The sequence below is a fragment of the Schistocerca serialis genome, chromosome 6, assembly GCF_023864345.2.
Source record: "Schistocerca serialis cubense isolate TAMUIC-IGC-003099 chromosome 6, iqSchSeri2.2, whole genome shotgun sequence".
In the NCBI taxonomy this organism is placed as follows: domain Eukaryota; kingdom Metazoa; phylum Arthropoda; class Insecta; order Orthoptera; family Acrididae; genus Schistocerca; species Schistocerca serialis.
In genome coordinates, this window is record NC_064643.1 from 184,535,127 (window position 1) to 184,607,215 (window position 72,089).

Below are 72,089 nucleotides of genomic sequence, written 5' to 3' on the forward strand. Positions count from 1 at the left end.
TAAGAGCAGATAGTTGGAGACTTTATTGAGGTAAGAATTTTTGCTTTTTTATTCAGAATGATCTTACAGGGCCATGACGCAGCACTGCTGTCGTCCAAAATTTACCAGGTTACTGAATTTATTTTTTATTACGAGGTTTAGGAATTTTTCTGCTTCGAGCCTACATTAAATGAGAAAAGAATTTTGTGGGTACATTAAATGGGAACCAATTTTGTTCTGAGGTTACACAAAAATTAGAATCATTAACCAAATAATATTTATTTAAATTTTGTGGGGAGGTTACACTTCGAGACAACCGGCCAGGATCGTACTTCTTTGTGAATCTCTGAGAAGTAGTCATATATCTGCTCTTATTTACTTAAATGTAGTTTGCATCTGGCACAACGCATTTACTAATGTGTCACTTTTTCTATCACAGATCATCGGCAATTTATTGCTCTTTGTTGTAATTGTATGTTCCATTTTTTTTGCTTCGTCGTTGTTTCATTTTTGTGCTTAATTTTGATTTGTGAAAAATGCCGCGAAAAACTGTTAATAGTACATCGCGATGTGCAATGAGTGAAATAGCTGACTCGAATAGTTTGACCGATGATATTTGCGACACTCAGTGTAATAGTGATCATCCCCTAATTACAGATAATCAGTGCATGCCGATCACTTGTAATGATTTTGATCCTAATTATGAACAAACAAATTCAATCATGTCCGCAGTAAATTTAACAATTGATGACGGGGCACGTTCCGATACAATGAACGCTGCTCAGTTTGACACACCCGGTTTTCCAAAATTTGCATAGTGAACAGTTAAATTTTTCTCATGAAGATGAACAATGTAGTCAAAATACGTCAGATTTATTTGATTCTGAGGTAGTGACTAATAATGCACATTCAATTGGCGAACCTGTTCACGAATCATAGAAACACCAAATGGTTACACAAAACGCGACAATAGCAGATAGAGCATCACACAGCACAGAGATTACAGTAGCTAATTTTGGCATGGATCGAGTTAGCATTAATGCTACAACTTAATGAAAATTTCAAACAGTCGAAGAAAGAACAAGACAACAATCACAAACAACTTAGTGAAAATCTCAAACAACAAATTAATGAAATTAATGAAAAACAAGATAACAATTCCAAACAGTTGAATGAAAAACTCGACAACCTAAATGAACAGAACCAACAACCTAGTGAACAGATGACAGCCGTTGCCGTGCAATGTCACGATACAAAAGAACAATTACGTGAGGAAACTAAGGCTTGTGGTAGGAGCAGTAGTGAAGAAATTAGATCTGTGGCACAAGAATTAAATAATACCCATGCAGCTACAACTAAATTACTTAGAGACGAAATTAGTGCAGTCGCTAAACAATGTTCTGAGAACGCAACACAGTTACGCGACGAGTTTAAATTAATGTCAGCAGAACTTTCACATACAGTGGATGCAAAAGTAAACACGAAATTTGACCAACAGAACAGCCAAATTGACGAACGTTTTAATCACCACCTACAAAACAGTGAAACGCGTTACCGTAAATTTATACAGGAACAGAATAAAGTAAAGCAACAAGTCATGGAGTCAATTACTGCACAGAGACAGGAAGATAAGCGTAAATTGTTTACGAGAGCAAAAACATACGTAGACAACAATATTGTTACAGTATCAGACGAAATTAATACTGTCAAACAGTTGAACACCGAATTACATGAAGAAATCTCTGATCTTAAAACAAAAACAGACACACACACAGTAGACTTTCAGACAGAGACCGACAGACTTGAACAATTAGAACTAATACAGGATCCCGATGCCATCAAAGCAGACGTTAAGAAATTAAACAAAACCACACATAAAATACAAAAACAAATTAATGCTTGTGATACTAAAAACGACGATCAGGTAAAAGCACTGACTGAAAAATATGATGAATTGGCCAGTCGTGTTGACGTTATCGAAAGTAATAATGAGATCAAATCAGACGATACTTCACCTGTTTCGTTTAATCAAACACCCGAATTCCAAAATTTGCAGCAGACGATCAGTGAGATAGGTTTGTCCAATAATACATTACGTAGAAAATTATCAACTTTACAGCAAGAAGTGACAGAGATGAAAAATGTTTCAGCCTTTAACACATCACAGCATACGCCACTTTGCGAACATTTGTCAGACTCACACAGCCAGTATAATTTAGGTAATTTACAGAGAGTATGTGAGTTAGATTCCGAACAGTCACAGACAAACAGATTATCATACAATCCTGAACCTGTTCAGGTATACAGAGACGATAATTTTGATTACAAGCACTTTCTATCCGTGAGAAAATTTAAAGTTTTTAAAAATGACAGAACACAGATCCACCCCTTGGACTGGATACAACAATTTAGCTTTGCTTTTCCACCGACTTGGCCCGTAACACACAAACTTGAATTTATTTGCAGTTTTTTGGAAGGCGAACCGGCAACTCGTATGAGACTGATCGCGAGACAATGCTATTCGGTAGAAGAATTTCAGAATGCTTTTCTGTCAGCGTATTGGTCGAAGACCACACAGCGCGGAATCAAGGATCAATTAATTAGTTTACCGAATTATGAGAACTCAAATTTTTCCACTGTCACGCAATTTTTTGAACACATGGTCCAACAAAACCAGTACTTAAGTGAACCATACAGTGAATCTGCACTTATTCAATTATGTATTTCTAAATTACCACGATCATTAAGAGTGTCTCTTTTAACGGGTCAGCAGAAGGAAAATATTTCGGCATTCAGAGACCTGTTACAGCTTTTAGAAGTGCAGCAATCGGATTATTCCTTTATAAACAAAAATTTTTCATATAATAACCAAGGTCAACAAACATACTGCAATTACGATCAGCCACGCTATTTCAATAGCAAAGGTAATAGATGCTACAGGAACGACAACCACCAGAACTTTAATAACAGACAAAATTTTAATTATCGGTATCGTCAAAATTATCAGCAACAGGAACCACATTTCATCTACATCTACATTTATACTCCGCAAGCCACCCAACGGTGTGTGGCGGAGGGCACTTTACGTGCCACTGTCATCACCTTCCTTTCCTGTTCCAGTCGCGTATGGTTCGCGGGAAGAACGACTGTCTGAAAGCCTCCGTGCGCGCTCTAATCTCCCTAATTTTACATTCGTGATCTCCTCGGGAGGTATAAGTGGGGGGAAGCAATATATTCGATACCTCATCCAGAAACGCACCCTCTCGAAACCTGGCGAGCAAGCTACACCGCGATGCAGAGTGCCTCTCTTGCAAAGTCTGCCACTTGAGTTCGTTAAACATCTCCGTAACGCTATCACTGTTACCAAATAACCCTGTGACGAAACGCGCCGCTCTTCTTTGGATCTTCTCTATCTCCTCCGTCAACCCGATCTGGTACGGATCCCATACTGATGAGCAATACTCAAGTATAGGTCGAACGAGTGTTTTGTAAGCCACCTCCTTTGTTGATGGACTACATTTTCTAAGGACTCTCCCAATGAATCTCAACCTGGTACCCGCCTTACCAACAATTAATTTTATATGATCATTCCACTTCAAATCGTTCCGCACGCATACTCCCAGATATTTTACAGAAGTAACTGCTAAACAATTGGTAACAATAGAGGTTTTTCCCAACAACAGCGACAAAACCAGCCGGTTAGGATACCTAACCAACAATGTAATGTGCAAGGTCAACCAAGCTTTAATGTTTCGCCGCCTACACGTATCGCGTCGGCTCCACCAAATAGTAACGCACCGCAACAAAGAAATAACTACGTACAGAAAACACACCATTTCAACTCATATCGCAATGCACCGTATAGAAATGACTATCATGACAGACGTAAAAGTAATGAGCACAGTTTTCAGCGTACGTTTAATAACAGTCGGTCTTACTAGCAACAAAATCATCCGCAACAACAGGTTATCATGAATGAACCAGACAGTAGATATCATCCCGAACGTAATACGTCAGGATGAAATAACAGAACAGTACAAATAGTTGAAATCCCACAACATCATCCCGAAAATAACAGCACGTCAGAAAGGATTTGACTAGATACAGTACAGGTTGCATCTTCCTGCAACGCAAGCAATACTTTTGACACAGAGAATTTTGTTAACGAAAATGTTATTACTTTTGACGACATCCCAGACACTCTTTTGCAGGAAAAACCAGTTATCCAAAAAACCATTTCCCACCCTGTCATTGAAGTAAAGATTAGATCGTCCAAATTTTCAGCGGTAGTCGATTCTGGATCACCTATGTCAGTTATAAATGAGGAAACTTTCAACGAATATAACAAAGAGAATACCTATCCTAGGCTACCATTGGGCAAAATTAAAGTAAAAGGAGCAGTATCTGGTAAAGGAGTAGATGTAAAATTACAGACACATTTATCATTTTGTATTGCAGGTCATACATTTCACTCAAATTTTTGGATTGTTCCCTTATTGACAACAGACGTTATTTTAGGTACGAATTTTCTGGTACAACATGACGCAATTATTGACTTTCAAAATTCCTATTTAATGTTAAAGGATGAAAATGTACAACTAGCATTAGAATTTCAGCGCTCTTTATCTGCAGAAGAACAAACAATTAATCGTACAGAGGTCATTTCCGCATCACGTAACATAGACTGTCATCCCACATTGTTCACAGATACGTACGTACACTACTATAATGCTCCAGACGAAGCCGACTATGACGTCATACAGATGATTTCTGATAAAGTTAAACAGAGCAGTGCAAACACAGACGACGAACGCACGCAACTACGCAAAATTCTTTTACAGCAAGCTCCAGTTTTTGACAACGTCCCTGGTACTATGTCCGGTTTTATGTATGAATTTGAAGTTAAACAGCACGACACATTTAAAGCCAAACGTTATCCCATTCCGTATATTCACAGAGAACAAGTTAAGAAAGAATTGCAAGCTATGCTTGACCAAGGAATTATTGAACCGGCAGTTAGTCCGTACATAAACCCGCTCCATATGGTTAAAAAAAAGGATGGTTCACTTCGCCTCGTACTTGATTTGCGTCACATCAATGACATTATTATTAATGAAACAGATCGCCCACAGACACTAGAAGAACTTCTACTGAAATTTCATGGTACTCCTATTTATTCCACATTAAATTTGAAATCGGGATTTTGGCAAATTCAGCTCCATCCGAACTGCAGAAAGTACACAGCTTTTCTCTGTTTTGGTGACTGTTATCAATTTTGTAAATTACCGTTCGGTTTAACTATTTCTTCAGCAACATTTATTCGCGGTTTGAATACTATACTTCCGACATAATCAAAAGACAGATCACAACGTATGTAGACGACATTCTTATTGCAGAAGCCAACTGGTCTGAACACAATCTGATTCTTGAACAACTGTTGCAAACTTTTCGTGCACAAGGACTCACAGTTAATCTTAGTACATCGCACTTTGACAAAACTTCTATAAAATTTCTTGAACACGTAATTTCAGCAGAAGGCATTGCGCCTGACCCGGAAAAACTTCAAGCTTTACGTGACATTACTATTCCTACGACGAAGAAACAACTACGCAGCTTTTTGGGTTTAATTAACTTTTTTCGTAAATTTATTCATTACTCTGCTTTAGACACCCCTAGATTATGTCAATTGACGGGTAAAAACACTATTTGGTCCTGGGATAGCCAAGCACATTCTGAATTTGTCAATCTGAAAGAAACTTTGTTGAATGCACCACTTTTATCACATCCAGATCTTAATAGAAATTTTTCCATTGCCACCGACAGTTCTAACACCGCTTTAGGCGTACACATTTTTCAGGAAATTGAAGAAGATGGTACTACAGTAATTAAAAACATCGCCTTTGCGAGTCGCATTCTGTCACCTGCTGAACGCAATTATTCTGTCACAGAACTTGAAACATTATGTGTTGTATGGGCATTTACGAGATTTCGGCATTTTCTTTATGGAAGACATACGGCCGTTTACACAGATCATAGAGCTATACAGTTTTTAATTTCCGCTAAATTTACACACGACAGATTAAGCAGATGGAAACTTTATTTACAGGAATTTAATTTTACAATAGTTCACATTCCCGGTACACAAAATATTGTAGCAGACGCACTATCCCGTTCTCTCAGCAACAATCAGCAAGACATCGCAACCAACTTCTGCAAAGAAAATTTCAGCGTCATGTATATTCAACAAGTTGCATTTGAAAATTTCATTTCGTCGTCATTACAAGACATAGCACAAGAGCAGAGTAAAGACAACGTATGGAAAGAAATTAAACACCTTTGGCAAGATAGGAATAATGTTACCATTAGAAACCATTATACTGTACGCAATAATATTCTGTTTCGCCGCTCCCACCCTGACAGCAACAATTGGTTATTATGTATTCCTGACGAGCTTGTTAACAAATTAATTTGGTATACTCATTTAAGTTATGCACATTACGGAGCCAGAAAATGTTTTCTTATACTGAGACAGAACTGTTATTTTGCCAACATGGAGAAACGTATTCGACGAGTTTTAGCGTCATGTAAAATCTGCCATAAAGCTAAGTCAGATACGACTTCACATATTCCTCCATTACATCCCATTGTACTTGTTAAATTGAGACACATGGCCGCTGTAGATATTTTTGGTCCGATTCCCAGAACTAATAGAGGTTTTTGCTACATCTTTGTCACTGTTGAATTCACTTCGAAATTTGTTACCTTCACTCCGTTACGCAAAGCTACTGCTAAATCTGTTTCAAATACATTTCTAAAACATTTTTTATTTCATGTAGGGCATGTATTGAAAGTAATTTCCGACAATGGATCACAGTTTCGATCTGCTATATGGACACGTATGTTACGAGCTAGAAACATTTCTCCGATCTATGTATCCAAGTATCATGCTTCATCGAACCCTTATGAACGACTAATGAAAGAAATTGGTAAACTGTGTAGAATATACTGCCAAAAAAACATATTGATTGGGACACACAGATACTGTCATTCCAGGATGTAATTAACTCCATACCAAATGAATCTACTATGCTATCTCCGACTGTTATAATGAAAAATGTAGAACCACCTAACAAAATTAAAGAATTAGTATCCTTTCCTACATCTCGTCGACCACGACGCCATGAAATAATTGACATTGCGCTGAACAACATCAAACGTGCCGCAGAGCGCCAGAGAAGACAGCAAAAACAGGTTTGTACACGCTGTGACTTTCACATTGGACAGAAGATATTAGTACGTACACACTATTTATCCAATAGAGGAAAGAGTAGATGTAGTAAATTTGAGCTTCTATACGCAGGTCCATATCGAATTCGCAGCATTCCTCACCCCAATGTAGTACACGTCGAAACTCTGAGAACCAGAAAAAGTAAAGGCAATCACCATGTCTCCAATATTAAACCCTTTATTGAATGAACATACTTTATGATTTATCACACTGTAATGCCATTTCCTGATTTTTATATGACCAATGATACAATTATATTTGTGTGACTACTTACTGATGATTATCATATTTTTTCCTGGCAAGTGCCCGGCAAGGTAAGGTTAGGAGGTCGCTATACCAGACTGTGCACATTTTTCCATTTTTCTTGTAGTTATGATTGTTTTCCTGTTTTGTTTGTATGCACTACGAAATCTTTAAGATATAACAAACACCAGTTGACTTTGACATTTTTCCTTATGATATCTCAACATCGTGACTATTTTACATTTTTTTTGCTAATACATTATGATACTCTGTGTACATTTTTGCACCTGAACACTGTCTATGTTTTCGACATAATACGTTTTCTGTCATGCTATGCTGTATGCTTATATAACTAGAAACAAGTTTTTATTTAATGGGTATATGATTTAAATGCAAGATATTAATCCTTATTCATCATTTTCAGAAAGCAATAACGTGTAAAAGAAATAAATTAAACAAACCACAGTGGATTACTATGAAATGGAATTTCACCTTCGGAATGAACGAAAGAAGATGCAATACCTCGTCACGAAGAGTAAATGGATCAGAATTAACAAGCATTAACAAGAATATACTATACACATCGTATGATACCAGTCTTAACTAATTTTTTCTTTCAGAATGCGAGGCGATTGATGCAGGCTGTCAGACAGAACTACACATCTTAGTTTTAGTGATGAAATATGCTAGAAATAAGAAACTCTATACTATGAATAGTTGTATGAAGTAAATGGTAATATGAATAATGAATAATGAAGTGTCTTTTTTGCAGATGATAATGAATGATGATGAATAGTGATGAAGAATATGCTAATATGAACAATGAAGTTTTTGTTTGCAGGTGGTGATAGTGATAAAATTTATATGGCCACTTAACGCACTACTTTTAAGTTTTTCTTTGCAGATGAGAATAATGATAAAGTTTATATATTTACAGTTACTTAAGAAATGCTATGTAGTTATTTAAGTATTTGTTGCAGTTCGTTTTGACAGTATGTCTTATGTCGCATGGTTTAATGACAGAATGTTTTGGAAAGGACAGCTAGAGTACATACATACTGAGTAAATGTTTCATTACCTGTTAATTCGAAATTCACTACTTTTCAGCATATTATGCATTTCTTCTTTCAGCTTAATAATCCATTTTGTATTTTTTCTAGGAGAAGTTATTCATGAAATTAATGTGCTATAAACAGTTAGTCATTAAACCTGTTCTAGTACTTGCTTTTTTTTTACCCATTTGTGTGTGTCATTCATGAATGTGAACACATATACTCTACTTGTTTCATAACCTTGCTACAGCTGACTCACGACGAATGACGTTACCTATCCTCATTTGCAGCAATAAGTCAAAAGCAAATATTGTTATGCCCCAGCAATTAATTATCGATCCCAATGCAATGCATTGCTAGCACAAAAAAATGTGTTACCAGTCCCAAATAATGCTACCAGTTTAAGAGAGTTCTGAGTAATACTGAATGATGTTTTCTAACCACAGACCTTGAGTAATAGTTACAGTGTGTTACATTTTTAAATATCTCGTATGTCACTTGAATGATGAGTTCTGAGTAATACTGAATGATGTTTTGTAACAATGTATAAATGTTATGCCAATAATTTCTGTAAATAATATTTTTGTTATACTTTATAAATGCTATGCCAATAATTAACTCTCATTTTGAATGATGACTTCTGAATAATACTGAATAATGTTTTATAAAACTATATGAATACTTTGTAATTGGCCAATGAATGCCACAGTTTCTTATATTTTAAATTTGTCATATGTCACTTACATGCTATTATATATGAATACCAGTAGCTTGATGCTACACTCATTAACTCTTGTTTTGAATGATGACTTCTGATGGTTTGTAACTGGCCAATGAGTGCCAATGATGACTATAACTAGATGAATTATGTTAATGCTATGCCATTAATTAACTCTTGTTTTGAATGATGACTTCTGATGGTTTGTAACTGGCCAATGAGTGCCAATGATTACTACAATTAGATGAATTATGTTAATGCTATGCCATTAGTTAACTGTTGTTTTGAATGATGACTTCTGAATAATGCATAAAAATGTTTAGTAACTGGCCAATGAGTGCCAATATTTACTGTCATCAGATGACTTATGAATAATGTTCTGTAATACTCCATACATAGTACAGAAATATTTAGTAACTAGGCAATGAGTGCCAACAATTAGTGAAATCGGTTGATAGATTAGTGTAATTCTCAATGATGACTAGTATAAGACTTAATGTCCTTCACCTTCTGACCTAATTACCAGAAATTACTGCAATATCCGTTTGTCCTGTCTATCCTTATGATCATGGAGCACCATATTTGGTTTTTGCACTAATTCTACGTTGGTGAAAGAGTGTGGTGTTGACACATCATGCTGTCCACAACCTTGAATGATGGAGATGTTATTATGGTCCCACTGTTTGGTGTACCTAATGTACTACCAAAATGATAACATTGAATATTAACACGACATTTCAGTGTCTTGGCTACACTGATTAATACTTCAGTGAAGAGAACTTCAGATTGTCTCACTTGGTGTTGTGCTTCTGTAGAGAGATATGGACTTTCAGTGCAGCTGCGTGCAACCTACTGTGCTACAACCATGATGCAATCCTTCCCTTTCCTATACTAGTTCTTGTAAAATGGTAGAATTATATACAGTGCGTGTGCACTTTATGTCATTTGTTAATATGTTTTGTACTCATTGCGTATACTAGTTCTTGTAAAATGGTAGGAATATATACAGTGCGTGTGCACTTTATGTCATTTGTTAATATGTTTTGTACTCATTGCGTATACATTTTGTGATTTCTTGATATGTTCTGTACTCAGTGCATGTGCACTCTATTTCATTTTATGTTCTGCACTTATATATATGTATATACTCTGTGACTGTAAACTTAGTTAATTAAGAAAAATTTGTTGCTCATGGCAAGTCCAATTGACTCACCATCGCTGCCAAATTTTTGCCCCCCCCCCCTCCCCCCCCCCCCCCCCAGTGGAGGGTTATGTAAGAGGTCCGAGCAAATGTAATTTTATGTAAGAGGTCCGAGCAGATGTAATTTCGATGTATTGCTCATGCGCTGCCTGCGATATGCAAGGTATAAGACAATCGCTGACCAGAGAGCAGTGATGACTGCAGTACGAGCTGTGTAGCTGTAGCAGTAAGTTGTTGCTAGTTGCTAGTCTGCGCTTGTCTGGAGTCTGCTCTGGTCTGGTATAGTGTATCGTGTTGGATGGGCCGGTCGCGGTGCAGCGATGCCGGAGCCTGAGTATTATTGTATAAGGTAAAAAGCAGCCTCGCGCATATCTAGTAATGTTATGTGAACTCCCATGTAAATCTTTTAAAAATGTCCTAATAATAATCTTTGTCATATAAAGTAATTTCTAACAAGCATTCATTTCAATTTAAAGAATTTACTAATTTCTCCAATCCATGATCATTCCGATTGTTGCAAAAGAAAAATCAGTTGCTTCCTTTCATAAATGACAAATCTATCGGCCAGCATTGCACAGAGCTGTGTCGGAAAAAGTTATTGTAAGAGCAGATAGTTGGCGACTTTATTGAGGTAAGAATTTTTGCTTTTTCATTCAGAATGATCTTACAGGGCTATGACGCAGCACTGCTGTCGTCCAAAATTTACCAGGTTACTGAATTTATTTTTTATTACGAGGTTTAGGAATTTTTCTGCTTCGAGCCTACATTAAATGAGAAAAGAATTTTGTGGGTACATTAAATGGGAACCAATTTTGTTCTGAGGTTACACAAAAATTAGAATCATTAACCAAACAATATTTATTTAAATTTTGTGGGGGGGGGTTACAACTTTTACCTGAACTTCCGTTTTGGCATTTTTTACTGTACCTCAATTAATGTCAGGAACAAAATCCAACGTGAAATCAAGGTGTAATTAATGATAGGTATTTTTATTTTAACTGCATAACCAGATTTTCACACAAATGTCAAACAGCAATATTTAGAAATGTATTCAGAGTCAATCATGATTTATATATTGTCTTTAAAACATTACTACCAGTTTGCTGCAATTCATGAACTTCTCGTTATAAACCAGTAATTGTTATTGTTTTTGACAGTAGGCCAAAGAAGATAGTTAAGATACGGTATATATTGAGCGGATCAAAGCACTTACAGACAGTCGCAGTTTGGCCAATATCACGACGGAAAGACTGTAACAGTTGCTGTTTTATCAGTCATTTTGGTAAGAAAACGGTTCATGTGTGAACATTTTTGCAAACGCTTTCGGAAAATACATCATGTTAAAAGGATTCATTAGTCTGTTGGAAAATATTATTTTAACATCCAAGTTTTCGTCAGGTCCGAAATCCAGGCAAATCCGCAATATACATCCCCTAATGCCCTTTTTTGGTGGAGGAGCATCTACGGTTCAAAGCTAAGTATTCCACTACATCACTCTCATACTAAGATGAATCTTTCGTAATGAGAAGTATTTTAGCCATAACTGCAGTTGGAGTAACATTAGATCTGGGAAAATGCTTACGATTGAGTCAACTGGAGTATACTGCTGAGAAATTTAAAAAATGTGGTTATAGGCAGGAAAGATAGAAGGTTAATAGAGGAGATGTATACAAACCAAAAAATGGCAGAGTAGGGAATGAAGGGACGGAAGAGATGAGCACTGGAATGTGTGTGAGGCAAGGATGCTCACTGTCACCGTAGTTATTCAATGTATGTGGAGAAGAAGTGATAGGTAAGGTCAAAACTGATACAAGAAGCAATTTTGGTAAACATTTTTGGAAACAGTGATCAATAGAGTATTATACTTTAACTAAAGTTCAGTCTTGATCACAACTCTTATGTCTCAATAACATAGGTGAGCGGTTTCGGTTATATTTATATAACCATCTTCAGACCCATGGTTTCCTTGGAGGATGGTAGGCGGAGCTCTCCTCAGCTGATCAGTTGACTTCGTAACAGCTGTGGAGAACTCCGCCTACCATCCTCCAAGGAAGCCGTGGGTCTGAAGATGGTTATATAAATATAACCGAAACCGGTCACCTATGTTATTGAGACATAAGAGTTGTGATCAAGACTGAACTTTAGTTAAAATATGTTACAAGAGGCATTGAAATTGGAGGAGAACGGAAGAAAACTATCAAATACACGGATGAGCAAGTAGTGCTGGCGGAATCAGAAGAGGAGCTACTGAAGATGTTGAAGAGTATTGCAAGAAAGGGCAAGGACTATGGAATGAAGGTAAATATAGGAGAGACCAAAGCGATGAGATAAGGAAGAAGGAAGCTCCTGTTAACATATTCCTAGATGGAAAAAAAGAACACGTAAAATCCTTTCTGTATCTAAGAATCTTGAAGACATGGATTGAAAGCTGTGCAGAAGAAATAAGGAGGAGGGTGTACCTGTATATGGGAAAGACAGCATTTGAAGAGGTGAACCCGTTACTAGCATCCAGAAGCATTAAAATGTAGATGGGGAAACGGTTTGCTAAATGTTATATCTGGAGTTGAATGTTATACAGCAGTGAATCAAAGACAGTTCTTAGCTCCGGAAAGGCTCAAAATCATGAAAAGTTAAATTTTTACTTTTTTGCGTTTTCTGAATCTGCAGACTATTACCTTTTAACAGATATATAATTTATTCAATTCCGAAGACTACAACTATTTTTAAATTTTTTTTGAAATGTGTTCTACATGGGCTCGACCCACTGTGGCGCTGTTAAACTGCTGTCAAATGGTGTTATTATTAACGTCCGTGTTCATCAGGTACATTTTAGTGATGTGAGATAAAGTATGTGTTGTGGCTAACCTATTTTCAGAGACTTAGCAGCACCTCAACTGTTGAAAAAGTGTATTCACCGAAAAACTCAAAACCCCAATGAAAGTGTAAATAGTGTTATATGGTCGAGAATCCCCAAGACTGTATTTGTTGGAATAGAAACACTTCACTTTGGTGTGTATGATGCTGTTGCGACTTTCAATGATGGCAACATTGTAAGGTGCAGGGTATTTAGAAATATGGGAATGAAGATAGGTTCTAACATGGTACGAGCGATGCTTGCTTTAGACAAGGAACGCCTTCGAGCTGCAGACAGGGCTGTAAAGAGTCTAGAAATACAAGCAAGAGTAAACAGGAAGAGGAACAAGAGGAAGCTGGAGGAGGAGTTTGCAGAGGATGAAGATAATCCATCCTATGGACCTGGAATGCACTAAAAAGTTAATCCAATCTTTGTCGCTCGATTCCCAAAACTTTTATTTTCTCATACTAATTACATATTTTCTAAGGATCTTCCAAACATATTTGTTTCAAACTTTCAGTAAATGTTACACAGTACCTTCTGTATAATTTAACACAGCCTTTTTCCAAAAAACTGTATATTTTTGAATATATAAATAAAAAATTGCAAAAAAATGTTGTGAATTTTCATTACAATTGAAAAAAAAATCATCTTTAATAACTGAACTAAAATTTTGTGAAATCCCTGTGTTAAGTTGTAGCCCATATTCCAATAAATAATCTGTAAAAAGTTCAACTTCCTACCTCAAATACTTTCTGAGGAAAGATGTAATTTATAAGCGTTATTTTAACATTGCAAGTATAGGGCATTCCGGAGCCCCTTAAGAAGAAAGAAGAAAGGTATTTAAAAGTTTTGAAATGCGGCAACGGAGATAAATGCTTAAGGTGAAGTGAACTGACACACTCAAGAATGAAGGAGTAATGAAGAAAATGGGGAAGAAAGAAGATTATTGGAAGTAGTCATAAAGAACAAGAAATCATGGCTGGAACATATACTGCACGGGAATTGTCTGCAGCAAAGTATTATATAGGGAAAAGTGGAAGCAATGAGAGGAAGAGGTAAGGAGAGAATTGCTGGACGGCATTAGAAGAGGACGAACGTACGAGGTGATGAAGGGAGATGCTTTGAACAGGACACGACGGAGAGCCTCCAGTCGAAACCTGTTGTAAGACGACACGCTAAAGGAGAAGAACATTTTACACCGCCTTCTGGGGAACAACCGCGCAGGAGGCGGATAGAAGGTTGGAAAGTCCGACCGTGGAGCGAATATCATTTTTTTCTGACATTGTTGAATACTGGGATTCATCTGAAAATTTAAAATGGACGAAGTGTTGAACAAAGAGATTTTAATTTTTTATTCAATTTCAGAAACAAAATCCGTGAGTCTAAACAAAATTTTATCGACCTTGTACAATATTTTAGCTACATTGAAATACCGAGAAGTGTCGCTCCTGTAGTGCTGACATAAACTAACATAGCAATTTGCAACACGTGATGAATCTGGAGGGTCACATCCCGTGTTTATCGTATCTGGCACATTATCATCAGAATTGAGAATATTCACTTCTCCAGCTGGGTGATGCCGTTCGACTCCAGTAGTAGTATTTCACTCTCTTCATGCAAAATATCCTGATCCAGTTCGTTTTCGGGTATTTCCGAGTCTGTGTAGTGTTCTGCCACTGACAGATCGTTTCCGTCAAGAATATGTGAACCACCAGAGTCGAATTCAGAGTCTCCAGAAATCATCTGCATAACTCGTCTGCTTCTGTTAAACAGTTCTTCAGATAATTTTCCAGCCATTGAACTCTGCATCCTGAGTAAGATGCCAATATAAGCTAGGACTTCCTTTTTTAAAGCAATTAACGAAACGAGTTGTAAAAAGAGTAGCTATACGTATTCACGAACTAGCAATCAGAAAACCACAGTAAAATGAATGATCCACAATAAAAGAAATCAAAACTGATACTATGGAAAATACTTACCTATGTGCAATAAATATTTCAGACGAGTAAAACTATATTTCACAAAGAAAGAGCAACACACTAAAAGGAACCAAAACCGTACCGCTGCTGAGCCGGCCCGTGTGGCCGAGCGGTTCTAGGCGCTTCAGTCCGGAACTGCGCTGCTGCTACGGTCGCAGGTTCGAATCCTGCCTCGGATATGGATGTGTGTGATGTCCTTAGATTAGTTAGGTTTAAGTAGTTCTGACTCTAGGGGACTGACGACCTCAGATGTTAGGTCTCATAATGCTCAGAGCCATTTGAACCGTACCGGTACTGAAAGTAAGTAATTAGATTGCTGTGATTTCATGAACAAACTTATTCAGTCTAAATTCCTCTAAGCAAACTTACTAAAACCTAAATTAAGCTGTGGGTTAGTCGGGTAACTGAAAAAGTCGTGTAAAAGAGCTTAAACAATAAGTTGGATTGTCCACATGTATATCTACACCTACATCTACATCCATACTCCGCAAGCCACCTGACGGTGTGTGGCGGAGGGTACTTTGAGTACCTCTATTAGTTCTCCCTTCTATTCCAGTCTCGCATTGTTCGTGGAAAGAAAGATTGTCGGTATGCCTCTGTGTGGGTTCTAATCTCTCTGATTTTATCCGCATGGTCTCTTCGCGAAATATACGTAGGAGGAAGCAATATACTTCGTGACTCCTCGGTGAAACTTCAACAAAAGCCCATACCGAGCTATTGAGCGTCTCTCCTGCATTGTCTCCCACTGGAGTTTATCTATTATTTCCGTAACGCTTTCGCGATTACTAAATGATCCTGTAACGAAGCGCGCTGCTCTCCGTTGGATTTTTTATATCTCTTCTATCTACCCTATGTGGTACAGATCCCACACTGGTGAGCAATATTCAAGCAGTAGGCGAACAAGTGAACTGTACGCTACTTCCTTTGTTTACGGATTGCATCTCCTTAGGATTCTTCCAATGAATCTCAGTCTGGCATCTGCTTTACCGACGATCAACTTTATATGATCATTCCATTTTAAATCACTCCTAATGCCTACTCCCGGATAATTTTGGAATTAACTGCTTCCAGTTGCTGACCTGCTATATTGTAGCCGAATGATAAAGGATCTTTCTTTCTGTGTATTCGCAGCACATTACACTTGTCTACAATGAGATTCAATTGCCAATCCCTGCACCATGCATCAATTCGTTGCAGATCCTCCCGCATTTCAGTACAATTTTCCATTGTTACAATCTCTCGATATACTTCAGCATCATCTGCAAAAAGCCTCAGTGAACTTCCGATGTTGTCCACAAGGTCATTTATGTATATCGTGAATAGCAACGGTCCTACGACGCTCCGCTGCGGCACACCTGAAATCACTCTTACTTCGGAAGACTTCTCTCCATTGAGAATGACACGCTGCGTCCTGTTATCTAGAAACTCTTCAATCCAACCACACAATTGGTCTGATAGTCCATATGCTCTTACTTTGTTCATTAAACGACTAGGGGGAACTGTATCGAACGCTATGCGGAAGTCAAGAAACGCAGCATCTACAGGGTGTTTCAAAAATGACCGGTATATTTGAAACGGCAATAAAAACTAAACGAGCAGCGATAGAAATACACCGTTTGTTGCAATATGCTTGGGACAACAGTATATTTTCAGGCGGACAAACTTTCGAAATTACAGTAGTTACAATTATCAACAACAGATGGCGCTGCAAGTGATGTGAAAGATATAGAAGACAACGCAGTCTGTGGGTGCGCCATTCTGTACGTCGTCTTTCTGCTGTAAGCGTGTGCTGTTCACAACGTGCAAGTGTGCTGTAGACAACATGGTTTATTCCTTAGAACAGAGGATTTTTCTGGTGTTGGAATTCCACCGCCTAGAACACAGTGTTGTTGCAACAAGACGAAGTTTTCAACGGAGGTTTAATGTAACCAAAGGACCGAAAAGCGATACAATAAAGAATCTGTTTGAAAAATTTCAACGGACTGGGAACGTGACGGATGAACGTGCTGGAAAGGTAGGGCGACCGCGTACGGCAACCACAGAGGGCAACGCGCAGCTAGTGCAGCAGGAGATCCAACAGCGGCCTCGGGTTTCCGTTCGCCGTGTTGCAGCTGCGGTCCAAATGACGCCAACGTCCACGTATCGTCTCATTTGCCAGAGTTTACACCTCTATCCATACAAAATTCAAACCCGGCAACCCCTCAGCGCCACTACCATTGCTGCACGAGAGACATTCGCTAACGATATAGTGCACAGGATTGATGACGGCGATATGCGTGTGGGCAGCATTTGGTTTACTGACGAAGCTTATTTTTACCTGGACGGCTTCGTCAATAAACAGAACTGGCGCATGTGGGGACCTGAAAAGATCCCTTGTTGCAGTCCCATCGTCCCTGCATCCTCAAAAAGTACTGGTCTGGGCCGCCATTTCTTCCAAAGGAATCATTGGCCCATTTTTCAGATCCGAAACGATTACTGCATCATGCTATCTGGACATTCTTCGTGAATTTGTGGCGGTACAAACTGCCTTAGACGACATTGCGAACACCTCGTGGTTTATGCAGGATGGTGCCCGGCCACATCGCACGGCCGACGTCTTTAATTTCCTGAATGAATATTTCGATGATCGTGTGATTGGTTTGGGCTATCCGAAACATACAGGAGGCGGCGTGGATTGGCCTCCCTATTCGCCAGACATGAACCCCTGTGACTTCTTTCTGTGGGGACACTTGAAAGACCAGGTGTACTGCCAGAATCCAGAAACAATTGAACAGCTGAAGCAGTACATCTCATCTGCATGTGAAGCCATTCCGCCAGACACGTTGTCAACGGTTTCGGGTAATTTCATTCAGAGACTACGCCATATTATTGCTACGCATGGTGGATATGTGAAAAATATCGTACTATAGGGTTTCCCAGACCGCAGCGCCATCTGTTGTTGAAAATTGTAACTACTGTAATTTCGAAAGTTTGTGTGCCTGGAAATGTACTGTTGTCCCAAGCATATTGCAACAAACGGTGTATTTCTATCGCTGCTCGTTTAGTTTTTATTGCCGTTTCAAATATACCGGTCATTTTTGAAACACCCTGTACCTGGGAACCCGTGTCTATGGCCCTCTGAGTGTCGTGGACGATTAGCGCCTGTCAGACGGATGTTCCTTTCTAAGTGTTAAGTCTTGCAGAGCAGTGTAGCGCAGTGTGTTGTGGGCGCTCACGCCCCACCGCCGCCTGTGTGGACAGGCCTACAACAGTGGCACTGTGCGGTTAACCGCAGCCGCCCGCTCGCTTTCCGCCTGAGCTGTCCCCACGGTCCGCCGGTCGCGACCTTGTAGTCGGACACGCCGGGGCACTGCACTGACAGGCAACACCACGACTGAAGGCGTTTCCTTCCCTCTGCAACAGCTCCCAACTTCCGGCTGCAGTACTCTCCATTAGGTCCGTCGCAAATCGTGTGTTGACGGGTGTGGTGTCACCGCCAGACACCACACTTGCTAGGTGGTAGCCTTTAAATCGGCCGCGGTCCGGTAGTATACGTCGGACCCGCGTGTCGCCACTGTCAGTGATTGCAAACCGAGCGCCACCACACGGCAGGTCTAGAGAGACTTCCTAGCAGTTGCCCCAGTTGTACAGCCGACATTGCTAGGAATGGTTCACTGACAAATACGCTCTCATTTGCCGAGACGATAGTTAGCACAGCCTTCAGCTACGTCATTTGCTACGACCTAGCAAGGCGCCATAGCATTTGAAATTTATCTGGTGAAGCATGTACAGTCAAGAGAGATGTTCTCCAATTGTGGATTAAAGTTAAGTATTCCAAGAACTACGTTCTTTTCTTTATAGGATAATTACTTTACCTTGTTCCAGATCTCACGCCAATCTGCGTGAGCTTAAGCGCATGCCTTTCGGCTTCCTCTCATAGTGACTTGGCTGTCTTGCCAAGTCACAACAACGGGACTGCATGCACCGCTTCGCCATTCCCTGCAATGTTTCGTTGCTCACATGTCTTCTTACATCACGCAAATCCGTGCCCGTTTCGTTTGCATTACACCAGTTCGCCTCAGTGGAACGAGTACGTAAAGAGTAATGACACGGTGAACGACGTTAGTGCCGTAATTGGGCTGAATTGGTACGGACACGGAGTGACGAACACGCAGCCCATTTGACAGCTCTTCAAGCGGTTCTTTATTCCATGTGCGAACATGGCCACCAAACACGGGGCGTAACATATGAGGGGCATTCAATAAGCAATGCAACACATCTTTCCTCGGTAGTTTCGGCCGAAAAATCCGGAACTTGTTGTGAGGCATCATCGAGTATTCCCGCTTCAGTCCCACGATTTCACACCCGCCGGGGTAGGGACGCCGGCCCCGGGTCGAATTCGCCCGACCGTTTAACGCCGACGGCCGGTGTGCCGGCCAGCCTGGATGTGGTTTTTAGGCGGTTTTCCACATCCTACTACGTGAATACTGGGCTGGTCCCCACGTCCCGCCTCAGTTACACGACTCGCAGGCATTTGAAACACATTCACACTATTTCACGATCTACACTAGACGCAGACACCTGGGGTCCACTACTTCCATCCTGGGTGGTATGGGGTGGCGGCAGGAAGGGCATCTGGCCACCCTTAAAATTAGCCTTGCGAATTCCGTACTTGACCCTGCCGACCCTGCACACAATGCGGGACAACGGCAGTAGCAAAAGAAGAAGAAGAAGAAGAAGAAGAATTCCCTACGATTTCACGAAGTTCCGATAGGCGGTAGCGCTCTGCGTGGCCTCCAAAATGGCGTCTGTAACGCAGGACAGTGTGTCATACGACGATCAGTTTGGCTGTAGGACAGGTAAAACCACCAGAGAGGCAATTCTGACGTTGCGGTTGATAATGGAAGCAAAACTAAAGAAAAACAAAGACTCGTTCGTAGGATTTGTCGACCTGGAAAAAGCGTTCGATAATGTAAAATATTTCAAGATGTTCGAAATTCTGAGAATAATAGGGGTAAGCTATAGGGAGAGACGCGTAATACGCAATATGTGCAAGAGCCAAGAGGGAATAATAAGAGTGGACGACCAAGAAAGAGGTGCTCGGATTAAAAAGGGTGTAAGACAGGGATGTAGTCTTTCGTCCTTACTGTTCAGTCTCTGCATCGAAGAAGCAACGATGGACATAAAAGAAGGTTCAGGGATGGAATTAAAATTCATGGTGAAAGGATGTCAATGACAAAATTTGCTGATGACATTGCTATTCTGATTGAAAGTGAAGAAGAATTACAAGAGCTGCTGAATAGAATAAACAGTCTAATGAGCACAGAATATGGATTGAAAATAAATTTAAGGAAGACGAGAGTAATGAGAAGTAGCATAAATAAGAAGAGCGAGAAACTTAACATCAGGATTGATGGTCACGAAGTAGATGAAGTTAAGGAACTCTTCTACGAGGGTGAGTCAAATGAAAACCTAAAATATTTTTATAAATATTATTTATTGTGCAGAAGTGGTACAGAGCTGCATCACTTTTCAACATACTCTCCCTCACGCTCAATGTAAGTCCTCCAGCGCTTACAAAGTGCATAAATTCCTTTAGAAAAAAATTCTTTTGGTAGGCCGCGCAACCACTCATGCACCGCGTGGCGTACCTCTTCATCAGAACGGAACTTCTTTCCTCCCATTGTGTCTTTGAGTGGTCCAAACATATGGAAATCACTTGGGGCAAGGTCTGGTGAGTATGGTGGATGAGGAAGACACTCAAAAAGCAGGTCTGTGATTGTTTCAACTATTGTACGGACAGTGTGGGGCACTGCATTGTCATGTTGCAAAAGGACACCTGCTGACAGTAATCCACGTCGCTTTGATTTCATTGCAGGCCGCAGATGATTTTTTAGGAGATCTGTGTATGATGCCCTGGTGACAGTGGTCCCCACTAGGCATGTAATGCTCCAAAATGACGCCTTTTTCGTCCCAGAACAGAGTCAGCATAACCTTCCCTGCTGATGGTTCTGTTCGAAACTTCTTTAGTTTTGGTGATCAGGAATGGCGCCATTCCTTGCTCGCTCTCTTCGTTTACGGTTGGTGGAAGTGAACCTAGGTTTCGTACCCAGTAACGATTCTTGCAAGGAAGCCATCACCCTCTCGTTCAAAGCGCCGAAGAAATTCTTCACAAGCATCAACATGCCGTTCTCTCATTTCAGGAGTCAGCTGCCGTGGTACCAATCTTGCAGACACTTTGTGAAACTGGAGCACATCATGCACAATGTGGTGTGCTGACCCATGACTAATCTGTAAACATGCTGCAATATCATTCAGTGTCACTCGGTGGTTTTCCTTCGCTATGGCTTCAACTGCTGCCATGTTCTGTGGAGTCACAACTCGTTGTGCCTGACCTGGACGAGGAGCATCTTCCACTGAAGTCACACCATTTGCGAACTTCCTACTCATTTCGTAGACCTGCTGCTCTGAAAACATGCATCACCTTACTGAACCTTCATTCGTCGATGAATTTCAATAGGTTTCACACCTTCACTACGCAAAATCCGAATAACAGAACGCTGTTCTTCCCTGGTGCAAGTCGCAAGTGGGGCGGCCGTCTTTATACTGATACTCCGACGGTATGTGTGCATCTGCACTATGCTGCCACCTACACGCTATTCTGCACGCTGTTTGTAGCACGCTTACCAACTTACAGGATAACGGTGCCAAATTTCGATTTGTTATTACAAATTTAAGGTTTTCATTTGACTCATGCTCGTACCTAGGCAGGAAAATAACCAATGATGGACGATGTACTGCGACAGGACAGGACTGAGTGAAAATGTGCTAGCGTTCTTGTCTCCTGGTCCACGCACTGTCAGAAATTTCCGAGTGTACGTCAGGCAGGAGTGAGCTCTTTGGTTAACTTAACCGCGTCCTGGTGCCACTTCAGTTTACTATCCATCATTACAGGAACTTCACACATGGAGCCTCATCCAGAGCATGTCCATTGGTGTCTACTTATGTTAACTGTAAGCCATTCTTATTTCCTTCGAATTACATAATACGAGTCTTTGCGAGATTAACGGTTAAGATGTTGGCTGTGAACCATTTGTAAACCTTAGAATATTGAGTAAATGTGATGCCCGAATATCTGGCAGATGACTGATCAACACCTAGGGATCCTTACTTTTACGCGCCAATACATATACTGCTAATGACATTTGTGGTCTCTGTTTAATATCAGCTTAGCTAAGAAACTTGCTGGCAGATTAAAACTGTGTGCCGGACCGAGACTCGAACTTGGGACCTTTGCCTTTCGCAGGCAAGTGCTCTACCAACTGAGCTACCCAAGCACAACTCACGCCCCGTCCTCACAGCTTTACTTCCGCCAGTACCTCGTCCCCTACCTTCTAAACTTTACAGAAGCTCTCCTGTGAACCTGCAGGAGTAGCACTCCTGAAAGAATGGATATTGCGGAGACATGGCTTAGCCACAGCCTCATTCTGGTATCAGCTTAAACTATGCGCCAATCTCTAGGGTTCACAGTGGACTTTTATATTCCAGTGCAAAAGTATGTAACTGGTTACCAGTTGACATCAGGTAGGAAAGTGAAAAGAGTAGTGACTGGCGTATTGTGACGAGCCAGTTGCTCGGCCACCGTTGATCAGACGTTTTCAATTGGTGAGAGATCTGGAGAATGTGCTGGCCAGGGCAGCAGACGAACATTTTCTGTATCCAGAAAGTCCCGTACAGGATCTGCAACATGCGGTCGTGCTTTATCCTGCTGAAATGTAGGGTTTCGCAGGGATCGAATGAAGTGTAGAGCCACGGGTCGTAACACATCTGAAATGTAACGTCCACTGTTCAAAGTGCCGTCAATGCGAACAAGAGGTGACCGAGACGTGTAACCAATGGCACCCCATACCATCACGCCGAGTGATACGCCAGTATGACGATGACGAATACACGCTTCCAATGTGCGTTCACCGCGATGTCGCCAAACACGGATGCGACCATCATGATGCTATAAACATAACCTGGATTCATCCGAAAAAATGACGATTTGCCATTCGTGCACCCAGGTTCGTCGTTGAGTACACCATCGCCGGCGCTTCTGTCTGTGATGCAGTGTCAAGGGTAACCGCAGCCATGGTCTCCGAGCTGATAATCCATGCTGCTGCAAAGGTCGTCGAACTGTTCGTTCAGATGATTGTTGTCTTGCAAACGTCCCCATCTGTTGACTCAGGGATCGAGACGTGGCTGCACGATCCGTTACAGCCATGCGGATAAGATACCTGTCATCTCGACTGCTAGTGATACGAGGCCGGTGGGATCCAGCATGGCGTTCCGTATTACCCTCCTGAACCCACCGATTCCATAATCTGCTCACAGTCACTGGATCTCGACCGACGCGAGCAGTAATGTCGCGATACGATAAACCGCAATCGCGATACGCTACAGTGCGACCTTTATCAAAGTCGGAAACGTGATGGTACGCATTTCTCCTCCTTACACGAGGCATCACAACAACGGTTCACCAGGCAACGCCAGTGAACTGCTGTTTGTGTATGAGAAATCGGTTGGAAACTTTCCTCGTGTCAGCACGTTGTAGGTGTCGCCACCGGCGCCAGCCTTGTGTGAATGCTCTGAAAAGCTAATCATTTGCATATCACAGCATCATCTTCCTGTCGGTTAAATTTCGCGCCTGTAGCACGTCATCTTCGTGGCGTAGCAATTTTAATGGCTAGTAGTGTATATGAATACTTGGACTCAACAGTGTAATTCTAATATGTAAATAGGTAAATCGTAATTTTTGTAGTACACAGACAGCTAATAGTGGTTTGACTGACGGCTCAAATAATAACGACTGCCGAGTATAATATAGGAGGAGCACACATTTTTTCAAAGTATCTGTTTTTCTCTTAACAAGCACACGAGCGTGTGCTGAAAAGTAATGAGTCCGAACCTTTTATTCTGCTCTCGCTTTGGGTTGTGGTGCCGAACGTCATGCATATTACTCGGTCGACTTTTCCGCTTTACTGACACAAATTGTACTCTTGTGAGGCTGGACGGCAATGTGGCCGTGTGTAACGTAAGTACAAGATGGTTATAATTAAACTTTCGCTACTTGAAGCAGTTTAGGTGGAAAACTATTCAGCGTGTAGGCACCCAACTTGTCAGGAATGATGTTCAGACTGTGCGCTGAAGGCTTTGCGTTGTTACGAGTGTTAGTGTCATGACTTGGCATTTGGCGACGGTTCTGGTATGACGACGTAGGGTTCAAACCCGAGCGTCACTGTGCATTGCAGGTGCAGACAATCAACATGGGTCTGGACAAGGACAGCTGTTCTACCAAAACAACGGCAATAGTGCCGCTGCTCTTCGCGTGTATCGACGCATTAAAGGAATACAGAGAATACAGAGAGGTCCTCTTTACACACCGGGATCAAAGAACAGGATTCGGAGGTTCACATTGACTGGCGATTTGGCAATTGCTTCTGGAGGAGACCAAAGGCCAATTGCTTCTCAAATAATTGAATCTCCAAGCAGTACACGAGCTGTGTCACGACAACTGAACATTCCACGGTCCACCGTTCGGAAAGCGCTGCGAACAACCGCGAAATGGTATATCTATTGAGGTTCCAGGCAATCGTCGATCCAGATGGTCGCCACACTGAGCAACGTTTGTTAGGTGGGGCGTAAACATGGTACGCAATTAACAAATGTTACCCTCTCAAGTTGAAACTAAAATGTATTTCTTTCAATTTTTCATTCATTGTTTCTCTTCCGCGCGTCCTTACAAAGAAAACGTGCGTCCAATTGAAATCCATTGGCGAACGAAAGCTCTGTACACTGACGACTGTATCGACATCAATTTTCTGTGACTCTGGGTTGTTCGCGCTCGTAACGAAGGAAACGATGATGCTAAACTCAACGGAGTGGATTAGAAGTAAATGATGAGAAAACAAAATTCATGGGGGTAGAAAGAAATTACAGAACTAGAAGACGGGGAACTCTGCAGATCGATAACAATATGTTTGAAGAAGTAGGTGAGTTTAAGTACCTGGGGTAGTAGTAAACAACAAAAACGATGAGAAGCAAGAAATAGAGGCGAGGATCAAAGCTGCATCCGGAGCATCATACACACACAAAAAGCTGCTGTCATCTAAAAATTTTTCACGAGGAACCAAAGTAAGAATACATAAAATCATAATCAGACCAGTATTAGTATATGGAGAAGAAATGTGGAGAATAGATAGATACTCAGAGAGAAAGATAAAAGTTTTTGAAAATAAAATCTTGCGAAAGATATTTGGAGCAATCGATGAGGGAGGAGAATCGCGTAGAAGAAAGAACAAGGAGGTTAGGGAACTATACAACGAACCAGATGTAGTTGCGGTAGCCAAGACAAGAAAACTAACATGGGCCGGCCGCGTATCTAGAAGAAAATATCAAATCAAATGGCTCTTAGGACAATGGGACTTAACATCTGAGGTCATCAGTCCCCTATAACTTAGAGCTACCTAAACCTAACTAACCTAAAGACATCACACGCACCCAGGCCCGAGGCAGGATTCGAACCTGCGACCGTAGCGGTCGCGTGGTTCCAGACTATAGCGTCCAGAACCACTCGGCCAAACCGGCCGGCTATCTGGAAGACAGCAGAAAAGTCTCGGAGAACAAACTGGAAGGTCGAAGACCTCTAGGCAGGCCGAAAATGAGATGGAAAGACCAGGTTTCCAAGGATCTCCAGGTACTGGGAGTAAGGACAGGAGATGCCGAAGACACAATAGCGTGGAAGAGGCTACTTGACGAGGCCAAAAACCATCAGACGTTTGTGGGGTCATGAGAGTAAGAGTAAGTAACATGCTGCTCCTAAGTATGAAGAACAATTTTCGACAAAGTCACCGACGTCATCGAAGCCAGTGGTAAGCCATACACCCACAAACATGCTTTGCCAATTGCTGTTTTAGGTACCTAGCCAATCCTGAATTGAAAATGAGAGCTACAATCACCTTATATAGATGTGTTGTCCAAAAAACAATATTTGTGTCTACCACTGTTGTGATGATAGCTGCACGTGATGCCTGTCTAGTGTTCAACAGTGAAAATGTAGGTATGATTAAGTACCTGCAGAGACTAGACTTCCATTCACGTGCATTCACGCGAAAGATACTCAGAAGCATCGATGAAACGAGACTGGACAAAGCTAAGGCAGCAGAAGAAGAAGATGCAAAACTGGCTAGGCAAAGGAGGCAGGGGAAGAGATTACTCCAGGAAAACGAGGAAGGGAATAAAAAATGTGTGTCTGAGTTCCTAAGGGACCAAACTATTGAAGTCATCGGTCCCTAGACTTACACACTACATAAACTAACTTACGCAAAGGACAACACACGCACAATTCGTGACATGGCGCCTCTAACCACGAGGCCACTCGGCGCGGGCAAAAAAATAACGATTATGGATATGGACAACATTAGTCACCAGGGGGATAGCAATATTGTCAAAAACTAAAAGAAAAACTATAATGCGATTTGCCGTAAACGGACTTTTTTGAACTATAATCTATTTTTCTCATTAACAATAAAAGCTATCGTCCTGAAATTTGGCATAGTTCTTAAGAATTACTTACTAATAATCCTGTGAGGCTCTTTTCCCTTATCTTTTCTCTGTGAAAAGTTCTTCTTTAAAATTTGAAAAAATTAGAGCAATCTCGGCTAGCACAAAACTGAAAAATTTATTTCAAAGCAACTATGGCCTTAAACAAAAATCTGTTCGACACGTTTCATTAGTCTCTTATGCAGATGTAAATTGTGAAATTCCAGATCTATAGCTTGAGTAATTTACGAGAAAAGTATATTATGGAAACAATGGTGATTAAAAATTCAAATCCTTATAAAATGTATGTCGATGCGCATCTCTAAACAAATATTGCACAGAATATCAAGCATTATATTTTACATAATAGTCTCAAGTTTTACAAATTTATTTGTAATATTTTTGGATACCTATACGTTTAAGTACAAGGATGCATTTTTCCCTGCGTCTGTCCTTAAAGACAGGTCGCGGAGTGGGAGGAAGACGACACGGGAAGAAACATATTCCGGAGTCTCTGCTTCGATTGAACACTCTCCTATGATCTCGACACGTAAACCTAATTCGGAGCTCGGTGTACCGGTGACTACAACGCGATTTCAGATGAAAAAAGATCCGAAGGTCAGACCGTTTCGACCGACGTTCGTAAACGAGTTATCGGATACGGAGCGGAATGAGAGCATTTTGGCATGCCGGGCTTTGTTAACTCAATTTCCAAATGCAGCGAACCGTGTCAACATTATGTTTTCAGACGAATGTGCCAGCTCACGTGCTAGAAATTTTGTCGTTTTTGGCAAAGAGAATGCTCATTTCACACTCGAATTAGAAAGGATGACGCCTCACGTAATGATCTGGGCAGCAATGACATCATAACGTCTGATTGGGCCGTAAATTTTTGTAGGGACTGTGAATGACGCACATTATTTACACATATTACAAACATGTCCAATAGCTCAGCTTCCGGAAAGAGGACTCACAGAACGCATATGGTCGCAGCAAGACGGAACACCTCCTTGCTACGCTCTTGCAGTGCGCGAGTTCCTAAATAAACGCTTTCCAGGACGGCGGATAGGCAGTGGTTCATCAGCAACACCAGCTCCCATTAAATGGCAACCAAGAAGTACTGACGTCACCACACCGGACAACTCGTTACAGGTAGTCGTTAAGGTGCACGTAACTGCAAGTCGTTGTGCTACAAACGCGTAACTGCGCATTTCTGATGAGGATGCATTTTGCACTGTAACACCGGACATGCTCAAAACCATATCAAGAAGAACGCGGATGCGTATGTAGATGTGTTTACAGCATGATGGGGAACATACTGATACATTGGACTGCCTATGTAAGTAGATGTGCTAAAACAAACCACATGTAGTTGTTAATAAAAATAAAAAAAATAAAAATGAGAAGAAAAGAAAAAGAAAAAGGTTGAAAATGTGGGAAGAAATAGTGAATAAAAAGGGGGTTTTAAAATCGTAAATGACCGTGAAAAAGGGGAAAAATTAAAAACAAATCGGACTTCGTAACTCGGAAAAGCTATTGTTGGGGTGGTTCTTGTGGCGTTTTTGAGCAAAAGTTAAACCAATTTCCATTACAAAAATTATTGAAAAAGAACAGAGAATAACAAAATGTAACTGACAGGGGGAAATGGCGTAGCTTAGAGTTAATTCTTTACCATGTTAACATGTCTTCTTGTTTCGTGCGGCGTCCAGGTCTTCAAAAATCTCCTACTTCATTTCTGCGTGAAAAGTCTGCTCCAAAATCTTGCAATAAGTTTCATTGTCCAGGAATTTCTAATCTACACAAAACCGTCTTGATATTAAATGCAATTTATTTTACGTTGCTTCCCTCCTCCAAATTTCATAACAACTTCCTCAATATGTCTACACATTAAAATCAGATCAAGACTAGCTATTAAGTTTTTTACGTCAGCATCAGATCACGTCTGCCTTAAGCTACCGCTATCAAGAGACAGTTAAGAAACGAATAGAAAACAAAAAAGAGTTACAATTTTAGTATTTTCTCTGTCGTCGAGCGCTCATACCGCTGCGACGGGATATTTTTTATCTGAGGGAACGAGTGTAGCGCGGCGAAATTCAAAGTCCCGCTACACACATCAATTAGCATTCGATATTAGGGGGGATCGGAACTTCTCGCCCACCCTGTACACCTCCCTAAAAGCTGTTCTTCATTACTTGATTCACTGAATTCGGTGAGAGAATGTATGAATAATGAGGTTCAAATGGCTCTGAGCACTATAGGACTTAATTTCTGAGGTCAAAACTACTTAAAACTACTTAAACCTAAGTAACCTAAGGACATCACACACATCCATGCCCGAGGCAAGGTTCGAACCTGCGACCGTAGCAGTCGCGCGGTTCCGCACTGAAGCGCCTAGAACCGTTCGGCCACCAGGACTGGCTGAATGAATGAGGAAATGAAATAATGAACGATCCCCAGACGTTTAGTTCTGTAGTCTAGCATTCATTTGTCGTCCGTACCACTAAGCAGTAAAGCAGCAGTCTACTACATCGTGCGATTCAGATGTACTCTCGATGCAGTACGGAAAGAGCCACAACGGAACGTTCTAGACAACGTAATTTGTAAAGGAACTTAATAATTTTTTCTTATTGACAAATTTATATATGATTCTTTGACTCTCATACCAAAGACTCATTTCAAAAGTATTTAACGCTGACGGACAAAAGAAGATTTACACTCTTCATTTATTATTTTAGTAATAGTTACCTTTCGTTGTTCTCATGTTGTTTCTGTTGTGATCTTCAGTCCTGAGACTGGTTTGATGCAGCTCTCCACTCTACTCTATCCTGTGCAAGCTTCTTCATCTCCCAGTACCTACTGCAACCTACATCCTTCTGAATCTGCTTGCTGTATTCATCTCTTGGTCTCCCTCTACGATTTTTACCCTCCACGCTGCCCTCCAATACTAAATTGGTGATCCCTTGATGCCTCAGAACACGTCCTACCAACTGATTCCTTCTTCTGGTCAAGTTGTGCCACAAACTTCTCTTCTCCCCAATCCTATTCAACACTTCCTCATTAGTTATGTGATCTACCCGTCTAATCTTCAGCATTCTTCTGTAGCACCACATTTCGAAAGCTTCTATTCTCTTCTTGTCCAAACTATTTATCGTCCATGTTTCACTTCCATACATGGCTACACTTCATACAAATACTTCCAGAAAAGACTTCCTGACACTTAAATCTATACTCGAAGTTAACAAATTTCTCTTCTTCAGAAACGCTTTCCTTGCCATTGCCAGTCTACATTTTATATCCTCTCTACTTCGACCATCATCACTTATTTTGCTCCCCAAATAGCAAAACTCCTTTACTACTTTAAGTGTCTCATTTCCTAATCTAATTCCCTCAGCATCACCCGACTTAATTCGACTACATTCCATTATCCTCGTTTTGCTTTTGTTGATGTTCATCTTATAGCCTCCTTTCAAGACACTATCCATTCCGTTCAACTGCTCTTCCAGGTTCTTTGCTGTCTCTGACAGAATTACAATGTCATCGGCGAACCTCAAAGTTTTTATTTCTTCTCCATGGATTTTAATACCTACTCCGAATTTTTCTTTTGTTTCCTTCACTGCTTGCTCAATATACAGATTGAATAACATCGGGGAGAGACTACAGCCCTGTCTCACTCCCTTCCCAACCACTGCTTCCCTTTGATGTCCCTCGACTCTTATAACTGCCATCTGGTTTCTGTACAGATTGTAAATAGCCTTGCGCTCCCTGTATTTTACCCCTGCCACCTTTGTTGTTCTCATATCCTGGTGATAAGACGTGCAAACGAAGTGCTCTATAATTTCGTGTGAAATTGCGCTAAATAATGAAAGCGACTTCTGAAACAATACGATTTTCTCATTTACGATACCATGGATCCCATCTCCTGTAACTCTGTAAGATTATTATTATTATTATTTTAATTTTGTATAAAGAATTTAGATGGAGATGACGATCGCCACGATGACTCAGCTCAACAACAGAGGTGCGTGAATGTCTTCATCTCTTTCCCTTCGTGGCCGACAACGTGAATTTCAATATTTAGGTCATATTTGCCGCGACATTCAGAACCTGTAATCTTTGTTTTCATTTTATTTCGAAGTCCGATTTTTTTTCTTTCTCAGTTGAATAAATGCATTTTAACCACAATTCTTTCTACCGAGGCCACGGGGAATTATAGTACTTAGAGCGTACGTGCATCTCTCCCGATCGTACGTCCGCATACAACTGAGTGCTTACCGACGCAACTATACTTATGAGCCATTTTGCTTACAGTATTAATTTTTATTTTGAACCATTCACTCGCGAATGTACATGCCCTCGTATTTTGTGTAGTCAGTCGGGTGTATTACTTAATACCGTTACTTTTAATATACAGTGGCTTAGTTTCCACAACTGACCTTTCCCTCCGTCGCAACGAAGCTTCACTCGAAATCTTTATTACCCGACGTTCATACTTTCATTTAAAAATTTCGACACCGGTTGACTAAGTTTTTAACAATCTAACAGGGCGGTTACACACTTTACTTTATCAAGTTATATAAAAACGATATTTCGACGGATCTGTAACGCGTCAGTGATTAGAAAGAGATACAGTTTTTTATTGTTTGCTCCCCATAAAATTCAAATAACAGAATAACCAGCTAATGCGCTTTACCTTAAGGACTACGGAATTAATCATGTCGTATTCCTGTCTGTTCTGCATCAGCCAATAACAGCCCAGCAATAACGATGTGTCTGTGGAAAGACTTGGGTAGTAAGGACAGACTCGAACATAGAATGTAAGGGACAGACTGGTCCAAAGCACCGAATAAATTAGGTTTAAAATTTAGTAGCTACTTTGACAGGCCTAACTACCAGGCCAGCCAGCACTCTGTTACGCAGGTGGCACTTCTCACGATTAAAAAATTAAGCGACAGTGCAACGAGAGGGCTCGCCTATTAGATCAATGAAGTAAAGCGTGGAGGGAGGGGAAGGAAGGACGAGGCGTTGGGGCGAGAATGGCGCCAGCGTCCCATTACAGGCAAGTGGGTGCTCAGAGTCCAAATCATTCATTAATTGCACTGCAGGGGCAAAACTCCCCTACTTCTACGCAGCGCAGAGAGGGGAGTTAGCTGCGCAACGGGGTCCCGTCAGCCCTGCTCTGCGATCGAAAGACCCGAGCGCGCGGACTCCGTGTAAATAAATCACTGGCTGCCATATCTAATGTGCGCCTAGAGGCACTAAGGTAGTGGGATCGAATATCGGTCTGATACCGGAATTCTTCAACCTGCCCCTATGCTACTCTTCACCTCTCAATGGTGTGAAGATATGCCACAAATGACACGTTAAACCTAAGGTTCCCATTCCGCAGTAGCATTACTGGCGTAGTTTAAAGGCGCTCAAGTCGCAAAAATGGCGTCCCAATGAAAGAGCATTGCAAGAGGCGGCTGAAAATTTCTCTCGCACGGTCTAGGGCGTCTTGTCACGGTCCACGCGGCTCCCCCCCCCCCCCCCCCCCACCCCATCGGAGGTTCCAGTCCTCCTTCGGGCCTGTGTGTGTGTGTGTGTGTGTGTGTGTGTGTGTGTGTGTGTGTGTGTGGTCTTTCCCGTAAGCTACACTCACGCTCATAAATTAAAGATAATGCTGATACATGGTGAGACAACGCTCTGGGGGCGGTTTGCGGGTTTAAATCACCTCGGGGTAAGACCATGCGGTCCATTTGAGCTGCGGTCGTCGGACGGTGGCGCTGGCAGCAGTCCACATACGCAGAGGTGTGTTGGTGCATGTCAGAGTACGGTGCAACGAATAACTCTGCTAACGTTTTCAGACCTTCTAATGATGACTGTGTGTTGAAAATGGCTCAAAGAACGCTTTGATGACGTTGTGAGGGGTAGAATACTAGGGCTACTGGAGGCTGGTCAAACACACAGGTCGTAGCACTGGCGCCGGCCGCTGTGGCCGAGCGGTTCTAGGCGCTTCAGTCTGGAACCGTGCTACCGCTACCGTCGCAGGTTCGAATCCTGCCTCGGGCATGGATGTGTGTGATGTCCTTAGGTTACTTAGGTTTAAGTAGTTCCAAGTTCTAGGGGACTGATGACCTCAGAAGTTAAGTCGCATAGTGCCATTTGAACCATTTTTGTGTTGGTGCATGTCAGAGTACGGTGCAGCGAGTAAGTGTGCAGACGTTTTCAGACGTGCTAATGGCGACTGTGTGTTGAAAATGGCTCAAACAACACATATTGATGACGTTATGAGGGGTAGAATACTAGGGCGACTGGAGGCTGGTCAAGCACAGCAGGTCGTAGCAAGGGGCCTCCGTGTGCCACAAAGTGTGATCTCAACATTATGGTAACGAATCCAGCAGACAGGAAACGTGTCCAGACGCTACAGTATGGGGCGTCCACAGTGTACACCACCACAAGAAGACCGACATCTCACCATCAGTACCCGCAGACGGCCACGGAGTACTGCAGGTAGACTTGCTCGGGAACTTACCGCAGCCACTGGAAGAGTTGTCTCCAGACACACAGTCTACAGACGACTGAACAGACATGGTTTATTCGCCCGGAGACCTGCAAGGTGCATTCCACTGACAGCTCGTCACAGGAGAGCCCGGAAAGTCTGGTGTCAAGAACACAGTACATGGTCATTGGAACAGTGGTCCCAGGTTCTGATCACGGACGAGTCCAGGTATAGTCTGAACAGTAATTCTCGTCGGGTTTTCATCTGGCGTGAACCAGGAACCAGATACCAACCTCTTACTGTAGGGACCTGTATGGAGGTCGTGGTTTGATGGTGTGGGGTGGAATTCTGATTGGTGCACGTACACCCCTGCATGTCTTTGACAGAGGAACTATAACAGCCCAGGTGTATCGGGGTGTCATTTTGCACCAGTATGACGCACGGTCCCACCAAGCTGCCATCGTGGAGGAGTACCTTGAAACTTATCAGCCGAATGGAGTGGGCCGGCCGGAGTGGCCGTGCGGTTCTAGGCGCTACAGTCTGGAGCCGAGCGACCGCTACAGTCGCAGGTTCGAATCCTGCCTCGGCCATGGATGTGTGTGATGTCCTTAGGTTAGTTAGGTTTAATTAGTTCTAAGTTCTAAGCGACTGATGACCTCAGCAGTTAAGTCGCATAGTGCTCAGAGCCATTTGAACCATTTGAATGGAGTGTCCTGCCTGTTCTCCAGACCTAAATCCCATCGAGCACGTCTGGGACGCTCTCGGTCGACGCATCGCTGCACGTCTTGAAACCCCAACAACACCTCAGGAGCTCCGATAGGCACTGGTGCTAGAAAGGGAGGCTATACCCCAGCAGCTGCTCGACCACCTGATCCACATTATGGCAACCCGTTGTGCGGCCTGTGTACATGTGCATGGTGATCATATTCCATATTGATGTGGGGGCACATGGGCAGGAAACAGTGGCGTTTTGCAGCACATGTGTTTTGGGACGGTTTTCTCAACTTAGCACCAATACCGTGGACTTACAGATCTGTGTCGTGTGTGTTCCCTATATCCCTATGCTGTTAGCGCCGGTTTTGTGTAGTGCCACGTTGTGTGGCTCCACATTCTACAATTATCCTTAATTTATGAGCATGAATGTAGTTTAAGTTAGATTAGGTAGTATGTAAGCTTATAGTCCTATGACCTCAGCAGTTTGGTCCCATAAGACCTTACCACAAATTTCCAAAATTTTCCTCTCGAGATACTCCGAACTAATCATACCATACTACTTTCTTTTACCAATATAAACTATTATTGTTATGATGACGACGAACGAATCGTCGCCAATGTGTATGACTGGTGGCCAGTGCTAAACAGAAACATACAAATCTCTTCTTTGCATATACAGCAGTGAAGTCCATAAGGGGCTGACTGCATGGTCTGGGTCTACAACGACTTAAATAATTAGAAGTCGTTAGTAAAAAAATAATATATTGTACTTAACTGGTGGTACAGGAGTCTTCATAGTCAGGAGGAACATAATTACAAACAGAGAGCTATAGAGGCATCACATAGGCCATACTTTAACTAAGCGCCTTGTTACAGGTTGCTTTCTATCAGCTGAAGGCTATACTACTTTCCTACTTGACGTCCCGAGCAAGAGTGGCCGAGCGCACGCTGGAGACTTGACGCAAGCCGTGGAGCGGCGCTAGTCTCGACTCGCGAGTCCAGTGATACTAGTACGGACCGCGATCGATATCTGCAACCCTTAACAAGTGTGGCATCGAACGTTGGTACCACAGGTATCTAAGTTTTTACGACCACTAAACGACTAGGAAGGCAAGGGTCAGAAGAACTTGGCTTTATCGGAGAGTGATGGAGCGTTCATAAGGTCCCAAATTCGCTCAGTTCATGAAGAATCGTCCAAGAACATCTGACGTTTTGCAAGTAATCAACGATAGTATAGTTTGCAACTGATGCAGACTACCTCAGAGTCTATGGCAGCAATACTACAGTGAGATGAGAAAAGTCATCGGATACCTCCTGGTGCCGCGTTGGACATTCTTTTGCCCGGCGTAGTGCAGAAATTCTACGTGGTATGGACTCTGCAAGTCATTAGACGTCCCCTGCAGAAATGCTGAGCAAGCTGCCTGTATAGCCGTCCATAATTGCGAAAGTGTTGCCGATGCAGGATTTTGTGCGCAAACTGCTCTCCCGGTCACATCCCATAAGTGACTTGGACAATTCCTGGAGGACGATGCGATAACCCACACTTCCAGAATTGCTACAGAGTGGCTCCAGGAACACTCTTCTGGCCGGCCGCTGTGTCTTAGCGGGCCAAGGCGCTTCAGTCCGGAACCGAGCTGCTGCTACGGTCGCAGGTTCGAATCCTGCCTCGTGCATGGATGTGTGTGATGTCCTTAGGTTAGTTAGGTTTAAGTAGTTCTAAGTTCTAGGGGGCTGATGACCTCAGATGTTAAGTCCCATAGTGCTTAGAGCCATTTGAATACTCTTCTGAGTTTAAACACTTCTGCTACCCACAAAACTCCTCAGACATGCACGTTACTGAGCTTATATGGGATGCCTTGCAACGTGCTGTTCAGAAGAGATCTCCAGCCGCTCGTACTCTGACGGATTTATGGACAGCCCTGCCGGATTCGTGGTGTCAGTTCCCTCCAGCACTACTTCAGACACTAGTCAAGTCCATGCCACGTCGTGTTGCGGCACTTCTGCGGGCTCGTGGGGGCCCTACACGATGTCAGGCAGGTGTACCAGTTTCTTTGGCTTTTCAGTGTATGTACCCTTTGACACCAGGAGTTGGCGGTGTCATGGACGGCTCGGAATAAGACATCCTTCTGAAGCTGCATAGTGTATTCATCTCTTGGTCTCCCTCTACGATTTTTACCCTCCACGCTGCCCTCCCATACTAAATTGGCGATCCTTTGATGCCTCAGAACATGTCCTACCAACCTTTCCCTTCTTCTTGTGCCACAAATTTCTCTTCTCCCCTTTTCTGTTCAATACCTCCTCACTAGTTATGTCATCTACGCATCTAATCTTCAGCATTCTTCTGTATCACCACATTTCGAAAGCTTCTATTCTCTTCTTGTCCAAACTATTCATCGTCCATATTTCTCCCATACATGGCTACACTCCATACAAATACTTACAGAAACGACTACCTGACACTTAAAACTATACTGGATGTTAACAAATTTCTCTTCTTCAGAAACGCTTCCCTTGGCATTGCCAGTCCTCTCTGCTTCGGCCATCATCAGTTATTTTGCTCCCCAAATAGCAAAACTCATTTACTACTTTATCTGTCTCATTTCCTAATCTAATTCCCTCAGCATCACCCGACTTAATTCGAATACATTCCATTATTCTCGTCTTGCTTTTGTTGACGTTCATCTTATATCCTCCCTTCAAGACACTGTCCATTCCGTTCAACTGCTCTTCCAAGTCCTTTGCTGTCTCTGACAGAATTACAATGTCATCGGCGAACCTCAAAGTTTTTATTTCTTCTCCATGGATTTCAATACGTACTCCGAATTTTTCTTTTGTTTCCTTCACTGCTTGCTCAATATACAGATTGAATAACATCGGGGAGAGGCTACAGCCCTGTCTCACTCCCTTCCCAACCACTGCTTCCCTTTCATGCCGCTCGACTCTTATAACTGCAATTTGGTTTCTGTACAGATTGTACATAGTCTTTCGCTCCCTGTGTTTTACCGCTGCCATCTTCAGAATTTGAAAGAGAGTATTCCAGTCAACATTGTCAAATGCTTTCTCCAAGTCTACAAATGCCAGAAGCGTAGGTTTGCCTTTCCTTAGTCTACCTTCTAAGGTAAGTCATAGGGTTAGTATTGCCTCCCGTGTTCCAATATTTCTACGGAATCCACACTGACCTTCCCCGAGGTCGGCTTCTACCAGTTTTTCCATTCGTCCGTAAAGAATTCGCGTTAGTATTTTGCAGCCGTGACTTATTAAACTGATAGTTCGGTAATTTTCACATCTGTCAACACCTGCTTTCTTTGGGATTTGAATTATTGTATTCTTCTTGAAGTCTGAGGGTATTTCGCCTGTCTCATACATCTTGCTCACCAGATGGTAGAGTTTTGTCAGGCCTGGCTCTCCCAAGGCTGACAATAGTTCTAAAGGAATGTTGTCTACTTTCAGGGCCTTTTTTCGACTTAGGTCTTTCAGCGCTTTGTTAAACTCTTCACGCTGTATCATATCTGCTGTTTCATCTCCATCTACATCCTCTTCCATTTCCGTAATATTGTACTCAGGTACATCGCCCTTGTATAGACCCTCTATATACTCCTTCCGCCTTTCTGTTTTCCCCTCTTTGCTTAGAACTGGGTTTCCATCTGAGCTCTTGATATTCATACAAATGGTTCTCTTTTCTGCAAAGGTCTCTTTAATTTTCCTGTAGGCAGTATCTATCTCACCTCTAGTGAGATATGCCTCTGCAGCCTTGTATTTGGCCTCTAGGTGACCTCTATTTCTGTGACGAAATAACACAGTATTTTACTCACTCACTTCCGTTTAGCACACATCGTCTCATACACGTTTCATCTAAGACTCCTTTAAGCCAGCTGCACTGCCTGGAAACGTTCCAAGCGAGGCTCACGAGTGCGGACGGCGGAGTGAGCGAAAGGTTAGCGTTTTACGTGCTGTCGACGACGGCGTCATCAGAGGCGGAGAGGACGCTACGGTCGCAGAAAGATGTGAAGGAAACCGGCCGTGCTATTTCTAAGGAATCAGTCCACCACTTGCTGTAAGCAACCAAGGGAAACCACGGAAAATTTGATCTGGATGGTCTGACGTACATTTGAATTGTCGCCCCCTGTCTGCAGAACACTGTGGAACCGCACTCGGTCTTTAATACAGAGGTCACTCAGACAGGAGCTAAGAAAGGCCTCTAGCGGAATTTAAAATCGCTCATTGCTTTCGCAGTCGGAACTCTTAAACAGCCGTCGATTTGTTTTTTCATGTTTCACGTTGGTTCTCCAATGAAGCTGATCTTTTACACATCAGCTTTTAATATAGATACTAGAAGACTTTCAATGGAGATCGTAATCTTTGGCATGCAAACAGTGCTATTCAAAACGCACCGTACGTCAGAGTATTGTAGTAAATAGTTAAAAATTGATATCACTTCATTAATTTAATAATTAAATATGGTGGCTAAATGTATAGCATCTAGGTGAACCTAAAATGATAGTTGATGTGCAAAACTTTTCTGTTACACAGTCAAAATATACATTATCCTTCATAATTCCAACTGTAACAGAGCTTTCTTGAAATCTGATTCCAAAAGAAAAAAATATAAAAATGCGACAAATGAAACACTCAGAATGAAATACAGACATCTAAAAAATGAGACAGATACAAACTGCAAAATGGCAAAGCGTAAATGGCTGGACGAGGAATCCAAAGCTGTACAAACCTATGTGAGGTAGGAAAGATAGAGTGATTAAATTAAAACGAAGAAATTACAGATACCTTCGGAGGAACGAGAAGCATCTGTATTAATATTAGTGGCTTAAATGCCAACTCTGTACTAACCAAAGAAGGGAAGTCTAAAAGGTGGAAGGAATATACACTGAGGTGACAAAGCTAAGGGATAGCGATAAGCACATATATATACAGATGACGGCGCTATCCCGTACACGAGGTGTAAAAGGGCGGTGCATTGGCGGAACTGTCGTTTGAACTCAAGTGATTCACGTGAAAAGATTTCCGAAGTGATTGTGGCCGCTCTACGGGAATTAACAGGCTTTAAACGCGGAATTGTATTGAAGCTAGACGCACGGGACATTTCTTTTCAGAAGATGACAGGGAAGTCAACATTCCGAGACCCACAGTGTCAAGAGTGTGCTGAGAATACCAAATTTCAGGCATCACCTCTCACCACGGACACTGCAGTGACCGACGGCCTTCACTTAACGACCGACACCAGTGGAGTTTGTGTACAGTTAATAGGCTATGGCAGCAGTTGCCCAACACGAGTGCCTTTGCTAACAGCATGACATCGTCTGCAGTGCCTCTCCTGGGCTCGTGATCATATCGGTTGGACCCTAGATGACTGCAAAACTGTGGCCTGGTCATGAAGTCTTGATATCAGTTGCTAAGAGCTCATTGTAGGGCTCAAGTATGGCGCAGACCTCTCGATGTCATGGACCCATGTGTTCACCAAGGCACTGCGCAAGTTGGTAGAGGCTCCATAATGGTGTGGGCTGCGTTCCCATGGAATGGACTGGGTCCTCTGGTCCAGTTGAACCGAACAGTGATTGGAAGTGGTCATGTTCCTCTACTCGGGTGCCATATGCAGCCATTCATGGACTTTATGTTCTCAAGTAACGATGCAGTTTTTATAGATGACAATGCGCCATGTCTTTGGGTCATAACTGTTCGCGTTGGGTTGAAGAACATTCTGGACAGTTCGTTCGAATGATTTGGCCATCCAGATCGCCTGCCATGAATCCCATCTAACATTTACGAGACACAAGCAAGAGGCCAGGTCATGCACAAAATTCTGGATCGGCAATTATGGATGGCCACAGAGACAGCACGGCTCAGTATATCTACAGGGGACCTCCAACGAACTGTTGAGACCATGCCACGTCAAGTTGCTGCTTCCCGCCGGGCAAAAAGAGTCACGACACGATATTAGGAGGTATCCCATGGCTTTTGTCGCCTCAGGGTATAGAGTCTATGTAACGGAACAAACTTGAAGATGTAACTCTTCAGGCTTTCCCGGCGATCTAATGACATCTTGGGTTGTCGGGTGTTCTGCCGGATATCAGCGTCGTACTTGCACGATATTTCGGTCACGTAGCTCGAGACCTTCATCAGGTGCGACCTGAGACTGCTCCTCGAGTGGATCTGGTCCAGTATTTATGCCTATGGACTTCCCCCTCCACCAACGGCTGCAGGCGCTTCCTCTGTGGTCCGCGCCCATTCCCTGCGACCTGCTGGAGCGTTGCTGCTCCGTTTTCCGTCCGCTGCGGTTCTCGGTGTTCCCTCTGCGGTCCGCGCCCACCAAACCCGCTCCTGGGGGTTTCATCTACGGTCTGGGGTACCAGGCGTTCCCCCTGCGGTCCGCGCCCGCTCACCACGACCTGTTGGAGCGTTGCCGCTCCGTTTTTCATCTGCTGCGGCTCTGGATGTTCCCTCTGCGGTCCGCGCCCACCAGTCCCACTTCTGGGTGTTCCATCTTCGGTCTGGTGCTCCTGGCAGTCCGTCAGGGGCTCGTTTACCATCTCCATGTCTCTGGTTCTTCTGTTTGTGTAGTGTTGCAGCTGGCCCCGTTGCTCCTTTAACAATTCCAGAGCCGGATCCCAGGCTCTGCTTAGCTGGTACCCTGTGTCACGATTCATAAGATCGTCAGCCATTTTAATCTCAATCGATTCTCTTATGACACTGTCCCAAAATCTGGGTGTTTGTGCTAGAATTTTGGTATCCTCATACTTCATGGCATGATCTAGCTCTAAACAGTGTTCAGCAATGGCTGACTTAGTCACCTGTCTTAATCTAGTGTGCCTCTGATGTTCTTTGCACCTGATCTCCACAGTTCTTGTCGTCTGGCCAATGTAGGACATGCCACATTGGCAAGGTATATTGTAAATCCCTGGTTTTCGTAACCCCAGGTCGTCTTTGACACTCCCCAGCAGTCCCCCGATCTTGTTGGATGGACAGAAAACACACTTGATATTGTGTTTACGCAGGATCCTACTGATTCTGGCAGAAATAGAGCCAGCATAGGGCAGATATGCCACCTTCCTTGCTTCATCTTGGTCTTCTTCAGGAACCTGTGGTATAGTGGCTGGTCGGAGTGCCCTCTCAATTTGTCTGTCCATGTATCCATTCTTGGAGAAAACTGTTTTGAGACGTTCTATCTCTATGGGTAGATTCTCTTGGTCTGATAGGGCACGTGCTCTGTGGACCAAAGTCTTCAGAACCCCATTCTTCTGTGCAGGGTGGTGACAACTGCTGGCCTGCAGATATAAATCAGTGTGTGTAGGTTTTCGGTACACACTGTGGCCAATTGATCCATCTGCTTTCCTCTGGACTAGTACATCCAGAAATGACAGCTGGCCATTCTTCTCCAGTTCCATGGTGAACTTGATATTAGGGTGGCATGAGTTAAGATGTTCAAGAAACTCATTGAGCCTGTCCATCCCATGTGGCCAGATCACGAAGGTGTCATCCACATACCTAAAGAAGCATGTGGGTTTAAATGTGGCTGTCTCCAATGCCCTCTCCTCAAAACTCTCCATAAACATGTTGGCAACCACAGGGGACAGTGGGCTGCCCATAGCTACACCTTCAGTTTGCTCGTAATATTGGTTTCTGTACAGGAAATACGTGGATGTCAGTGTATGACTGAACAGGTCCAACAGAGCACCATCAAATTTCTCTGCAATCAGTTCTAGTGAGTCCTTCAGTGGGACCCTGGTGAACAGCGATACCACATCAAAACTAACCATGATGTCCGAATCTGTGATGTGCACTTGCTTGAGGCGTTGCAGGAAATCTTCTGAGTTGCGGATGTGGTGAATACATTTCCCCACATATGGAGCCAGGAGACCCTTCAGGTACTTGGCTGTTGTGTACGTAGGTGCCCCAATATTACTGACAATAGGACGTAGGGGCACACCCTCCTTGTGTATTTTTGGCAGACCATACAGTCTGGGTGGCACTGGCGCTTTTTCCCGTAGTTGTCTGATGATCTTATCGGGCATCCCTGTTTCCTTCAAGAGAGCACTAGTCTTCTTGGCCACCTTGTCCGTGGGGTCACACTCCAGAATTCTGTATGCAGGGTCCTCCAGAATTTGGCGTACTTTCTCATCATAATCCACTCGCTGCAAGATGACAGTGGAGTTCCCTTTGTCTGCTGGCAGTACCACAATGCTGTTGTCTTCCCGTAGTTTCTTGAGTGCAAGCCTCTCCTCGGTTGTGATGTTCGATTTCGGCGGCCTGGCCTTGGTGAGGGCCCTGCAGGTCTCTCGGCGGACTTCCTCTGCCACATTAGGTGGAAGTGTGGCTGCAACTTGCTCTACTGCACTGACGAAACCTGAAATGGGTACGTTTCTAGGGGTCGTAGCAAAGTTGAGACCCCTGCTGAGTACCTTTAAGGTTGTATCATCAAACTGTATGCCACTCAGATTCGTCACCGTGCGTGTCTCTTCCATCTGCTGTGCTTTCTTGCTCATGCGGTCAAACTTTGCAGATTGGCAAGATGAGGCATTCCTTCTAGCACACTCAGCTAAAGACCAGGAGGCACGGTCTACCCAATCCCAATCTTCTCTTGTTAAGGAAGCTGCCATGTACAGATGAATGTGTAACAGCTGAAGGTCTCGAGCTACGTGACCGAAATATCGTGCAAGTACGACGCTGATATCCGGCAGAACACCCGACAACCCAAGATGTCAAACTTGAAGATGGTACTGTAGCAGGAGAAGATGTAGTAGATGCAGATTAGTAGCCTTTCATTGCGAGAAGAAATAGACAGGGCGCTGAAAGGCACAAGCAGAAACAAGGCTCATGGAGTAGACAATATTCCCTCAGTATTACTGAGATCGTTACAAGAGGCACCCACGACAAAACTTTTCCACCTAATTTGAAAGATAGATGAGACAGACGTAGTACCCATATACTTGAAGAAGGATGAGGTAATTCCTATTTCAAAGAGGGCAGGCTGTTAACAGATGAGGACGTTACCGAACCATCAATTTAATAATTCATAGTTGCAAAACACTGACACGAATTATTTGGACACGAATGGAAAACCTAGTGCGAGTCGATCTCGTGGCAGTTCAGGCTGGGTTCCAAAGATACGCAGGAACGCATGTGGCAATACTGATCCTACGACCGAACTTAGAAAATAGCCTGCAGACAGCCAAATCTAGGTTTATATCACTTGTAGATTTAGAGAAGGCTGTTGACAATGATGGCAACAATGCACTCTTTGAGATTGTGAAAGCTGGAGGGATAAATGTAGGGAGCAGAAAGTGATTTGTAAGTCGTACAGAAATCAAGCTGGAGTTGTAAAAGACAAAGGTCATGAAGGGGAAGTAGTCTTTGGGAAGGGAATGAAATAGTGTTGTAGCCAATCCCCTGTGTCATTCCAAGTTCGCGCTGAGTAAGTAAAACTATAGCTAAGGAGAAACTTGAAAAGAGGATTAAAGTTCAGGGAATTGAAATAAACATTTTGAGAGTACGGAACGTTCAAACATTGTAAAGATGAAAAATATGTTCGTTGATAACGAAACTCGCGAGATGGAACAAGATCGTTTAAAGCAAAAGAGGAAAACCTCCCAGGAAATTAAAATGCGCCCTCCTGCATGTGATGAGACTACGTTGACCCTGCACCAGAAGACTGAACAGTGTTGCAAATGAAACAGTAAGGCACGATAACTGCTCGAACTTCGCAGGAAAGTTTGTGTGCCGCGCGGGATTAGCCGAGCGGTCTCAGGCGCTGCAGTCATGGACTGTGCGGCTGGTCCCGGCGGAGGTTCGAGTCCTCCCTCGGGGTTTGAGCGTGTGTGTTTGTCCTTAGGATAATTGAGGTTGTGTGTAAGCTTAAGGACTGATGACCTTAGCAGTTAAGTCCCATAAGATTTCACGCACATTTGAACATTTCTTTTTTTTTTTTTTTTTAAAGTTTGTGTATGATTTTCGTGAATGAAACACATTGCTACTGATTTCTATTATTTTTGAACGCAGTACTCCTGTAACTGTCTACTGTTTAATAAGAAATATATAGTAATGTTTCTTCAGTTAATATACTGTCTTACAGTGTCTAAGAATAACGATCTATTCAAATTTTACCAGTATTGTCATGTTGCTCCGTTTATACAGTTTATGCAAGCGGCAAAATAATTGTGGTTAATAAATTAAAATAAAAAATTATAGAAATACACTCCACAAAAAAATTAAAGGATCACAATTTTTTCGTGGGTGCCACCGATGGTGTTTCCGAACTTCCTCGGGGGGGGGGGGGGGGGGGAATGGGGGGCTGGGGCGGAGGGGGTGTTAGAGGGACTCTTTGCCGTTTCACTCACGCACATGTTAATGTTGCACTCCCGCGTGATCACGCCACTGGAGGACACAGGAAGTTTGAAAAAGCATGAAGTACGCTTTCCTGCTTGGCATAACGTTCAGATTTAGTTGAATTGTTTTGAATGGAGCCTGGTGGTTGAAACCGGTACACGAGAGCAAAAAATACGGTAGCGCTGCATTCGAAAGCGGTGCGATCACATTCAATGGAGATACAATTCCGTAGAGAAGAGCCAAAGCGTCCAATGATGTCAGCACTGTAAAAGCTTGTCAAGAACATCTTCGAATTGTTCATAGCACTGTGAACTGTCGGTTTCGAAGGCGAAATTTGTGGGAAACAATGCGCCAGGGAGAAGGGTGGCTACATTGACGCCGATTGTGGCACCCTCTGAGGCCTTTCCGTGTCGATTCTGAGGGGCGGTGTGTGAAATGTTTTTTTCAGCCATTCATAAGAAAACAGCGTGACTCCAGCGTTGGGTGTCACGATTCTGACTTCCATCGCACAGGCATCCAAAGAAGGGCTGAAAAGTGGGTAAGATAGGTTGTGACGACCGTCTCTTTGTGTGACACCTCCGCGGTGGCGTTGTGCAGAATTTTTTTGAAATTTGGCGCCAGTGTGACGTCATTAGCCCACCATACAGCTCACATGCTCTGGCTTCGTGTATCGACAGCTTGCTGTCTGAAGCCTCGCCGAGTCAAGTGTGACGTCAAAGGCCGCCACGGTCTTGCACCATTACAGATAAAGGTTGGAGGCACTGTGGAGTCAAATTCAATGGGGATACAACTCCGTAGAGAAGAGCCAAAGCGTCCAATGATGTCAGCACTGTAAAAGCTTGTCAAGAACATCTTCGAATTGTTCGTAGCACTGTGAACTGACGGTTGGACCAGGAGACAATTGCGAGGTTTCGAAAAAGTAATCCCTTAATTCTGTTGCGCATTGTAGATAGAGTAGAATAAAACTCCATTCTGTTAACACAGATAAGCAAATTAACCTCCAAAAATGAATTAACTAAAACGGTTAACCGCTAACGTCGTCAGCTTTTCCCCGTTTCACTACTTACTGAATTAATTTGATTCACAGGAAATGGGTATAGGTAACGCTGTTGAAATTAATGAAGAGGTAGCGAAATGAAATGACAAACTGCCTATTGGCTTCCGTCTCTGGTTCTCCGGTCGATGTTCGTCTGATGATTTCACTGACCCTTTTTTTTCATAACGCGGGGCACAGTCATAATACAGGGTGATTCAAAAAGAATACCACAACTTTAAAAATGTGTACTTAATTAAAGAAACATAATATAACCTTCTGTTATACATCATTACAAAGAGTATTTAAAAAGGTTTTTTTTCACTCAAAAACAAGTTCAGAGATGTTCAATATGGCCCCCTCCAGACACTCGAGCAATATCAACCCGATACTCCAACTCGTTCCACACTCTCTGTAGCATATCAGGCGTAACAGTTTGGATAGCTGCTGTTATTTCTCGTTTCAAATCATCAATGGTGGCTGGGAGAGGTGGCCGAAACACCATATCCTTAACATACCTCCACAAGAAAAAATCGCAGGGGGTAAGATCAGGGCTTCTTGGAGGCAGTGATGAAGTGCTCTGTCACGGGCTGCCTGGCGGCCGATCCATCGCCTCGGGCAGTTGACGTTCAGGTTTCATAACTAACCTTTTTCGTAGGACTCTCCATACAGTTGATTGTGGAATTTTCAGCTCTCTGCTAGCTCTGCGAGTCGATTTTCCTGGGCTGCGAACAAATGCTTGCTGGATGCGTGCTACATTTTCGTCACTCGTTCTCGGCCGTCCAGAACTTTTCCCTTTGCACAAACACCCATTCTCTGTAAACTGTTTATACCAACGTTTAATACACCACCTATCAGGAGGTTTAACACCATACTTCGTTCGAAATGCACGCTGAACAACTGTCGTCGATTCACTTCTGCCGTACTCAATAACACAAGAAGCTTTCTGTTGAGCGGTCGCCATCTTAGCATCAACTGACGCTGACGCCTAGTCAACAGCGCCTCAAGCGAACAAATGTACAACTAAATGAAACTTTATAGCTCCCTTAATTCGCCGACAGATAGTGCTTAGCTCTGCCTTTTGTCGTTGCAGAGTTTTAAATTCCTAAAGTTGTGGTATTCTTTTTGAATCACCCTGTATATTTGTTGAAAGTCAGTACCGCCGTTAGACTGTTGCCTATTTGCAGTGTTACATTTACACTTGAACGATCATGATTTCGGCTTCAAAGTGCCATTATCAAAGTTTTAAGTGTTATACAGTGCCTAATATGGCATACTCTTGTATTTAAAACACACTATTAGACACATCTAAGGCACTGTATAACAATTAAAACACTTGATAATGACACTTTGAAGCCAAAATCATGATCGTGCAACTGTAAATGTAACACTGCAAATAAACAACAGTCTAATGGCGGTACCGACTTTGAAGAGGAGATTTTACTGACGTTTCGCCAGCACGAGTGGCTGGCATTGTCAAAGCTTCAAGCTCCAATGCTGGTGGTGAACTGGCGCCGAGCACGCGGCCGCAGACTGCATGCACCTGACACGCCACTCGTGTTGGCGGAACAGTAAAATCATCAGACGAACGTCGGCCGAAGAACCCGAGACAGAAGCCGAAAGGCAGTTTGTCAACAAGAGGCCACGAACGCCTTAACAGTTTTGAAATGAAATGGTTTGACCCTCAGAAATACTAATCTCCAAATAAATCAGTTTGCCGTGACTCATGAAAATTAGTGCTAGGCCAGCCAAGACTCAAAACAGTTGCCCGGCATCGGTCACCTTACTCATTAAACTATCTGAACTCAAAGCTTCCGTGGCGTCCAGGTCACTGTGCGCCACGTTTTACCGGACTGCGTTTTATTTTCTGACCAGCGGGCCACGGCTGACTTGCTGGCGCGGCGGATCTGGCATCTCTTTTAGGAAATACTCGAACGAATGTGGTTAAAATTTTAAAGTTCTGTGACTTCTCCAATGTTTTTACCAAGATTTTAGGGAGAGGGTCTTAATTTGTTCACAGGGTAACAAGCTCGCCCATATCTTATGTAAGTTGCCAGCCAATGACAATTTCCTTTGGCATTCTAGATGCTCCGTTTTCGCTTTCCTTACGTTTTATTTTCTTATACAGCATTTTCCTTCTTTTCCTGATTTCTTTGCGTGTTTGCTTAGGTTTTGCTAAGTCTGTCCACATTATTTTCTTTTTATGTGTGTCAGAGCGCTGATGACCTCGACGTTGAGCGCCCGTAAGCCCCAACACACACACACACACACACACACACACACACACACACACACACAGAAAGCTTCCGTTGCCACTCGGATGTCTCCCTTACGACTTCCGAACGAACAGACTGTTTTCCATACCAGAATAGGACGAGACCTGGGGGTGTTCAGGCCACGTTATAATACCGCTCTGGCGGAAAAGCCGGAAATCTCGGTTCGAGTCCTGGTTCGGCAGAAATTTTCCGTTACTCGTAACGTGATGAAACGAACCTTCCCGTGTTTGTTTTGAAATGCGATTGTCGCTTGGACAGAGTGGTGTGGTAAACTGTATGTGTGACGTTCCGTGAAGAAGCCGAGGCGGCCCTCACTGGCTCCCAGACAGACGGAGAGGCTGGTATTCAAATGAGGGCAGTGCGTGGGTGGGGCTGGCAGGGCGTGGCCCACGCACGAGGCAGACGCACGTGACGTCACGGGGTCACAGGCACGCCTCGCCCAGCGCGCCAGATGCCGGTCCCACTAGCAAGTGTTTCAAGCGCTGCGTTTCGACTAAAGAACCCATCGTCAAGTGACAACTGATATACGTCGCCAGTGTGCTAACTTTCAGCAAGACATCAAAATCATCTTTATAAACGAACGACCAATACTGCAAAATTAATACACTGCCAGAAAAAAAATCGAGCAGACAGTTGATAGACACAGGCGGCATGTGTCAGCGAGTATTGTCCTGTTGAAATATGCCAGCACGACAGTGTCACATGAGAGGTAGCATATGACAACCCAGGACGTTCGTGTTGTACGTGTATGCCGTCAAGAGTTCTCACCAGCTGGGGCCTGAAGTCATACCTGATGGCTCTGCACGTCATGACTCCAGAAGTAACACCGGGACAGCGCAGAACCGCGGCTCGTCAGTGCACGCAGTACGACGCAAGCCACCACATGTGCATGCTTGACAGGTGGCATGAGCCCCCTCTCATATTTCTATCTTACGATTTTCCTCTCTAATTGCATGCAGTGAAAAGTCGCTATTCCTTCACACGCGGACTTCCCACGCAGCGTTTCTCGTCACCCGGGTGGTCAGGTGACAGGCGGGCTCTGTTGATCTGGAAAGGGTTAAGCCGACGGGTGTGAGGAAGTCGAGTGACTGCTTTGCAGACGCCGACATTGTCAAAAGACACGCCCGGAGGGGTCTGAAGTAGCGGCTGGGCTAGAGGTTCCGTTACTTTGCAGAAACTTAGCGAAAACACTTTCTGGCGGGCAACCAGCGAGGCGTGAGAATGACTTGTGTACCCAGGCAGTTGTGGCGGGAAAATCCCGGCGCTTTCTGCAAAATAGTAACTGTGATTGGCTTGCTCAGGGCATAGCTCCGTGACGTAGCAAAATCAGCGCAGAAATTGGCGCCAAGAATCTCCATTGGTGGAATGGTAGTGCTCCGGCAATAGAGTGGAATTTTCCGCCAGTTTTCGAGTTGCTGATTGGAACGTTTAACCACGGCCACTGTCGTGGGGGCAGGAATGTTGTGTGTTCGGCCTGTACGGGTGCTCTAAGTAGTCGGCTCTCGCCTTTCGGTCGAGGACGTCGAAGCAACCAGCCATCGCCTCCGGTACACCAAATCGTGTTCTTGCAGTCAAGAAGACAGATTGGTAATGTATGTCCGCAGCACCGGCAGACAGGGATTTTCCTAGGTGATAATCAGAGCTCAGCAGAGCGCCCCTGTTCGTCTTTTTCTTACTTTGTTCTGTCTTGAGTAGCAGCAATTAATGTTGGGTTGGCTATGTGTTTTCTCTTAAGATTTGAGTTGCAAGGAATTGGCTCCACATACCACCTCGTCATAATCCTCACAATCTAGTTTAGGGACAACTTCACATTCACAGCGTTTGTTTGAGTATCCAATTTGAGCCAATTTGATGTATTGTAAATGTTTCATGTGTTTTTGTTTATTATTTTGTGTTTAGTCTTAATAAATCATATTGCTATTTTGGACAGAACTTTCATTCTGTTAATCGGTAGAGCAACCCTATCATTCCTCACTATGTTAATGAAACCTTCGTTTATTTAACTTATTTATCAAATTAAATTATTGCAGGGGCCAAACTCTCTTCTACTCCACTTGTCCAACAGCAAAAGTCGGAGTTAGAATAGGGGGGGCTTTGAGCATCATTTACATATGTAGATTCTAGAAGAATTTAGTGTTAAATACACTGCTAGCCCCGGCACCTTGCATGCTTCCAAGTGACGGCGCCACTCCAAATGCAGGCGTCTGTGCTGTGTTAACGTCACGTACGTGTGAGGCGACAGTTCTCTAGTACGGCTGCTGCTGGTCTCCGACCACCAGTGATGTGGGATGACACTGTATAATGCAGAGTGTCCATTACTTGTTCTTGGATGCCAGGGGCAGACATGAAGGGGTTACGATGCGCCTGGCGCTAGTGCTGTTGAGAAAGTATAATATATCGACAATTTTCCGTAATGAATCGATACATGTTGGCGATATTTATCCCAAGATATATGTATGTCAGAATGGTAATACCGAGTGTGATATTTATTTGATATTAAACTTTTTTCTCAATTTTCGGTAAATATTTACGCTTGTTCTTTTGAAATTGTGGTCGAACATAATTTTACTTTCACTGTGTTAAGGAGTCTTGCTACTTTTTGAGCTTTCATCACATCCAGCCTTTCTCTTTGACTGTGTGAAGCAACTGTACGTGGCGCTGTGAATGGAATAACAGAATTTCTGATGTGATGAAATAGCACATCAGTTGCGTTAACACTTTCAACACTGCCCTCTTTACACCCAGCACTTGGCTGCGAACTGGCATATTTAATGGATGTTTGAAATTAGATTGCAAAGAATGGAAAAATGATAGGAATATGATTCTCGCATCATTTAAAAGGACAAAGTAAGAGCTTTACATGAATGTGAGTTTATTGTACAATATAAAATACAAATGGGTGTTATAATTAAAAAAAGAAGACACAAAAATATCGTGGATAAAAAAGTTTTACATGATCTCTCTCTTGAGTAGTGCCATTATTACTGTATCTAAATTTAAAACAAAATATCACTGGACTGTATAACTGCAGGTACCTGTAAGCTAGAGTATTTTAATAGTTCAGATGTAGTTAGCCTTTACGTGAAAATCCTGGAAACACTGTGGGACGCAAAGACCAACGCCACAGTCCTTGCACCACCGTCTCCTTTTCTTCCTGATGCCCTTACCCGCCTCTTTCTTCCCCCGGTCTGAACATACTTTGCAGTACCTAGTAGTATTCACCTTGTTTGCAGTGGACGGGACCTTCTCTGGAAAGTGCCTTGTAAATGTCCTCTCAATTTGTGAGGATGAAGCGGCTTGTTGCTGAAAAATATTTCCGCCCTTCTCAGCCAATTTCTTCCCCACTCTGTGAATAAAGTCTACTAGCGATACTTTCTTCCCAGTGTTCTCTTTATATAAAATAAAACTGTTGACAATTGACACGATAAACAAGTGGAAAAACAGCTTGTACCACCACTTCAAAGTTTTTCGGGTACACGGATAATAGCTGGAGAACTGATCTGCTCTGTCAACTTCAGCTTTATTCTTATTGTAATCAATAATAACGTCTGGCTTTACAATTTCTGCTATTCCACCTTTGGCCCTCACTTGAATACTAGTGATGGTAGACTTATGCTTTGTGAAAAGACAAAAAAACATCTCGTTTTGACTTCCACTTCACTGCCAAGAGGTGGTGTTTCCTTTGAAAAACTATCTTTTTCTTAGTTTTAGTGTTCTGAATATTCGTCGCAAACCTTTCCTGTTTTTCATTACAATTCCCACTCCAAGAGCTTTATTTTCCCACAACATGTCCAAAAAAGATGGACTGGTGTAGTACCTATCCATATAAATGCAATGTCCTTTACCAAAGTACTGTGAACACAACCTTTTTACAAGGCCCTCGATACTTTTGTCAACACTGCCTACAGAACCAGAATATACATCAGAGTTTAGCATATAACCAGTTGATGAATCGCAGAGAGCATACAATTTTATTCCACATTTATTGCGTTTGTTTTTCATGTATACTCTGAAGCTTCTTGTACCACGAAAGGGACACATTGCCTCATCTATTGTCAGGTTCATGCCTGGACGAAAACTAACTTTTGCTTTTATTCACAAAGAAATCAAACAAATGCCTCACTTTGTGAAGCGGGTCGTGCTTTTCTTCACCTCTGCTAATGAACGTAGCATTGTCGTTCAAGTGTAACATCGACAATGTAACGCAAAATCGATCGCGACTCAACAATTTACTCGCAAATCCTGTCTGCAGAAACGGGTCTGTTGACCAATAATCCCTGATTTTCGGCAATGACGAGGCACATATGCAAAATAATAAATCTCTTGCAATTTTACTGCAGACCACTTATGCCAAACAGAGTTTATTTTCAGGCTACCTTTGCGTTTCATTGTCGTAATAACGTTACCAGCGTACAGATTCGTTTCACTTTTGATGAGCCGAATAAGGTCGTCATCAAAGAAATAGCCAAAATAGCGAAGCTCCTCAGTGGCATCTGAAAAATGCGATGCTATTGGTAAATACGTTGCATTTGCCTTGTCTTTTCAAACCACCAAAGTTGGTGTTGTCTCCACAAAATGCCACACATTTATTTTTCTCAAGATCAAATATTTCGATAGTATTCATACAAAATCTTGAAATTTCGCCAGATGTTTCATTAGATAGGGAACTCACCTTCAAAAGTTTGGTCTGAATTCCCTGATTAACATCGAAAAACTGAACAACAAACGGAAATATTTTAGTGGCCTTATGATTGCTGGCATCAGTGGATATCCCGTAGAAAGAAGACTTTTTGATGTATTCAAGGCTTTCCTTTACACTCTGGGGAGCAATAACTCTTTTCACTAAGGCTGACACTTTAGTTCTTGCGGAACGAAACTTTATTGCAATGGAAGAATCATCAAACATAATACTGTTAAGCTTATTAGTACAAGCACTAGATCTATAAGTTTGGTGATGTTTTACCGTGTGGTAGGCTAGTGTAAGCTCGGCTGCTCGAACTTTCGTCTCTTCACTTGACTGATGTTTCACAAAATAATTTTGTAGAGTTTTACTGCAGCTCGGTGCACTGTATCTGTTAAAATGTGTTTCTTTGACCTGATGTGATCAACTATATCGGAACGTCCACCATGACTTATACTAATAAAACAGTTACATACGGAACACTCTGTTTCGTAATCAGAACGACCTTTCTTAATGAAATTCCATTCCTTGGAATAACAGTCACTGAACTTGCAGGCACGTTTCGGCATTGTGTTTCACAGTGCTGCAGCAATAATACCAGTAATATGAGAAAAAACTATTGCAGTTTGTCTGACAAAACAATTACTACACTGTTCTCACAATGAGTGTGTGAGTAAGTGGCGCGACAATCGGACGGTTTCATAGCTCTGTTACAATAATACAACTTACTACTTGTTGGCCAAAGTACTGCTCAAAGTAAATTATCGCTTGAGTGTGTCAATAATGATACTGTGATTACTAGTATGGGACAATGGAGGTTTTATACAAATAAGCTAAAATACATTAATTTCTTGTGTTGTATTTCCTTTAATATAGCGAAATCCCAAAAATTTGAGAAAGTTTCACGAAATGTATTTAAAAACTGAATTCCGGGACTTTTGAGCGTCCCGAAACAAATTTTAGGGACACCGGAACACAGGGATGAAAAGCTGGACAGTCCCGGTTTTCCGGGGCGTTTGGTCACACTAGCGTACGGGCATCGTGCTGTAAGTGCAACCAGTGTGCTACGAGGCGTGTTTTTTTAAGTAAGTTCCGTTTTGTTGTGGACACTAGTAGTTCGCGCGCACACCGCAACAAGTGCGTGCGTCGTGTACCGGCATGCCTCGGAAACAACTGTGCTCAGTTTCAGCTCTGTAGCTAACCTGTACGGTTCTGTTCTGTGCTTTCAAAATGTTTAAGACTATCAACTCGCCCGCCGCGTGTGAGGTTCGCTCAGTGATACGGCTTTTGTCAGCAAGGAACCTGTCTGCTGCAGAAAAATCATCGACAGATTTGAGAAGTGTACGGTGATACTGTTATGAGTGAAAGCAAAGCGCTTAAGTGGGTACGAGAATTCAAAGACGGCTGTGACAACGTCCATGATGAGGACCGCTCCGGTCGCCCTTCTTTGATTACAGACGATTTGGTGGCTTCAGTTGAAGCGAGGATTCGTGAGAACAGGTGCTTCACTATAACAGGTCTCTCAGACGAATTTCCTGACGCGTCGAGATCAGTGCTTTACGACATTGTTTCTGAACACCTAAAGTTGAGGTAACTGTGCTCCCGTTGAATCCCGAAACTCCTAACAGAGACCACAAAAACCAAAGATTTGAGTGTGCGATGAAGTTCTTTACTCGTTATCACGAAGAAGGTGACGGCTTCTTGAGTCATATCGTAACTGGAGACGCAACGTGGGTTTCGCACATCACGCCCGAATCGAAGCAACAGAGCATGGAATGGAGATACACACACTCACCTGTAAAGGTGAAGGCCAAACAGACTCTGTCCCAGTGCAAAATCATGGCGTCGGTGTTTTGGGATAGACATGGTGTTTTGTTGGTCGACTTCATGCAACGAGGAACCACTATCAATGCAGAAGCGTAATGCCAAACCCTGAGAAACTCACGCAGGGCGTTTAAAAACAAAAGACGTGGCATGCCGACAAAGGGAATTGGCCTTCTCCATGACAATGCAAGACCTCACACTGCAGGTCAGACCCGCGATTTATTGGACAGTTTTGGCTGGGAAGTTTTACACCACCCACCGTACAGTCCTGATCTTGAGCCGAGCTATTACCATCTGTTCCTCCACCTCAGACAACACCTCAGTGGCAACCGTTACAATGACGACGACGACGTGAAAACGGCAGCGAACTCTTGGTTATCGAAGTAGGTAGTAAGTTTCTATGAAGAGGGTATTTTAAAATTGGTTGAGAGGTTTGATACGTGTTTGAACAAACTTGGCAACTATGTCGAAAAACAGAGTGAAGTATGTACGTTCCGAAAATAAATTTTCTTTTTTGAAATAACCTTCCATTGTGTACTTATGTTCAAACGGGCCTTACTTAAAAAAATACGCCTCGTAGTTCTTCACATCAGCATTCTTCAGAAACGGTTGCTGAACGTAAAGAACAAACATCTAAATGACAAGATTGGTTTCTTCAGGTGGATGGAGACGTGTGAGAGGGTATGCTGACGTAATCGGAGCTCAGCGCTACCAACAGAAACTGCGACGTTTGGCTTCACAACGCCATTTTTACACTACAGTTGCTAGGTCGCTGTCGTTGGGAGAAATGAAAAAAAAAACAGCGAAGTCGACATGAAGTGTTCCGGACAAATCCGTTATGTAACGAAACAAAACGACGGACGCATCAGACACTTTATTATATTTAATTTTATCCATATTTTGCAGATTTTTATTGTGCCATTTACATGCAGTTACCAATGTTAACAAAGTGGTTATCGCCAAGCGTGAACGTGTATCATTTTCCTTTCAGTTCTTGCTCTAAGGGAAATAAGCAGGCTGCTAGCTTGTTGGTGCACAGAATACCTAATAATAAATCAATAGCCGACAGCGGTTGTCTCGCGGTTAAGGCGCTCAGTCCGGAACCGCGCGACTGCTACGGTCGCAGGTTCGAATCCTGCCTCGGGCATGGATGTGTGTGATGTCTTTAGGTTAGTTAGGTTTAAGTAGTTCTAAGTTCTAGGGGACTGATGACCACAGAAGTTAAGTCCCATAGTGCTCAGAGCCATTTGAACCATTTTGAATAAATCAATACATAAATATACACCGTTAAAACCGGCAGTATACTTACAGTGGCTGCCGATATTTTTCCAGGCCGGTAAGTCGATACTTTCACCGTCGATACATGTACATAAACTTTTCGATATATCGATAGCTGATAGTGCTTTTTCTAAATATCGATATATCAGAATCCCGATATTCTTAAAAATATCCGCAGTCCTACTCGGTGCACAGTGCGGCCATCCTCCCTTGCGGTGTTCAGGCGTGGTCGACCAGAACATCGATAATAAGCATGCCTGCCCACACGTACCCATGTTTTCCAGCATCGGCCCATATCTGGATACGAGTGTTGCATGCATACTTCGATCAGTCACCTAAATGCAGATCCACAGCGAGGCCTGTCACGTGCCGACAAGAGTAAATGGCATCTCCGCCTCCTTCACACTGATTGCTCAGCGTCTGACGCTGTTCGTGCCCATTATTTACTCGATCAGGCCTGATAACGACGAACGTCGTGTAGGTACCCCTTCAAGGAGCTAGGAACTTTAACTGCGCCGTCACAGTACATGCATATATTCGCTAATGAAATGCGTCACAAATAATCCATCACAATTTCAGGAGAACAGTGCTGTCGATACCTACATGACCAGAGGGGAAACTGATCTTTATAAGCCATTGTTAAAGCTGTCAGTGGCTCAGAAAGAAGTTCAATATGCAGCAACAAAAATTTTTGGTGTTTTGCCCAATAACATATAATCTCTGAGAGCTAGCGAAGATAGTTTTAAATATCATTTAAAATCATTTCTCCTAGAGAACTCCTTGTATTCCACTAACAAACTTTTACATGAAACCTGGTATCCGGTAAAAAAATAAAATAGAAATAAAAACATAAAACACTAACAAAAAACGAACAACACTAATGCAGTATGGTCGCTCTGCCTGTCACAAAGAATTCTAACTCTAATCATTCGCACACTCATTAACCGCGAGTGCATGTTCAAAGTTATATTGACATTCGGCCATGTTCTCTGCATGCGTTACATTTTTTTGTCAGGCAGTGTATTATAATAGTAGCGGAGAGTCTTGCACTTCGCAACAGTTCGCAGATTTTCACCTTTGACCAGCCCTGTGATGGAACTGTGACGTATTTTCTTATTCCATAAATCATAGCATTCACTTTATTTGTGCTGCAATATTTTTCTGAAATTACAAAAATTACTGCAGAAATGTTAGCTTTTGGAAGTGCGAAAAATTATTCGATGGTACAACATGATTATGTACCTAGGAACATATTTTAAACTGCTACAATTGACAAAAGCTTGTTATTACTATATTTAATAATGCATATGTTACACTATTACTCTACTACACACTAATAATTTGTAAGTGAAATCAAATTAACAACAAGTATTATCAAAAACTACTACAAATTGAAAAGTTTTTGAAGTAGAAGCTATTGGCAACTATACAAATTTCCATTTCGAATACAGGGAAAATTGTAGAAGATATTAAAAAATTAATGTCTTTTGCAAATATCACATGTTCTATGGTAGATCTTTCGTGTCAAGGTAGAAGGTGACGCACGACCGTCGAAGTGTGGCTTAACTGTCCACACGCTCTGTAACGAATTTTAAAAATATATTTTTACTCAACATAAAGCCCTGTAGCCTACCTGAAGAATTAACAACATCCTTCAAAGAACGTTAATATACTATACAACACATAAATATGTGGAAGTCGTAATTCAGTATCTGCAAACGCATATCTCACGACAATGCAAACTGTGGAAAATGGTGGAAACTGCTTATGACGGTTTCGAGTGCGTGCTCCTTTATGGGATTCTACACTCATGCTTATAAATTAAGGATAATGCTGATACATGGTGAAACAACGCTCTGGTGGGCGGTTTGCGGGTTTGAATCACCTCGGGGTATGACCATGCGGTGCATTTGACCTGCGGTCGTCGCACGGTGGCGCTGGGAGTAGTCCACATACGCAGAGGTTTGTTGGAGCATGTCAGAGTATGGTGCAGCGAGTAAGTGTGCAGATGTTTTCAGACGTGCTAAAGATGGCTCAAAGCACACATACTGATGACGTTATGAGGGGTAGAATACTAGGGCGACTGGAGGATGGTCAAACACGGCAGGTCCCAGCACAGGCTGTCCGTGTGCCACAAAGTGTGATCTCAGGATTATGGGAAAGATTCCAACAGACAGGAAACGTGCCCAGGCGCTACCGTACGGGACGTCCACAGTGTACGACATCACAAGAAGACCGATATCTCACCATCAGATGGCCGCAGATGGCCACGGAGTACCGCAGGTAGCCTTGCTCGGGACCTTACTGCAGTCACTGGAACAGTTGTCTCCAGACACACAGTCTACAGACAACTGAACAGACATGGTTTATTCGCCCGGAGACCTGCAAGGTGCATTTCACTGACCCCTGGTCACAGGAGAGCCCGTAAAGCCTGGTGTCGAGAACATAGTACATGGTCATTGGAACAGTGGTCCCAGGTTCTGATCACGGACGAGTCCAGGTATAGTCTGAATAGTGATTGACGCCGGGTTTTCATCTGGCGTGAACCAGGAACCAGATACCAACCCCTTAATGTCGTTTGAATGGGACCTGTACGGAGGTCGTGGTTTCATGGTGGTTGGGATTATGATTGGCGCACATACACCCCTACATGTCTTTGACAGAAGAACTGTAACAGGTCAGATGTATTGGGACGTCACTTTGCACCAGTATGTCCGCCTTTTCAGCGGTACAGTGGGTCCCACCTTCTTCCTGATGGATGATAACGCACGGCCCCACCGAGCTGCCATCCTTGAAACAGGAGATATCAGGCGAATGGAGTGGCCTGCTTGTTCTCCAGACCTAAACCCCATCGAGCACATCTGGGATGCTCTCGGTCGACGTATAGTTGCACGTCTTTAAACCCATACGACACTTCAGGAGCTCCGACAGGCACTGGTGCAAGAATGGGAGGCTATACCCCAGCAGCTGCTCAACCACGTGATCCAGAGTATGCCAACCCGTTGTGCGGCCTGTGTATGTGTGCATGGTGATCATACCCCTTATTGATGTCGGGGTACATGCGCAGGAAACAGTAGCGTTTTGTAGCAGATGTGTTTCGGGACGGTTTTCGCAACTTATCACCAATACCGTGGACTTCCAGATCTGTGTCGTGTGTGTTCCCTATGTGCCTATGCTATTGGCGCCAGTTTTGCATAGTGCCACGTTGTGTGGCACCACATTCTGCAATTGCCCCTAATTTATGAGCATGAGTGTAGAATCCATCACTAGACTGGAACTGCAACCAGGAAACATCATGTGCTCATAGATACCCTATCCTCTAGGTAGAACACTCCCGGTAACTACTGCATGTGGAATATAAAGTCATTTCAATCGTACTTGCATTCAGCAGAATGTGTTCCTGTTGCAGTCTTCAGTGTGAAGGCGGGATTGATGCAGCTCAGACGGCCAGTGGTGTTCTGTGCTACGTAAGTGGCTTGATCTCTGCACGATTACTGCAGCCTGCATTCATTTTCTGTCGGTTTACCACATTCACCCTTGCCTTCGTCTCACTCTACAAATTTTTATCCTCCACGCTTCCCTCCATTACCATATTAACTGTTCCTTTATTGCCTCAGAATGTGTCCTCTCAATCGATCTCTTGTTTAGTGAAGCTGTGCCCCCATCTAAGATCATTATAACCTCTTTGCTTACTATTAGGTTTGCAACTTTACTTCCGCCGTTCTTTCTCTAAGTTCGAGGCTCTTTTGTGAAAACCTTACAAAAAATTTACGATTCAGCGTGTTGGCCATCGCCGGCGGCTACTTTCTCCCACATTTCGGGCAACATACGTATCCCGCAGCCGAAGAACTGGGCATCTGCTGAGGAGATCCATCAATCGATATAATTTTTACGACCAGCAGTGTTATTCAGTCAGACTGTGTGCCACTGATCGAAAAATGTGGTAGTCAGAGTTAACAATGTCTGGAGAATACGGCCGGTGGTGTTGGACTTCCCATTTCAACATTTACAGGTATTTAACAAAAGAAAACATAGTCTACATGTAATGCAGAAGATCTTTATGTAAACGTTACGCAACTCAGGTTAGCATACCGTCTTACCTTGCAAAATTCCTACTCATATGTGTAGTATTGCGTATTACATGTCGTAATAGTCAAATTATTTTTCACTACACGGACAAAGTAAAAGTTATAATCCATCCTTCCATTGTCAATGGATCCACATTATCGTGACAACTTTAAACATCGTATTGGAAACTTAACTCTAAGTACTACAGCTGGCCAAGTAACAGCAGCTCATATTTTGTTGTCAAAGATACCTTTCAAAGTTTCAAGTCTGAAGATCGATTGAATATTATTATCAGGATGTTGCGCATACGCTAACTATTACTATCTTTGCTATTATAATAACATCCACTGTCTCTGACACTGAGAGATAAAAGCTTGCTTCTTTTATTTGTTGCTCTCTGTTACATACGACGAAATATTTTGAGCAACTCTTCGCGTTCATTAATAATGAATATACACTCCTGGAAATGGAAAAAAGAACACATTGACACCGGTGTGTCAGACCCACCATACTTGCTCCGGACACTGCGAGAGGGCTGTACAAGCAATGATCACACGCACGGCACAGCGGACACACCAGGAACCGCAGCTGCGCAGCATTTGTGCACCGCCGCCGTCAGTGTCAGCCAGTTTTCCGTGGCATACGGAGCTCCATCGCAGTCTTTAACACTGGTAGCATGCCGCGACAGCGTGGACGTGAACCGTATGTGCAGTTGACGGACTTTGAGCGAGTGCGTATAGTGGGCATGCGGGAGGCCGGGTGGACGTACCGCCGAATTGCTCAACACGTGGGGCGTGAGGACTCCACAGTACATCGATGTGGTCGCCAGTGGTCGGCGGAAGGTGCACGTGCCCGTCGACCTGGGACCGCACCGCAGCGACGCACGGATGCACGCCAAGACCGTAGGATCCTACGCAGTGCCGTAGGGGACCGCACCGCCACTTCCCAGCAAATTAGGGACACTGTTGCTCCTGGGATATCGGCGAGGACCATTCGCAACCGTCTCCATGAAGCTGGGCTACGGTCCCGCACACCGTTAGGCCGTCTTCCGCTCACGCCCCAACATCGTGCAGCCCGCCTCCAGTGGTGTCGCGACAGGCGTGAATGGAGGGACGAATGGAGACGTGTCGTCTTCAGCGATGAGAGTCGCTTCTGCCTTGGTGCCAATGATGGTCGTATGCGTGTTTGGCGCCGTGCAGGTGAGCGCCACAATCAGGACTGCATACGACCGAGGCACACAGGGCCAACACCCGGCATCATGATGTGGGGAACGATCTCCTACACTGGCCGTACACCACTGGTGATCGTCGAGGGGACACTGAATAGTGCACGGTACATCCAAACCGTCACCGAACCCATCGTTCTACCATTCCTCGACCGGCAAGGGAACTTGCTGTTCCAACAGGACAATGCACGTCCGCATGTATCCCGTGCCACCCAACGTGCTCTAGAAGGTGTAAGTCAACTACCCTGGCCAGCAAGATCTCCGGATCTGTCCCCCATTGAGCATGTTTGGGACTGGATGAAGCGTCGTCTCACGCGGTCTGCACGTCCAGCACGAACTCTGGTCCAACTGAGGCGCCAGGTGGAAATGGCATGGCAAGCCGTTCCACAGGACTACATCCAGCATCTCTACGATCGTCTCCATGGGAGAATAGCAGCCTGCATTGCTGCGAAAGATGGATATACACTGTACTAGTGCCGACATTGTGCATGCTCTGTTGCCTGTGTCTATGTGCCTGTGGTTCTGTCAGTGTGATCATGTGATGTATCTGACCCCAGGAATGTGTCAATAAAGTTTCCCCTTCCTGGGACAATGAATTCACGGTGTTCTTATTTCAATTTCCAGGAGTGTATAATGGATGTAATTCAGGGCACTCAGAATCGTCTCTGGAGTCAAAGCGCGAAATTCCAGCACGCTCTTTCGAAGCGCCTCGGAATTCTGACGCTGCCAGCCGTCCACGTATACTCCCTCGTGGAATATGTGGACGATAAGGAACCTGCATCCCGCTAGTCACCACTAGGCGCAAAAACTAACGGCCCTCGGATAAAACGTCTTACTGAATTAGCGGGAAGAGAAATTTATGGCACACCTTGAGTAAAACATGGAATAAGTAGATAGAAACGTTCTTCGGACTGAAGATCACAACAACAATAAGGACATACAAAGAAATGGTTCACGTGGCTCTGCGCACTATCGAACTTAACATCGAAGGTCAGCAGTCCCCTAGAACTTAGAACTACTTAAATCTAACCTAAGGACATCACACACATCCATGCCCAAGGCAGGATTCGAACCTGCGACCAGAGAGGTCGCGCTGGTTCCAGACTGAAGCGCCTAGAACCGCTTGGCCACAGCGGCCGGCTACAAGGAATGTACGCACTGTTCTGCAGGTCTCATTTCAAACTGGCTTCAGTAAGAACTTATACACTGAAGAGTCAAAGAAACTGCTACTCCTAACCTACTATCGTGTACGCCCGGCGAGCACGCATAAGCGCCGCAGCACGACGTGGTATGAACTCAACTAATGCCTGAAGTAGTGTTGGAAACAACTGATACCATGAATCCTGCAGTGCTGTCCATAAATCCGTAAGAGTATGAGGGGGTGGAGATCTCTTCTGAACAGCAATTTGCAAGGCATCCCAGATATGCTCAATAATGTTCATGTATGGGGGCTTTGGTGGCCAGTGAAAGTATTTAAACTCAGGAGGGTGTTCCCGGAGCCATTCTGGACGTGTGGGGTGTCGCATTATCCTGCTGGAATTGCCCGTCGGAATGCACAAAGGACACGAACGGATACAGGTGATCAGACAGGATGCTTTCGTACGTGTAGCCTGTCAGAGTCGTATCTAGATGTATTAGGAGTCCCATATCACTCCAACTGGAAACGCCCCACACCATTACAGAGCGTCCACCAGTTTGAACAGTCCCCTGCTGACATGCAGAGTCCATGGATTCAGGAGATTGTCTCCATACCCATACACGTCCATCCGCTCGATACAATTTGAAACGAGACTCGTCCGACCAGGCAACATACTTTTAGTCATCATCAGTCCAATGATGGTGTTGACGGGCCCAGGCGAGGCGTAAAGCTTTGTGTCATGCTAGCTGCCTGATCCAGCGCGTAGCCAGAATGTATGGCAAGCAGAGTAGTTCCCCTTACAGTGGAAATCGGAGCGTGTGAAACACGCCTAAGTAATCCATGTATCCCGTCCGGCAAAAGCCGCCAGCTCTTAGCGGTATGCAGTGTGCAAGACAAAGTACGTGACGTGCTCATCAAGGGCACACGAGTGGGCCTTCGGGTCCGAAAGCCCATATTGAGGATGTTTCGTTGAATGGTTCGCATGCTGACACTTGCTGGTAGCCCAGCACTGAAATCTGTAGCACTTTTGCGGAAGGGTTGCACTTGTAAGTAGGCTGTTTAGGTTTTTATGTTGGTAACGTCACCCAGCGCTCTGTATGAAAATCACTGACTGTGCTGTGTGCAGTCTGTGGCTGGTTGGCATTGTTCGAATATTCGCCATTGTAGTGTTGGGCAGTTGGATGCGATCAGCGCGTGGCGTTGCGCAGTTGGAGGTGAGCCGCCAGCAGTGGTGGATGTTGGGAGAGAGATGGCGGAGTTTTGAGAGAAGATGATCTGGACGTGTGTCCATCAGAGACAGTTAATTTGTAAGACTGGATGTCATGAACTGATATATATATATATATATATATATATATATATATATATATATATATATATATATATATATATGATGGCTTTTGAACACTATTAAGGTAAATAAATTGTTTGTTCGCTATCAAAATCTTGCTTTTGCTAACTATGCCTATCAGTAGTTAGTTAGTGACTTCAGTAGTTTTATTTAGCTGGCAGTATTGGTGGTCGCTGTATTGCAGTAGTTCGAAGATTTTTGTGAGGTAAGTGATTCATGAAAGGTATAGGTTACTGTTAGCCAGGGCCATTCTTTTGTAGGGATTTTTGAAAGTCAGATTGCGTTGCGCTAAAAATATTGTGTGTCAGTTTAGTGTTGATCAGAATAGGTAAAGAGCCAAATGTCTGAGTACGTTCAGTTCTGCTCAGGTGTTTGAAAATCAAATAACGTAAGAGGTTTATCAGTACAGTCATTCATAAATTTTTCTAAGGGGACGTTTTCACACTTATGTCACGTTGAACGATTCTCTTCAGTCGTCGTTGGTCCAGTTCTTGCAGGATATTTTTCCGGACGCAGCGATGTCGGATATTTGATGTTTTGCCGGGTTCATGATATTCACGGTACACTCGTGAAATGGTCGTACGGGGAAATTCCCGCTTCATCCCTACCTCAGAGATGCTGTGTTCCATCGCTCGTGCACCGACTGTAACACCACGTTCAAACCTACTTAAATCTCGATAATCTGTCATTGCACCAGCAGTTACCGATCTAACAACTGCGTCAGACATTTGTTGTCTTATGTACGCGTTGCCGACCACGGTGCCGTATTCTGCCTGTTTACATATCCCTGTATTTGGATGGGCATGCCTACACCAGTTTCTTTGGCACTGCAGTGTAAGTTAGGACTAGAATTCCAGTATTTTCAAGGCTCCCTCGAGCCTTAGTCGTTTCAGTGCTGGCCTATAGAGGAGTTACTGAAAGCCACCGGAAGCATAGAACTTATTATTGTTCATTCTATTATAAAGATTTTCTGTGTTTTCATTGTTCCGTACCTCAGTCGGTAGAAACGGAATCCCTGTAGGGTATGTTTGTTGTCCGTCTGCCTGTCTGTCTGTCCGAGTGCTCAAAACTCTTTTTCTCAGAAACTGGTAGAGGTATAGAGTTGAAATTTATGTCATATACTGAGGGGTATGTCCCTTGACGGTGTAAAACATTGAAACTTCAAAGTCAATTGAGTTAAAACATACGGCCATTTGCGTCACATATTTTGGTACTCGCAATCTGACGTCACACTTGGAACTAAAACAATCGGTAGGCCTGAATTCTAGCTGACAGGATAGTGATGGTAAAAGTCAAACATCAGGCGAGGAATGACTCATTCTTCAAAACCCACCGGGTACTTCCCGTTAGCCTAGCATCATGAAGTTTGGCAGGAAGCAAGGTTTCACAGTAAAAGTAAAGGAAAAAGTCCTGAAACTGTAAATTTGTGATTATAATACACGAAAAGAAATTTCCTCACTTCTTATCTGGCTGTCTGTTTGCCCTTTTTCTCAGGAACAGGTGGACATATCATATGGTCCATTGGCACTATAATAAACGTTAGCATCTAAGTCAGTACAGTCAAAAAGTACGGCCATTCATGTCACAAATTTTGATACTCGCGTACTCACTTATCACTACTTCCTGTTGGCCTAGCATTGTAAAATTTGGCAAAAAGAAAGGTTTTACAGTACAACCCAAGGAAAAAGCACGACAACTGCAAATTTGCGATTGTATCACACGAAAAATATATTGATTTTGTCGTTTGTTATCCGACGTCAAACTTGGAGCTAAGACAACCGGTAGTTCTGCATTCAGGCTCACTGGATCGCAATGGTAAAAGTCGAACATGAAGCAAGGAATGGCTTTATTGCTCATATGGCGCCTTTCGGAATTTATCCATCATCAGATATGCAGGAGCGATTACTGCGGATGTTTATTTCGCTTACAGCTTGAAACGCTGTGTCTACGTGCAGTAATCGCTCCTGAATATCTGTTGTTGTTGTTGTTGTGGTCTTGAGACTGGTTTGATGCAGCTCTCCATGCTACTCTATCCAGTGCAAGCCTCTTCATCTCCCAGTACCTACTGCAACCTACATCCTTCTGAATCTGCTTAGTGTATTCATCTCTTGGTCTCCCTCTACGATTTTTACCCTCCACGCTGCCCTCCAATACTAAACTGGTGATCCCTTGATGCCTCAGAACATGTCCTACCAAACGATCCCTTCTTCTGGTCAAGTTGTGCCACAAACTTCTCTTCTCCCCAATCCTATTCAATACTTCCTCATTAGTTATGTGGTCTACCCATCTAATCTTCAGCATTCTTCTGTAGCACCACATTTCGAAAGCTTCTATTCTCTTCTTGTCCAAACTATTTATCGTCCATGTTTCACTTCCATACATGGCTACACTCCATACAAATACTTTCAGAAATGACTTCCTGATACTTAAATCTATATTCGATGTTAACAAATTTCTCTTCTTCAGAAACGCTTTCCTTGCCATTGTCAGTCTACATTTTATATCCTCTCTACTTCGACCATCATCAGTTATCTGATGACGGACAAATTCCGAAACGCGTCATATGAGCAATAAAGTCGTCACTCCTTGCCTGATTTCTTTTTTTCTTTTACCTTTGCGAACCAGTTAGCCTGAATGCAGGACTGCTTATGATTATAATAATGGTTGCCAGTATTTCTGGAAAATCTTGGAACCCCTTGCCAGTATCAATATGATAACAGGCAGAAGTAGTCGAGATCTTTGATTCCCCGAATAGGTGAACTGTCTTCATACAAAATTAACTCTGAGAGCGAGTCCTACTCGCTTCTGAACAATTTTTTGTTTATTTTTTATAGTTTTCCTATTTTAACTCTTTTGGGACTTATGTACTGACCAAGTAGCTTAGACCAACATGGCTCCACGGAACATGTAGAACTGAATTAAGCTGGATACTCCAACCAGTTCCCATTGTCAAAACATCTTTGTGAGCTTGTACAACGTCCTTATGAAAGACGACTTTTATTCTTTTGTGATCCAGCTCATGTAGTTGGTTGAGGGCGTGTGGCAGTATTCACCAGTAATTCTGTTACCTTTTGGAAGATCGTCAGTTAGGCAGATGAAACTGATGTCGGTTCCTTCGATGAAAAAGCGTGCACCCTCTGTCTTTATTACAGTTTCGTGCTTGCTGTGAAGTGGTCAACCCCTATCTGCTTTTTGTCAAGCAAACAATTTTGGCTACGTGTGATATGTAACCCTTGAATCAGTGTTCGGGAACCAGTCCATCATCAGATGTTGGCAGACGCTACGATAGACAAAGAAGTTTACTTTTTATAACCGTTTAATTTTTGTCTATCGAATCCTGTGTCAGATGATGGGCTGGTTCTTGAATAGTGGTTGAAGGAACAAATGTTTTATACGCACATTAAAACTGTATACCTGACAAAAAATGCTGTTTATTATTTGAACTGTGATCGTGTTTTCTTTTTGTGGTAACTTCTGCCGAGGTTGCAAGTAATCAGCTGCAGGAGGCGAACAGACTGTTAGCTTTAGCGGTCCAGTGGTCGGGTCTTGACGACCTCCTGAATCTACGGGGTATTTGTCACCGGTATCGGGATAATGACTATTTATCTAATCTTGCCTCGAGCGCCGAAGCACGGAAGCTGTTTCACAAGGGCAGCAGGGTCGTGAATTCTCATGGCCACCGATAAAAATTTCTTTTCTTTAATCAAGCCTGCAGTAGAGACGCACCCGGATAGTTGTGCGTGTTACAGTGCCACTTCCGGGACGGGGAGCTGCGTCGGCCCCGGATCGAATCCGCCCGGCTTATTAACGACCAGACATCGTCGTTGTGTCGGCCACCCTGGATGTGGTTTTTAGGCTGTTTCCCACATCCCACTACCTGAATGCCAGGGCGACACCCAACTGTCGCCAAAAATAACACTACATGCAGGCAGTTGGGGTACACAAAGTGCGTCCCAGTGCGTAACGGGGTGGCGATAGGGAGGGTGCCCGGCCACCCCTTTAACTAACCACGCCGCGTTTGTTGTTGACAATGCCCATCCTGCGCCGATGCGACACAAGGAGACAAGAAGCAGCGGCGCAGCACGTCACGTACTTTGTCTTGCACACTGCATACCGCTAAGAGCTGGCGGCTTTTGCCGGCCGGCATACATGGATTACTTAGGCGTGTTTCACACGCTCCGATTTCCACTGTAAGGGGAACTACTCTGCTTGCCACACCAGCTAGAAACTGAATTGGTCGATTTCGCTGTTGCAAATGACAGTATGCCAGTTTGCTACTGGAGTCAGTTTCTTAATGAACGCATCAACTTTCATATGAAGAACACAAAAATTCTGCGCTTCATTTCCCTTGACTTTCCACTTCGCAACTTTTCTCAATCGAATTTGACAGAAGTATTTGTTAAAAAATGGCTGTTTTTTTACGGTTGGTGGGGTAACTGCTTAGCTTCGCAATGAACACCGAAATCCAATTATTGTTTATCATGTTCTTTTTTGGAACTCACCATTACCCAAGCACGCAAAATGTACGAGGGCGGTTCAGAAAGTAACCTCCGATTGGTCACAGTGCGGGTTGTGGGGGGAGTAGCGACGCCATCTGTGCGTTCACGCACTCAACAGGTCAGTCGGCATCAAGCCGTGGTCGAGTGAACGTCGTACCTGCGCTAGTTTAGTTTTTGTGGCAGTTTGAAATGTGTGCTGCAATAGAACACCCCGCCAAATGTGAAGTGCGTGCTGTCATAAGGTTTTTTACAGCCAAAGGATATTCTGCAGCAGCTATTCATCGTGACCTTTGTGCCGTGTACGGACCAAGAGTTATGAGTGAAGGAGTTGTCCGTGAATGGGTACGTTTATTTAAAAGTGGACGAGAAAACGTTCATGATGAAGAGAGGAGTGGTAGACCATCATTGGTGACTGACGAACTCGTTCAGACAGTTGATGCAAAAGTTCGTGAAAATCGACGTTTCTCAATGTCGGAGTTGTCTACTGGTTTTCCACAGATTTCTAAGACTCTCTTGTACGAGATAGTGACAGCAAGATTGGGTTACCCTAAGTTCTGTGCACGATGGGTGCCCAAAATTCTTACCGACCACCACAAAACTCAAAGAATGGCCTCTGCATTAGACTTTCTGTCACGTTATGAGGACGAAGGAGAACCATTGTTAAACAGAATTGTGACCAGTGACGAAACCTGGATTAAGTACATGAACCCTGAGACAAAAGAACAATCAAAGATGTGGGCAAATTCAAATTCGCCTACCAAACCAAGAAAAGCCTCGCAAGATTTTTCTGCCAGAAAACTGATGGCAACGGTGTTTTGGGATGCCAAAGGGGTGTTGTTGGTTGAATTCATGGAACGTGGTACGACCATTAATCAAGACGTGTACTGTGAAACAATAAAAAAGTTACGACGGGCTATACAGAACAAACGCCGTGGTATGCTGACTTCCGGTATCGTTTTTTTGCACGATAACGCCCGTCCTCACTCTGCTCGCAGAACAACGGCCCTTCTTGAGTCCTTCAAGTGGGACGTTATCAACCATCCACCTTACAGCCCAGACCTGGCGCCAAGTGATTATCACCTCTTCATGCATTTGAAGAAATGGCTCGGGTCACAGTGGTTTGATGACGACGAAGAGCTCAAAGATGCGGTCACAGGCTGGCTCCAGGCACAAGCGGGTGATGTTTATGCAGAAGGAATTTCAAAGCTTGTGAAGAGATACGATAAGTGCCTCAATCGCTATGGAGACTATGTAGAAAAATAGTGCAAAGATGTAGTTGTAAGATGTATATATTAAAATATTTTTATTTAACTTGGTGTATTTTTTTAAATCAACTGGAGGTTACTTTCTGAACGGCCCTCGTATTTTGAAAAAGCTGTATTGAGAAAGTGTAACTTACCGTTCACCTCGTTTTAAAGCATAAATTCCAGCGTACGGAATGTAACTGAGACTGGAAAACGTTTTTAATCTTTGGAAGACAATGATATCTATCCTCGTTAGTGAGCGGGGGATCCGATGTAACAAAAATGGTTCAAATGGCTCTGAGCACTATGGGACTTAACATCTGTGGTCATCAGTCCCCTAGAACTTAGAACTACTTAAACCTAACTAACCTAAGGACATCACACAGATCCATGCCCGAGGGAGGATTCGAACCTGCGACCGGAGCAGTCCCGCGGTTCCGGACTGAGCGCCTAGAACCGCTAGACCACCGCGGCCGGCTTCGATGTAACAGCAGTGGATACTTGTTTGTATTTAAGTGTTAAAAAAAGTAGCAACTTAACACTGTTGTCAAATAGTGTGTAAATACATCCAACGTTTCATGGAACGTCAGTGCCTTTAAATGACGGTAATGGGTACCAAAACTGAAGTATCCGAAACTGAACTTGACGAACAGGCTTCTGTGATGTAGTCAACACTCTTGAAACTGTCACAGTACAAAAGGTGAACTATTTCATAGTGCCGAGTCGAAGTCCACTATAGCCCAACACAGAACAAGGTAGTTTAACTAGAATATCCAGGGATCCAAAGCCAAGTCGTCGTACGCAATAGGAAAGTTGTCCAACGTGGTAATCCAGTATGCAGTGCATACGTGTCCACAGGCGATAGCAGGTTTCCGCGATTACTTCAGGGGACCTCACTAGCTGCTTAATGAGTACAACGGCCGCTGCACAGCCCAACCTGGTCTCCACATCCTGGAGCTGCACTTCGGCTGAGGCCAGCACGTCACGTGTTGCCAGCGCCTCGCAGCACACGCCGCTGTGTACGTCGTCGATTGTGCTGTGTCGCTATCGGTGAGTCAGAGCTCGACTTGTCCTCGGATCAGGACACAAGAAAAATTCTTTTAATTAACTGCACACTAATCTTTGTTGCAACACACGTACTACAGTTGCGAATCACACAGAAACTAAAGCTCGGATTTGTGACAGGGAAGTAGGATATAGAGTCGAAGTCAAAGTAGTCCTGTATTTAGGGATCGAGCGTAGGCGAGCAAATGGAGGAATCCTTCACCTTCATTCTAAGTAAGGTCCTAGTAGATGTGCTTCGACGTTGCCTTCCTCCGACCTGTTATGAAACGTCAGGTGTGTCTCTGTTCGTGAGGATGACTATGACGAGGACTTGTACAGTTAACGTAATTTGAACAACTGAGTTATACACACATCCGCGTCAAACGGCAGACGCACGGAAAGCAGATATGTGGTTCGACTAGTAGACTCGACAGAGGCGTAAAATATAAATATGATAGCGAAAATCTGTTTCCGACATCCGATGTTCGTCTTACGCAAGTGGCAAACATGTCAGCAGAAGCGTTCAGCAGGCGCCCCTCTCTGTGTCCGGTACACGGTACTATTAGCCCGCTAAAGGGCAACGACAGGGTGGCGGACGAAAATACTGTATTGCTCAGATTCAGGACTTTTTTCTCCGTACTGGAATGTAGTAGACCAACGGGGTTTGCTGCAATGAATAAAGTATATATTAAAGTTTTCAGTGGTGCTTTTACTGAAAAAATATTAATATCTTCACTGTGTAATTGGGATTTTCCCGAGGCAATTCTGAAAGGAGGTAGATCGACGGTTGTCGCTCTAACTCCGGTTTTGGTAATTCGAAACGTGAAATGAAATGAAATGTCGTGTGACGAGGGCCTCCCGTCGGGTAGACCGTTCGCCAGGTGCAAGTCTTTCGACTTGACGCCACTTCGGCGACTTGCGCGTCAATGGGGATGAAATGATGATGATTAGGACAACACAACACCCAGTCCCTGAGCGGAGAAAATCTCCGACCCAGCCGGGAATCGAACCCGGGCCCTTTAGATTGACAGTCTGTCGCGCTGACCACTCAGCTACTGGGGGCGGACCCGAAACGTGAAATTAACATATGGTCCTGATCCTTACAGTTGTAATTTTAGTTCGTCGTAGAGATTAAAAATATTGGCGAAATTATAGATAATTGAAAAGAGGCCATTTTTAGACCCTCTTTCTTGGCTGAAAAAATTAGAAAATATCAAGATAAAAAAACCGGCTACGATGAACCGAAGAGAATTCAGTTTGCTTCAAGGAAGAACAAAAATTATTAAAATCGGGTGAAAATCGTAGCTTGGGCGACGACAACCATGTCGAAAAATACGGTTTTGAGAAAAACGCGTTTAAAGTTTGGTAAGTATCATATTAAAAAAAGGGAATAAAGCCTGAAAATTTAGGTATATATCGCTGCCTGTCCCATAATAACTGTAGCCCCGGCTAGTGGATGGCCGTTTTCCGCTACTCTGACCTGATAAGCCCTCATTTTCGTCCTCAAAGCCCTTTTCGTCGCTGAGCGCAACGCCGCTGGCGTCTCTGTCTTCACAGAATCGGCGCATTTCATCGCCGATTTTGATTTGAAGGGCATTTGCCACATGCATTAATGCAGCACGGCCTACACTGCACAGACTTGCGGCCAAATTTAAAGCAATGGTGATAATTTCGTTTCGGCTGGATGTTATTTTCGGAGCGTATCTCCAAATGAGAGTACTGAAACTTTCGTTTACATTTTGAACCGCCCAAACAACGCTCCATCAAATCAGGTATACTCAGATCGTTATAAATAGGGGTAATGGCATCGACAACGATTTGTGACAATGGCGTTTTGTGTTTAGAACTTTCCAGTTCACCGTTTGCTTTACCTTCAAACGCTCACAGAATCATTACTTTTTGGAGATCGCGCATAATGTTTTATGAAATAATTCTTCAATGTATATACATTCGAATTCCGTAATAAAAAAAATTTCGAGTTTTTTCGACCGTCACCCTGTCGTTCCCCCTTAACCGACAACC